The following is a 72,089-nucleotide window of genomic DNA, read 5'->3' as shown; positions in this document are numbered from 1 at the left end:
TTCTCTACCCTCTGCTGTGAAGAAAAAGGAGTATGGCGTGGTCAACCTGGACAGTTACAAAAATCCTGGTACACATTGGATATGCTACCTCAAAATTGACGATGACAAAGCATTTGTTTTCGATTCGTTCGGTGGCACACCGCCTGCCAGGTTGGTGAAGTATCTCAGTGTTGCCAACCTCTACTACAATGACAAACGCATCCAGGGTTTCACCGATGTTAACTGCGGCCACCTATGCCTTTCCGTTCTCGCATACATGTCTAAAATAAATAACCCCTCGGTGGAGCATTTTCAGAAAGCATTGTGGTACCTAAAACACCATGGGAGTGTTCCATCTCACCAGCGAGACTTCGGTCTTGAAACTCGCGTTGCATGACGACATCATCTATCCTAAATCTATTGCTCTTCGTGCATTCTACAGCATGTACCTGATACCCAATGTCACGGAGCACAATAACAAAATTACTGTTGGAAATGAAAAAATAGTTATCACGCCAGGACAGTACAATCTGTCTACCTTGCAAGCCCAATTGCCAAGAAATATACTGCTATCTCAAAATTCTGTAACTCACAGAGTTGAAATTGTGTCTGCTACGGAAACAGTAGACCTAGGCACTGTTGGAGAGCTTCTGGGATTCGAGAACAACACAAAACTCGAACCTGGCATCAAGCACATCGGTGCCAACATTCCTAAATTTCTAGCCATCGAGACTCTGAACATACATTGCAACGTGGCAGAAGGCATGATCACCAAATCCTCGGATGGCATCCCAGGCAGCCACAAGCAGACAGGTATTATCGCTACGTTCAAACCAAACTCTGAATTCATGGAACCGATTATCTACACACCCTCACCACCGATATACTTCCCTATATCTCGTAATCGCATAGACAACATAGAATTGGCAGTGACAAACGAGAAGGGGGAGGTGGTGAATTTTGCCGGAGCTACTACCACCGCCGTCGTGGAGATTAACGTATAATAAATAACAATCATGGAGCAAATCGAAAGTTACGAGTTGCAGTCCTTCCCACCCAATCGTCGCACGTTTGCCAATTTGAACGAACCGAACAGGGAGATCGAATACGATGTGGACGTCGGGGATGGGTTTATTCACCCTCACAGAGCTGATTTGTATATCAAGTTTGATGTGGTGAAGAGAGACAACGGCGAAGCATTCCACGCCAATGCAAATTTAAGACTTGTGGACAATTTTGTGCCGCATCTGTTCTCGCAAGTGGAAGTTAGAAAGCATGGCACCGTCATCGATAGGGTTGACTACCCTGGGATTACTTCTACAGCTGTGGGAACACTGAAACTCTCCAAGACCGATGCAGCATACTACCAGGCAGGGGGATTCGAAGCAGATACAAAAATCAAAACTCAAAGCCACACAGTACTGTTTCCCATGCGCTTGCTTCCAGGCTTTTTCTCCGACTACACGGAGATTATGTGGAAGGGTGGTTTACGCGTCACTTTTCGCAGAAGCGCCAACGACAACGATGTGCTGATGCGTTACAGCACCTTGGGTGCAGACGGTGCAGCACTTGCCAACACACTACCTGACGCTGCCAAGTGCGTCATCCAGTCCATGGAGCTGCGCATCCCTGTGGTGGAATACGAATCTAATTACGGTCTCAAGTACAAAGCCGACATCTTGAAGAACCCCCAAGTACCCATCCAATTTTACGGCTACCAGTGCGTGCAGAAACCTGCTTCCGGCAGCCATTTTGAATTTGATGTTACTACGCAGTTCAACAGCATCCGGTACGATATGCCTGAGTTTGCGGTCGTGCTCTTCCAGACGGGGAAAGATAATAACCAAGAGAAAGATTCTAGCCAGTTTGATAATTGCAAAATTAAGAATGTTTACCTCAAAAATGGCAGGAATGAAGTTTTCCCACGCGAGAACTACAATCTAAACATTACGAACAACGATTACCTGAAACTTTACGAGGCGTACACAGCTTACAAGAGAGTGACCTCCAGCAATGTGGACGTGTACTACAACCCCAACGAGTTCATAGCTCGCAGACCCATGTTCGTCATCAACACATCTAAGAGGAAGCAGGTGGTTGTCAACGATCGTACCAACATAAAGATCGTATGCGAGTTCCACGACGCCTTGCCTGCAGATACTCTGTGCAGCGTCATTCTTATTGCAGAGAAAACATTTGTGTATGACGTCAAGAATGAAAGAGTGACTGAACAGTTTTAGATACAAAAAAAAAATTAAAAAAAATAGCACACAATAAGAAATGTGGAATTTTATATACACAAGTACAAACTACAATAAGCAGTTTCCCAGAAGTTTAATTTTGCTGTGCCATGCATGTAATCGAGGAAGTTGAAGTAAATTAAAATTGATTTTTTTTTCATTTTGCATTGCCTATTATTTTTTGTTGCACTCTGGGCAGGCCTTACTAGTTTGGAGGCGATAGTGACCCCACGGAAGTGTGTGGACCCCACATTCAAGAATACACCTCTTGTCGTCGTGTGCATCCAGAGCAACTTTCCTGACAATATTAGTTGTAAGCACATGATCGACGCTTTGGATACGATGCTCTTTTTGTAGAATGGGCGATTTTGTTCTGAGGCACTCGAGGTAATCCTCAAACTTGAGGTGCTCCCGAACCACTTGCCTGCTTACACCCTTTGCCTTTTTTGTTACAGAGCCCTCAGCCCGGATCGCATAGGCTTTGGCACGAAGTCCAGCAAACTCCACAATCACATCCCCGTCTTTCTCGTCCTTGAGTTTGCCGGGTATTTTTTTGTTCTGGGGTAGAATTCCATACCGGTTTAGCTGGGGATAGCCCGATGTGTCGAAGAGCTTGACAAGAGCTGGAACTTTGGCTATATCGTCATACGCATCGTCCGTGCGAACATGGTACACCAAGCTGTCTGTGTCTGTGTAGAGGAGCGAGATATTGTGGTTGTAGTGTGCACGTAGTATGTCGTAATATGTCTCGAACATGCACAACTTGCTCAGATCCAAAACTGCAGCTCCCACATAGATGGGCTTGTTGAGTAGCACCTCGCACCGGTTCATGTGAACCAGAGACATCTGTTCATTGTAAATTGTTCGAGACCTAAACAGCGGGCTTGCAACAAGTCGACGACATTCTGTTTTCTTCGTCACCAACCTCACATCAACGCGATTTCGCACATTCTCCATGGTCTTCCCAAATACCGCATTGTTCATTAATTTGAAAAAATCGCGATCAAGTTCCGAAGTGGCATCAGTGCGATGTTTGGTGTTCAGTTCGATGTACGGCTTCAACCATGGAGACTACCTGAACAAGAGCACGTGGTAAACTGCTTTGACCGAGACCCCTTGCTGTATTAACCACTGGAGGTTCCGGTAGTGTAGCACATAACGCTTTTTGGGCTCCAAGTCCATGACGAGCTTCGGTTGATCCGAGCCAGGTGGACACTTGAATTCCGGAGCAGGCGAAAGGTCAGAGAATGTATCCTGCAGCTTCTCGGGGAAGTCAAGGTCCACCTCGGCAAAAAACCCATGTTCCGAATCGTCAAAACCTTTAACGTCGAAGTTGGAAGGATCAACCCACTCAAACTGTCCTGTTGGGAGTGGCTGCATCATGGAGTGCCCGTAAAGATTATTCACGTCAGTGTACATGATGTAGCTTGATGGTTGGGAGGGGTCGTAACCAGTGGCCATGTGGTGATTGTTGGCGTGTGCGAAGCGTTGCGACACTTGGACCATACCGCCCCGGATAGCTCTCTCGATGAAAAGCATGATATCAACATCGAAGATAAGTGAAAGTTTAACTTTAGTCAGCAGGAGCATGGCCGACCATGCCAGTCCAGGAAGGCTGTAAAAATATACAGGGTCCAGGTTGTAAATGTTTATCGCAGTCGCCCGAAACGCCTGGAACACATCAGCAAGAAGCGTCACATCAAGCTTCAGGTATGCATTGTGGTAATCACCGAAAGTTCGGCAACCCAACTCGACCCACATAGACTGAGCATGCTTGTACTCCTCGTCGGTAATACCTGAACCTCTCAGCTGGCTGTAGAACTTATCCTGGGGAGGCAGCAACTCTTCTTCGAACTTGGAACGGTCTGTGACGTATTCGTAGGGGTAGACCCCTTTACGTCTTATGAGTGTGACATCTAAGTTCGGGAAACTTGATGTGGTAATGGTTAGTTGGTCGTCTCTGAGCTTCCCAGCAAGAGCATCCAGGCTTGCCTGGAGGAACCTCAGAGAGTCGAGGAACCGAAGCTCGATGCTCTTGCTTGAGTCGGGGATCGGCACCCGCTTGCTGACGCTAATATAACGCTCCTCGTTCTGTGCCAGGACATTGATTCTCGCATTGTCGTACCCTAGATGTGTGACCAAGTGATGGAAATCATATCCCGAGCCATTGTGAAAAAAGACCGGTATGAAGCGCGGGTCCCTGGCTCTCAAGTTACATCTGTTGCACCATGGGCCAATGTAGCTTCCGGTCCCATAATGGTCATGGTGGTGGACCTTTTTGTTATCGTCAGTGAAGACCGACTTGCAAACAGGACAATTTAGAGCTATTTCGTGCTGATGCTTGTCTTCCGGAGACAGAGGTAGCATGGGCTTGGGGGCCAACAGCACCTTCCCTATCTTGATGGCTTCCTGTTGCATTCTCTTCAGGAAGTGTTTGACCGGGTCGCGACCGCGATACACATAGGGCTCGGAGGCAATATGGTCTCGCCACACCACAACATAGGAGTAACTCGAGGCCTCGTGGATTTGGAAAGGAATAGTAGAGGATGTTTCGGGGTTGGGCTCGCAGTTAGACAGAGGTTGAAGAAAGGCCTCGAAGTCTGCTACAATATAGGCAGGATGCTTCACCATAGCACTGTGCATGCGAAAACACTCTACTGCACCAGGTTCGGGCACGATAGTTCGTGCAGGCTTGTTGGTACCACAGTAGAGCATGTGGCGAGCTAGCTTCTCAGCAGTAATGTTGGGTCCTCGAGAGTGTTTGAATTTATATTGTTTTTGGTTGTCGAAAATGGACAGGCACCTGCGACAAACTTCTATGTGGGTTTTGTCTTTGCTCCGTTGGCTCGAAACAAGCCGAGAGAGGGAACGGATGAGGGTGTAGTGGTGATGGGTCTCGTCCTTGATGAGCAGAAGGTGAATTTCCTGCGCACCATCGTCGTCTACGTCGCTCACCCGGATGGGGTGGACCTCATGTTTGTTCTCGGTGAGACCGTAAACATTGATGGCTAATTGCAGGCCCAACAAGTCACGAGCACGAACCTCAAACTTGCCAATATGCGAGACTTCTACAGGGTAGGCAATCCCGGCCATTGCATCCTCCAGTTCCGACTCATACTGCGTGTAGTGGTTAACACGGTACGGGTGGTTTTTCCGAGGTATAGGGTGCAATGCTGCCAGCACCGACCAGAGGAAGCATTTGGTGTCTTTGTTCCGAATATTGAGAACAGCTTTTTTTGCTTTAACCTCGGATGGCAGGGCAATATAGCTAGACCCTGCCAGTGGCAGGAATTTGTTAAGTTTCAGATAAAGTTTGTGGGGGTCGCCACACAGCGAACCGCCCGAGCCTTCAGCCTGATGCTCCTCGTGCTTTGCCACAAGCTTCTCGACAAACTTGCCGTAGATGCTGTCGAGGTCAGTGACATCTGCCTGATGCAGTGTTTTTGCTTTTGTGGCATGGAAGAATTTATATATTTCATCAGACGGTTTCTTATACTTGCAGCATAGCACAGCATAGAATTTAGTGGAGTGTGTAGCCAATGCATCGTTGAGGATGGATATTATCTTAGCTCGCTCGCTCTCCAGAAAACTACGCACATCGCAGAAGCTGTCTGATGTTATGTTAAAATCTTCTAATAAATGCTCAAACGCAAATTGGTCTGCTTTCTTCGCCAGCTTGACGCGTTTGGCAGGTGGCGATGCATCGAGGGAGGTTACTTCTACCTTTCGCTTGGAAGGTTGCGGTAGAGATGTTCCAGTGCTCTTGCAAGTAAGCTGGTGTCGCTTGAAGTTGGCAATAGAAATATTTTTTCCACACTTAGAGCACAGTTTGGTCGCACATATTCGCTTTTCCGGCACACAAGTACGACAGTGCCTTTGAAAATGTTTACTTGACACAGCAGTTTGGCACGTAGGGCAATTTTTTACAGAACGCATAATGCACAGATTTTTTGGGGGTATGTTATTTAATATCCAATGCTGTGCAATGCAAAATATAATTGTTCACTTTTTTTTTTAACTATTAACTATTCTCTATGACCTTACTTGGTTTTTTTTTCGTCAAATTATATGCTTCTAGCCTCCTATACAATACAATATACGTACAATATTGTCAAGAGCGTCATATTTGAGTAAGTCGCTTGTCACCTAAACACTACAGCTGACAGGTTGGTAAAATTTCACATCAAAGCAGATAATACGCCTCAGTCTTATTTATATATAATTTTACGGGTGTGCAATATTGTCAAAAGCGTCATATTTGAGTAAGTCGCTTGTCACCTAAATACTACAGCTGGCAGGTTGGCAAAATTTCACATCAAAGCAGATAATACGCCTCAGTCTTATTTATATATAATTTTCACGGGCGTACAATATTGTCAAAAGCGTCATATTTGAGTAACTCGCTTGTCACCTAAACACTACAGCTGACAGGTTGGCAAAATCTGAAATCAAAGCAGATAATACGCCTCAGTCTTATTTATATATAATTTTTACGGGTGTACAATATTGTCAAAAGCGTCATATTTGAGTAAGTCGCTTGTCACCTAAACACTACAGCTGACAGGTTGGTAAAATTTCACATCAAAGCAGATAATACGCCTCAGTCTTATTTATATATAATTTTACGGGCGTACAATATTGTCAAAAGCGTCATATTTGAGTAAGTCGCTTGTCACCTAAACACTACAGCTGACAGGTTGGTAAAATCTGAAATCAAAGCAGATAATACGCCTCAGTCTTATTTATATATAATTTTACGGGTGTACAATATTGTCAAAAGCGTCATATTTGAGTAAGTCGCTTGTCACCTAAACACTACAGCTGACAGGTTGGTAAAATTTCACATCAAAGCAGATAATACGCCTCAGTCTTATTTATATATAATTTTACGGGCGTACAATATTGTCAAAAGCGTCATATTTGAGTAAGTCGCTTGTCACCTAAACACTACAGCTGACAGGTTGGCAAAATCTGAAATCAAAGCAGATAATACGCCTCAGTCTTATTTATATATAATTTTACGGGCGTACAATATTGTCAAAAGCGTCATATTTGAGTAAGTCGCTTGTCACCTAAACACTACAGCTGGCAGGTTGGTAAAATTTCACATCAAAGCAGATAATACGCCTCAGTCTTATTTATATATAATTTTACGGGTGTACAATTTTGTCAAAAGCGTCATATTTGAGTAAGTCGCTTGTCACCTAAACACTACAGCTGACAGGTTGGTAAAATTTCACATCAAAGCAGATAATACGCCTCAGTCTTATTTATATATAATTTTACGGGTGTACAATATTGTCAAAAGCGTCATATTTGAGTAAGTCGCTTGTCACCTAAACACTACAGCTGGCAGGTTGGTAAAATTTCACATCAAAGCAGATAATACGCCTCAGTCTTATTTATATATAATTTTACGGGCGTACAATATTGTCAAAAGCGTCATATTTGAGTAAGTCGCTTGTCACCTAAACACTACAGCTGGCAGGTTGGTAAAATTTCACATCAAAGCAGATAATACGCCTCAGTCTTATTTATATATAATTTTACGGGTGTACAATTTTGTCAAAAGCGTCATATTTGAGTAAGTCGCTTGTCACCTAAACACTACAGCTGACAGGTTGGTAAAATCTGAAATCAAAGCAGATAATACGCCTCAGTCTTATTTATATATAATTTTACGGGCGTACAATATTGTCAAAAGCGTCAGTTTCCGTAGAGCTTTCTTTTTCCATCTTCCCTCTATACAGAATCGACAGCTTCCCGATTTTCATCACGTAGTTCCTTTTTCATTCAATAGATGGCAGAGGTTGTATGATCTTTCAAATCTATGACGCGTATGTTTGCGCTGCTCAAGTTTTTTATACTATTTCAAGTGTGTTTTGTTTAGTAATTTCTCATGTAAACAAACCTTCATTTGTTACGTCTTGCAAACATGTTGCATAAAAATGTTGTAGAAGATTCTGCAATATGGATATTGTCACACATTCCTCTTATTTTATACTGTTGTAAATGGAAAAAATTATGTACGATAAAAAAAATGCAAAATATCCCGCAATTTTAATTCGATCCACCTCTGAATCGAATTTTTACATATTCTCACGCCGGCACATATGTTCTATTTTGCTTCTTTTACTTGCCTTGCTTAATTAACTCTCGCTAATTAGCATTTTTTTGGAAGAAGTCAACTAGAACAACATATGGCGGTATGAGAAATATGCAAATTAAAGAATATTTTAGTAATATAAGGGCCCTAGCAATTAGCTTTGTCGACTAAGAGTACTCTTTTAAACGTCTTGAGCTAAATCGTATTACTACGCGAGGACGTTTAAAATATTCGGGTGTTGAAAAAGTTTGACCTACTTTTTATTTCTATTGTTTGCTAATAGATGGCGCTAATAGTACCTCCTCTCTCTCTCCCCTCTTCTCCTCTGCTGTATGATCAAGATTTTGGAGAACATAAAATTTGCATCCATCTGATGTCGAACTAAAAACTTTATTTTTCGAGGAGTCAACATTATTTTTTACTCAGTCGTCATATATGAACACACGCAAACATTCACATGTGCTTTTATTTTGTGTTCGGTAAGTACAAGTATATTCTTACATAAATTATTGTTTAATTTAATAAATTGTAAACTCGAAGCCTGCTATACTAACACTCCTGTGTTTCATTATACAGCTCACAGGTTGAATTGAAAGCGAATGTTGCGTGCATACGGAAATAACACAGAAAAAAAAAAGCGGATGGAAGCAATTTAAAATCAGTGGAGCAAGGTTAGTATTACGAGAACGTAAAAACATGTGCGTTCATTGTTGTCCGAATTCGCGGCAAACGTGGAGAGGAGAGCAGAGAGGCGCGACAGATGCACGCTTGAACTCGCTGTGACCCTGCGCTTGGCAGCCATATTCTTACTTTCATTTTGTACAGACGATGTAAAACTCAATAATACTTTAACAGTTTATCGATAATACTGAATGTAGAAAAATTATAAATAATGAAGTAGCACGTTACATTTTTAATATAACTAGTAAATAGGTGAAAATCATTGTGACGTTTGTTTGGCGTCTACCTTCCGCTTCCGCACTGTGCGCCTGCGCCCCACATCATGAAAAAACATGCCAAAAGTCAGTGCTGCCACTATTTGTAGGTTAGCTTAGCCTGTGAAAAATCATATAGTAGAATTTTCTTCGGATGGGTTGGCAAAACCCCCTCAAAGAACATCCAATAGAGTTGCCAAATATAAAGGGGACAACAGTAAAAGCCCACAGTGTTGCCAACACTAGGCCCCCAACAGTGTTGCCAGACATAAAGGGTACATGGGCCCCTCAGGCCCTTTAATAAAAGTTTACAGTAAAAAACCCCGGTTAACAACACTGTCAAAAAATCTACGGCAGTGTTGCCAGACATAAACAGGAGGGCAATATGTCCCCCTCATAAAGGCTACAGTAAAAGCCCACAGTGTTGCCAACTCTGTGCCCCCAACAGTGTTGCCAGACATAAAGAGTACATGGGCCCCTCAGGTCCTTTAATAAAAGTTTACAGTAAAAAATCATCCTATCGTGTTTGATGCGATAGATGTTCTTGCCGGAGGAAATTTTGGCCTCTCCTTTATTCTCGGGATTCATGTCAAACTGCAGTTTGCCGGAGATGGGGAATTGGTAATAATTCAAGTTGTTGTTGAATATGTAGAAAGTCTTGCCCACATCCTCGTCGTACTGGGTCAGGATGCTATTCAAGTGTATAATCAACAAACCGTTGAGTTTAGATAATAGGGAGGGTAACAGGTCCCAGCTCGCAGGTGGCGATGGTGCGCTTTGGGCGGATACCTCCATAGCCTGCTTCCTGAAGCCAAACAGGTTCATAGGCATTGTTATTTTATTTTATATTTAGCGATTCGATTTCGAGCCTCAAATAATAATTCGAGCCTCGTCAGTGCTGCCACTATTTGTAGGTTAGCTTAGCCTGTGAAAGATCATATAGTAGAATTTTTGTAGAGTGGGTAGGCAAATGTAAAAAAGAGCCATAGACCCCCCTCATAAAAGGCTACAGTGTTGCCAACTCTGTCCTCAAATACATCATAAGGCTACAGTGGGCCCACAGGCCAACTCTGTCTACGGCAGTGTTGCCAGACAGGTGCATGGGCCCCTCAGGTCCTTTGATGAAAACAGTGAACCCAACTCTGTCATACGGCAGTGTTGCCAGATGTAAACAGAGCAATAGACCCCTCATAAAAAGCTACAGTGGGCCCACAGGCCAACTCTGTCTACGGCAATGTTGCCAGATGTAAACAGGGCAGGACCCCTCAGGTCCTTTGATAAATACAGTGAACCCAACACTGTCTACGGCAGTGTTGCCAGATGTAAACAGGGCAATAAACCCCCCTTATAAAAGGCTACAGTGGGCCCACAGTGTTACCAACTCTGTCTACGGCAGTATTGCCAGACCTAAAAAGCTACAGTGGGCCCACAGTGTTGCCAACTCTGCCCTCAAATACATCATAAAAAACTTCAAAATATCAGTTGGTGAAATTTTCGTGGGGTGAGTTGGCAACACTGAGCCCCACATGATGATTCGAGCCCCAAATGAGGGCGCAGAACCCGGTATGGTGTACTACTTGTGTGCGTGACTCAAACTTGTTTGTAGGATTGCTTCAAAAATCCACGTGAAAATGGCGATGCAGTTATTAAATTCTTGCATTCACTTGTCCATCAACTTCCTACTACTGGCCAAAAAGTATGCTGTGTCCAGTGGGCATTAACAACACAAATGGATGGACATATGTACTTAGTGATAAGTCAAATACTTTAGTGTGTTTGAAATGGTCAAAATATCCATCTAAAATGTGAACGGCACAATTTATAATACATGAAATTTTGGCAATGCATAGAGTACAATTTTTAGGTACTATCTTAATGGGTCACTTGGAAACTATCTTCGGGTTGAGATAATCACAAAGTTTTCCATCGCATAAAAGTAGTGTCCAGGATTATTTGATAAATACATTTGAAAAATCACAATTATTACTCTTTATTCGTTTGTTCCTCAAGTGCCAGGAGGATCACAAAATATATTTAAATTATAAATTTTGGAGGGGGCAAGTGCTTCCCTTTGCCCCCGCCAGGTTAAGCCTATGCTTACATTCACACATAGTGAACATAAAAGTAGTGTATATTGAGGGGTTCAAAATAGTACTTAGTAGGTATGGTCTTTTTTTATCAATCGAATATCATTTTTTGACATACTTTGACAATTTTTTGTCCATGTTTTAGCGTTTAGCGATGTTTTAGTGCAAATTTTCACTATACTCATTTTTCCCCCACTCGTACTTGGTAGGTATATCATGATGTTACGTGATACAACTTAACCTATCCTTTTTTTACGATTATTTAATTTTTTTACGATCCTAAGTGATATAACTTAACCTATCATTTTTTTTATTTAGGTACTGTTTGAACGTTATTATTTGAGGATCATATTTTGTAGGTATTTTTTTTTATCAATCGAATATCACTTTTTGACATATTTTGACAATTTTTTGTCGATGTTATAGCGTTTAGCGATGTTTTAGTACAAATTTTCACCGCATTTATTTTTTTTTCTATTTGTACTTGGTAGGTATATCACGATGTTACGTGATATAACTTAACCTATCTTTTTTTTTACGGTTTTTTTTAATTTTCTTACGATCCTAAGTGATATAACTTAACCTATCATTTTTTTTATTTACGCACCGAACTAACCTACAAGGGGGACTCCGTTTGTTTTAATATTTCAGTATTATAAGGTTTTCACAAATTTTATATAACCTAAAATGTGTTGGATGTTGATTTTTAGTATGTGGCAATTTTTTATGAATTTAAAACTGTTCCGTCACCCTTTCGTTCTTCACGTCGTAGGCGAAGGACTTCTCTGCAATCAGGATGACACTGCATAGGGTATCCTCGGGCAAGGCATCGTGGAACTCGCAAACACCCACTCTACAAAAATTCTACTATATGATCTTTCACTGGCTAAGCTAACCTACAAATAGGAATTGGCAGCACTGACTTATAAACCCACTGGGTCTTCTTGACATGTTTTTTCATGATGTGTTGCCAACTGGGCAACTGGGGAAAATAATTGTACAACAATTTGTACCTAATTGTACAATACTTGTACCTAATTGTACAACATATACACAGACATAAAAAATAGAGCCTTCCCGTAACTTACTTCATGTACAACTGTGAAAAGAAAGCATATGTGTTCTGTATGCACACATTCATTCTTATTTTTCGAAGTTGAATGGAAGCACGTGTTTTTTACGCTCTCGTAATACTGACCTTGCCCCAGTGATTTTAAATTGCTTCCATCCGGTCTTTTTTCCTCTGCTATTTCCGCATGCACGCAACATTCGCTTTCAATAGTTTAATGAAACACAGAAGGAGTATTAGTTTAGCAAGTTCCGAGTTTACAATTTATTAAATTAAACAATAATTTATTAAATTAAACAATAATTTATGTAAGAATATACTTGTACTTACCGAACACAAAATAATAAAAGCACATGTGAATATTTGCGTGCGTTCATGTTATATGACGACTGAGTAAAAAATAATGTTGACTCCCCGAAAGATAAAAGTTCCCGGTTCGACATCAGATGCATGCAAATTTTATGTTTTGCTCTCCAAAATCTTGATTTTTATGTTTGCGCTATTTGTCATACAGCAGAGGAGAAGAGGGGGGAGGGGGTACTATTAGCGCCATCTATTAGCAAACAATAGAAATAAAAAAGTAGTGTCAAACTTTTTCAACACCCAAAAATTTTAAACGTCCTCGTTTAGTAATACGATCAGCAGAAGACGTTTGAAAGAGTACTCTTAGTCGAGAAAGCTAATTGCTAGGGCCCATATATTGCTAAAATGTTCTTTAATTTACATATTTCTCATACCGCCATATGTTGTTCTAGTTGACTTCTTCCAAAAAAATGCTAATTAGCGAGAGTTAATTAAGCAAGGCAAGTAAAAGAAGCAAATAGGACAATATGTGGCGGCGTGGAAATATGTAAAAATTCGACTCGATTCGAATTAAAATTGGAGGATATTTTGCATTTTTTCCCTATAATGTACAAAATATTTACCGTACATAATCTTTTCTATTTACAACAGTATAAAATAAGAGAAATGTGTGACAATATCCATATTAATTAGGAAGGTGTGTTGTATGCTAGGTTAGCTAATTGCGTCTTCTACAGCTTCACTGTATAGAGGAAAAATGGAAAAAGAGAGCTCTACAAAAACTAACGCTCTTGACAATATTGTACGCCCCGTGAAAATTATATATAAATAAGGCATAAACGTATTATCTGCTTTCATGTCAGATTTTCCCGACCTGTGAGCTGTAGTGTTTAGGTGACAAGCGACGCGCTCTAATATGATACCGTTGACAATATTGTACGCCCCGAGAAAATTCTATATAAATAAGGCATAAGCGTATTATCTGCTTTCATGTCAGATTTTCCCGACCTGTGAGCTGCAGTGTTTAGGCGACAAGCGACGTGCTCAAATATGATACCGTTGACAATATTGAACGCCCCGTGAAAATTATATATAAATAAGGCATAAACGTATTATCTGCTTTCATGTCAGATTTTCCCGACCTGTGAGCTGTAGTGTTTAGGTGACAAGCGACGCGGTCAAATATGATACCGTTGACAATATTGAACGCCCCGTGAAAATTATATATAAATAAGGCATAAACGTATTATCTGCTTTCATGTCAGATTTTCCCGACCTGTGAGCTGTAGTGTTTAGGCGACAAGCGACGTGCTCAAATATGATACCGTTGACAATATTGTACGCCCCGTGAAAATTATATATAAATAAGGCATAAACGTATTGTCTACTTTCATGTCAGATTTTCCCGACCTGTGAGCTGTAGTGTTTAGGTGACAAGCGACGCGGTCAAATATGATACCGTTGACAATATTGTACGCCCCGTGAAAATTATATATAAATAAGGCATAAACGTATTGTCTACTTTCATGTCAGATTTTCCCGACCTGTGAGCTGTAGTGTTTAGGTGACAAGTAACGCGGTCAAATATGATACCGTTGACAATATTGAACGCCCCGTGAAAATTATATATAAATAAGGCATAAACGTATTATCTGCTTTCATGTTAGATTTTCCCGACCTGTGAGCTGCAGTGTTTAGGTGACAAGCGACTCGCTCAAATATAATACTGTTGACAATATTGAACGCCCCGAGAAAATTCTATATAAAATAACATACCTGAAAATTATATTCACAGTAGATTTATTTTTTGAGTTTTGTAATTACCCCAAGAAATTCTATATAAAATAACATACCTGAAAATTGTATTTACAGTAGATTGAATTCTTGAGTTTTTGTATTCGCACACAAGAAATAACATACCTGAAATTCTATTTACAGTAGATTGAATTTTTGAGTTTTGTAATCACTCCAAGAAATTCTATATAAAATAACATACCTGAAAATTGTGTCGCTATATACTAGACTTTTTGATTTCTGTGATTTTGGAGAAAGCAATGGCATCCACCACCAGTTTTAATCGTAAAAATGATAAAACTGAATGTGTTACTTGTGGGAAGCTAATCTCAAGGAACAATTTATCGGTACACAGGGCAAGATGTAGCGAAACAGGTTCGAGAATTAATCGTTCCTTGCCTTCTAAGCCTTGTGCTCGATGCGGAAAGATGATTAGCATTACAAATTTAAGTAAACATCTCAAAATTTGCAAACCATCGACCGGACAAGCAACATCGAAAAGGAAAATCGATAATTCAGAAACGGAAGCTTCCACTTCCAAGCAAATTAAATTATCTAATGAATGCAAACCAATTAGATCTGCATTTAACGACCAACTACAGGATTTTTCAATTAAGTCAGAACCAGGTCGTGACATTCTTAGTTTCTTGGATGAAACGAAAACATCTGTAGTAAATATTTTAAAAGATAAACTTGAAAACAACTCTATAAAAGTATACGTTGTTCTGTTTTCTGAATACAAGAAAGTTGATGGCACAACGAGTATTTTTTATCATCGTACAAAAAACCAGACTCTTTATTTGGCGGACGTCGAAAATTTGGACAACTTCTATTATAAAGTTTCCAACGAGCTGGTTAAGAAACATGACGATTTCGAGGCTAAAGGGTCGGGATGGTCTCTATGTGGAAGTCCTCACACGTTAACTGTTTACGTGAACCAATTCTCGCCTCTTCGCGCTTCCAGCTACGTTCCTCTTCCACCGAACATTCAACACAAGAGGGCTGTGCTAAATATACAGAACAGCGATAACAAGTGTTTTCTCTGGTGTGTGTTGGCTGCACTGCATCCTGTTCATTGCAAAAATAATCCACAGTGGGTTGGACATTACAAACAATACGAGACCGACTTTCAAAGTGTAATGTCTGACATTGAATACCCGGTGACATTGTCGGATATAACAAAGTTCGAAAATCGTGCAGGAAAACGCATCGCTATTAATGTATATTCCTTCACGTCAGATAAATATCTCGTGCATCCCGTCAGGATAAGCGATGTCGACGATGACGATGCTCGTGTGATTAATCTTCTTCTAATTTCAAACGAGGATGTTCATCACTACACGCTAATTCGTTCACTATCACGTTTGGTCAGAAGTCAAACTACCAAGTATAAAAATTGCATCGAAGTTTGCCCGAGATGCCTAACCACGTTCGACGATCGAAAACAACTCGATTATCGAAATTACACCGGACGTCAAATTGCTATCGAGAAACTTGCCGAACATAAAATTTATTGCGGCGACAACAGACCGGCTAGAATGTTGATGCCCGAAACGAACGAAGTGGAAGAATTCAAAATGCACAAGGCATTGTTGGAACATCCCGCAATCATCGTCGCAGATTTCGAGGCGTTCCTCAAACCACTCTCCTACTGCGAACCGGATCCCGAAATTTCCTCCACAACGCCGTACCAGCTTCATCAACCTAATAGTTTCGGCTATGTTGTTGTGCGACGTGATAAAATAAATGAAGCATATATATATCGCGGGCCAAATGTAATCGAACACTTCCTGGAAAAAATGGTGGAGGAGGTTGAGGTAATTGGTAGCGTACTGCTTACATCAAAACCGATGGCACCTTTAACTGAAAATGAACTTCAAAATTACAATTCCACTGAGGTGTGTCCGGTATGTGATCAAAGTTTCACTGATGAGAACAAAAAAATATTCCACCACGATCATTTCAGCGGAAACTACATAGGTGGAATTTGCAACACGTGCAATCTTAAAATCCAGAAACCTAAATTCATCCCCATATTCTTTCACAACGGAAGCGGATATGATTTTCACCACCTGGTGAGACATCTTGGCTACGATCCGAAACGTATAGGTGTCTTGGCCGAGAATGAAGAACGTTACATTAGTCTCAGCAAGCAAGTGTCGATTCCGGGAACGAAAAATACAATCGAGATGCGCTTCCTGGATTCGTATAGATTTCTCTCTGCAAGTCTGGATGCTTTAGCGAACAAACTCACCGACGATCAATTTAAAATAACTAGAGCTAGTTTTCCCAACGTAGACATAGAACTCGTTAGACGTAAAGGGGTTTATCCTTACGAATATGTTAGTGATGGTTCTAAATTTAACGACGACGCTCTTCCACTTCCAAGAGAATTTTACAGCAGACTCAGAGAGAAAGGAATCGCGGAAGAAGAATACCAACACGCGCAACTCATGTGGGAGAAATTAGAATGTAGGACACTCGGAGACTACCACGACGCATACTTAAAACTGGACGTGACGATACTCGCGGATGTTTTTCAAGCGTTCAGGAAAACGGCAACGAATATTTATAAATTAGATCCAGCGTATTTCTACAGTCTACCGGGATTAGCGTGGTCGGCAATGTTATTCCAGACAAAGGTCAAGCTGGAACTGATATCGGACGTTGACATGTTGCTATTCATCGAAAGAGGGATACGAGGTGGAATGGTGCAATGCGTACAGAGACATGCAAAAGCTAATAACGTACACATGAAAGAAGATTACGATTCAAATCGAGCATCGAATTACATCTTCTACGCTGACGTTAATAATCTCTACGGACATGCCATGGTTCAGAAACTTCCTTACGGGGGATTCGAATGGTTAGATCCCGCTTCGATAGACATTATTCATTTCGACGATAGCGAGTGTGGTGTCTTCGCAGAGGTAGATCTCCAATTCTCCGACCACCAGCACGACACGTTTTCGGATTTGCCTCCGACTCCCGAAATCAAATATCCACCCGACTCGGTTCAAGACAAGCTTTTGTTAACATTGGACCCTAAACAGAGATACGTCGTCCACTACAAGAATCTCCGGTTTTTGATTGGGAAGGGTGTTCAGATAGTGAATGTTAGACGAATACTAAAGTTTAAACATTCCACGTGGTTAAGATCTTACATAGAAACTAACACACAACATAGAACAGCTGCCACTTCCGATTTAGACAAGGACTTCTTTAAATTAATGAACAATGCGGTGTACGGAAAGACCATGGAGAATGTTAGAAAGCACGTAGACGTGAAATTAATTTCCGATAAGAATAAATGTCGGAAGTGGATAGCCGATCCTAGATTCAAGTCGAGAAAAATTTACAACGAGAATTTAGCACTTTTCAATCTACATATAAAATTGATGAAATTCAGAAAACCAATTTACGTTGGCGCAACGGTTCTCGACTTGTCGAAACTTTACATGTTCGAATTTCATTATGACGTGATGAAACCCTTCTACAATGATAAAATATCACTTTTGTACACGGACACCGACAGCTTCATTTACAGCATACAAACACCTAACCTCTATGAAGACATAAAAAATCCTTCCATGCTTGAGTATTTCGATACTTCTGCGTATCCTCAACCCAACAGATTTGGGATTCCTTCCCTCAACAAAAAAGTCCTAGGTAAGCTGAAAGATGAATGTAACGGTGATATTATTGTCGAGTTCGCGGGTTTGCGTTCGAAGATGTATGCCATAAAAACAGAGAGTAGTGTCACGAAGAAAGCAAAAGGTGTGGGCAAAAATACGGTGGAGAACAAACTCACCTTCCACGATTACATCGATTGCCTCAAGACCAGGTCGTCGGTTCTAAGAGAAGAACAAAGAATCCAGAGCGTTGACCATGTGATTACAACAAACGAAGTTAGGAAAATTGCCCTGGATCCCAACGACGACAAGAGGTGCGTCCTCGAGTGTGGTATTCACACATTGCCTTGGGGACATCGTCGTTTAGAAATAAATAAGAATTGCGCACAGTGCAAATAATTAGCACTTACCACCACACACAACAATTTTCACTAACTCAAAAAAAAACCTTTTGTTACTCAGTAAAAAAACACTTTGACTGTCATTACAAGAAACTATGACCGTATTCTTAAATAACCAGCATGCCTATGAATTTGTTCGGTTTCAAAAAACAGATCATTATGGAAACCATACCAGATCATGAAGTCTTACCTTCCGTGTTACCTAAACTCAACGGTCTGTTGATCATTCACCTCAACAGCATTTGGACGAAACTGAATGACGATGTGGGCAAGATGTTTTATGTTTTTAATAACAATTTAGATTTCTACGAAATTCCGATCGACGGGAAACTTCAAATCACCGTGAATCCGGAAAACGCAGGCGAAATCAAAATTTCTACCGGCAAGAACATTTTTCGAATCAAGCACGACAAGATGCTTTCTAACATTACGTACGATGTGTCTGCAGGAGATTATCTTTACATAGAACTCCTCGGAGATTACGACAAACTTATTCCTCTCTTCGTAGAATTACGAATCGTCTATCCTATTATAAATAACCGTTAACCAAAAATGCCTAACGACATTTTCGGCAACACCAAGCGTGTGGACCATGCAGAAGAGATTCTCATGTTGGACATTCGAGTTAAGAAGTTGAGGACCGATTTGATCGCTTTGCAGGAAACCTTAAACAAAAGTTTAGAGTCGGAAATCGCTACGCTCCAAACGCAATGTCTCGACCCCATTCTGAAAATCGATTCCGAACTGAAAACGCTGATAAAAAATTATGTCGACGTACCTTCTTACGACAACGTTCAAAATATACAGTTGAGCGTGGATTCGCTTCAAAATGATTTGGCCAAATTACAGCAATTTCAATCGAAAAATGAAGATTTGGAAAAATTGAAACTCGAAATCGAAGAACGAACTTCCGCAATCGAAAAGAATTTCTCTGAACTTCAAACCGTCGTGAGCGATATAGATGCAGAACGCTTGCATGTCGTTGTTTCCAAATTACAAGAAGAATTCACCAGCACGTTGGAAGAAATTAAATCCAAGTTGCAGACTTTGGAAGATACAATGACGAACCTACCATCGTCGGACGAACTGCAGGTCATCGGTAAAAGCGTCGCGAACATAAAAATTCAATTGGAGGCCTATCGAGATTTCGAACACATTCAAACCACCATCGCTACGCTTCAGGCGTCCTTGGAATTGATCAACGAAGAAATTAAAAATATTCACGCTGAAGCGAGAGCGTTGACGAGCATTCAAGACACGTTGAGCACGGTTCAGCAGAAGATCGAATATTTAGAAAATTTGAACGTCGAAACGAATCTCGCTCATTTTCATCACGTACTCGACAACATACAGGGTGACTTGGAATCGTTACGGACGAGCGTGCCTTCGAGCGAAGATTTGGAAAAATTGAAAACGGCGGTGACGGCACTATCCGATTCGAGCGACATCAAAAGTTCATTGAGCGATCTCGAGAGTAAAGTGGCCAATCTCCCCACCTCCAAAGAATTGCACGCTTTGAAAAGAAACATATCTCGAATGCTGAAACGACTAGAAACGGAAACGGCGAACGTGGAACAGATTCGAGACGAAATTAGTTCGCTGGTGTCGATGCTGCCCACTTCGCAGAGCGTCGCCGACCTTCACACGCAGTTTACAGAGATGCGAAGCATCGTGAACGATCTTACCGAGAAGAGCTCGAAATTGAATCAAGTCGAGAACCTTCAGAACATTGTCGTCAACATCAGAGATCAAGTCGGAGTGCTGGAATCCACGCAGGAATCGACGCTGGCTTCTTTCGGTGCCAAGTTGCAAGAACTCAACGAAAAGTACAAGCAGTTGAACGTGGAAGTGAAAATCAAACCGTCGTTTTCTGCCGTAACGGATACCATAGTCGAGCATTTGCTGCCCATCGAAAATAAACTCGGACAAGTTCACAGTAATCTGCTCGGCGTCGACACTAAATTCGCTAAACTGCATTCTCTGCAAGCCATCGAAATCAACAGCGTACCCAATCAACAAAGAATCTCCACGTTCGTCGAAGGTAACAAACTGTACATGTTGCATCCTTATCATCCGTACTACAAGTTTCTCCTCGATGGCACGATTCAGATAAACGAATTTTCGTACTGGTCTCACGGTAGAAAAGCTAGCGTTCCCACCATGACTTTGATATCGAATCGTGGTGTCCAGAAAGCAGGAAACATTCCTCTGGCACGTTGGAACGAAACGCGCAACATATATGAAATACACGAAGACGAAGATCTCACCGTTTTCGACGTGAGTGCCGGCGATAAGCTGATCATTCAAAACACGAGCGAAGTGCCACCCTCTTTGAATCCCATCACGCTTGTGCTTCTCTTGAAACGTAATCTCTAAAAAAATGTCTAGGCAAGCCATCGTCGAAGAATTGCATAAACCTGCACGCCGTAACTACGAACGTTTGGCTGTGGTAACCAAGGGCATCGACGACCTCTGGCAAAGCGACCTCGTGGAGATGAGTAGCGGCAATTTGAAAAACGTACATAAATTGAACAAGGGCAACAAGTACCTCCTCACCGTCATAGACACATTTTCGAAATTCGCATGGGCTCTACCTTTGAAGGCGAAAACGGGAACGTGCGTCACGGAAGCATTCAAATTAATTTTTCGCGAAAGCGGCGGCAGACAACCACGGTTTCTGCAAACGGACAACGGTAAAGAATTTTACAACGCCGTATTCCAAAAATTTATTCAAAAACATGGCATTCGACATTATTCGACCTTCAGTCACATCAAAGCCAGCATCGTGGAAAGATTCAATCGAACCTTGAAAACACACATGTGGAAACGATTCACGCTTCGGGGAAATTACAAATGGGTCGACATCCTGCCGGAACTCGTCGACACCTATAATAATACGGTACACAGAACGATAGGCATGAAGCCAGCTGACGTTACCAAGTCTGACGAGCAGCGTTTAATTTCTACCGTTTACTGCCCAAAGTACACGCCCACGACAAAAAAAGCTAAATACAAAATTGGAGACCAGGTGAGGATCAGCAAATTCAAACGCACCTTCGAGAAGGGATTCACAAAAAATTGGAGCACGGAACTCTTTACGGTGGTTCGAGTTCTACCTGGAAACCGACACACGTATATAATAAAAGATAGTAGCGGCGAGATTTTGAAAGGAAGATTTTACGAAGAGGAACTCTCTAAAACAAAATACCCCGACACGTACCTCATCGAGAAAGTATTGCGTAGGAAAGGTGACAAACTTTTGGTCAAATGGCTGGGACTTCCGGAAAAGAGTTGGATCGACGCGGACGAAGTGATCTTGTGAGTACGTGGAACGTGGTGAAGCGTCTACCGGATCCGGAAAGTCAAACGAAGAAAAAGAACGGCGAGTTGCTTCCCGACAGCATCCGCTGTCTGATCGTAGGTCCTTCGGGGTGTGGGAAAACGACACTGCTCGTGGACAATTTTCTCCTCGCACCGAATTGGTTAGATTGGAAGAACAGGCACCTGTACGTGTTCTCGAAAAGTTTGGAGCAATCCAAATACCAGCAACTGATGAAACTGTACGATGGTCTGGACATTGCAACGTTTGCCTCGGAAATAAAACCACTCGACGATTGTCGTGAAAATTCAGTCGTTGTGTTCGACGACGCCATCCTGGAAAATCAAAATGAAATTCGCAACTTTTTCACGCAAGGTCGTCACAAAGGAATGGATTGTTTTTACCTAGCTCAAACGTTTTCCAAAATTCCAAAACAGTTAGTGCGCGACAACGCCAATTTCATATGTTTGTTTCGTCAAGATCACACCAACCTCAAGCACGCGTACGATGACTACGTAGGCGGAGACATGAACTACAATCAATTTTCGGAAGGCTGCTGCTCTACTTGCTGGAACGGTGACGATTTCGGATTCGCGACGATCGACATGACGAGGAAACCCAACGACGGAAAATACAGAAACAAAATCAACGACTTTCTAAACGTTGCAACGTTGTGAGAAACGACGTATATAAATAACGTCATGACGAAACGAAAAATCGAAGACGAAAATCTCAAGTTGCGAAAATACCTCGCGAAACGCTTCAAAGGTTGGAAATCCGAGAATCGCGGATTCTACGAAGAGAAGAAACGTCAGGATCAACCCGTGATCGATGCCATCAGCGGTCTAGGTAAAGAAATTAAAAGTGTCACGGAACAAAATAAAAATTTGATTAATGAACTCGTACCGCTCGCAGCTAAAAGTTACGCCGTACCCACGCCTATTTCGAGCATTCCTTCGACGCCGTTCGAACTGAAGGATGCACCGGCACGACGTCGAGCCATAGGTAGCACGTCGTCGTCTTCGGATAAAATCGAGTTGGGACCTTTGGCACGAGACTACCTGAGCACGGGGAAATTCGACAAGGATGAAGTGTTCGGATTGTATCCCAGCATGGAAACCAGCGAAGGCGGCGGTGTGGTGTGGAAGATTGGGAAATCGAAGGTGACCTTCGAAGGCAACGACATTAAAGTCAATTTAGGCGACAAGGATAGTTGGAACAGGTATCCGGGTACGGTGGGACTGTGGGAACTCGTCGCCAAAAAGCAGCCGAAAGATTACACCGACGAAGATTACCAAAGTTACAAGGAAATTCTGATCATGACGGATGCCTTGTACCAGAACAACGACGCCTCGCAGAATAGGGTGAAATCGAGCAGCGGCGAGAAGTACAGGAATCTCATCAAACCGATTTGGAACCAGGTCAAAACAGGCAGCGGCGTCAAACGCTACAACACGTTACCCAAAGAATTTGTTTGGGTGGACGACGTTAGGAAACTCGTGGACCGATTGTTGGTGATAGCCGGCGAAGAGAATGCAGGTAACCGTAATTTCTACAACGAGAAGGTTGGCATCGTGGACATGATCAGCACGAAACTTTCCAACTTCATCGTGAACGACGACAAGGGCATAGGTTACCTGATCAAAATCATCAACACGCTGCCTCCGAAATTTTGGAACGTGGCCGAAGGAAAGGGACTCGTGAACGACATCATCAACAAGTTACCTTTCGAGATGCATTTACCTGGCTACCAGTACTGCGGGCCGGGTACCAAACTCGAGAAAAGATTGGAGAGAGGAGACAAGGGTGTGAATCCGTTGGACGCGGCATGCAAAGATCACGACATCGCCTACAATACCACGCAGACGGATCTGGACGCACGTCACGAAGCAGACAGAAAGTTAGAGCACGCAGCTTTCGAAAGGTTCGTGAGCAGAGATGCATCGCTGGGTGAACGAGTCGCCGCACTGGGTACCACCATCGCCATGAACACGAAACAAAAATTGGGGTGGGGTATATAAATAACATACCGTAAAAAAAACTTGATATATAAATAACACACATCGTAAAAAAATAATTTTTGGTATATATAAATAACACACATAGTGAAAAAAAAGCAATTAAATTTCTCTCTAACACTCTGACAACTGAAAAAATGAGCGATCTCCAAGCACTAAAACAAATGCTAAATTTGTCAGTCGAGTATGTAAAAATTCAGGAATTGGAAGTCGACAAACCTTACACGATAACTTCCGGTTCAATTGTTTCTACCCAGTATGGTCCCAAGGTACGCCTGTTGCTCAACGCACAATACAGTCTATTTTTACCAGATCGATACGCTAACATGTTATCCGACGAGAAGCTATCTATTTTAATCGAGAACAAAACTCGAATCGTGTACAAGGGGACAAAGGAACTTCTTGGCAAGAAAACGAAGCACGTAATAGAATTTGTGTAACGACAGCGAGGCCTTGAAAATATATAAATAACATACCGTAAAAAACTACACAAGAAAAAATCTCAGAATATATATATAAATAACATACCGTGAAAATAACACATAGAGCATCAACATGAAGCCCAAGGGTGTCGTGTACCAGATACCATACTCCAATCTAAAAAATCTAGGTGCTCTCGATGGGTTACTCACCAAGAAACAACGCGAGAAGAAACGTTCTTGCTTGTCAAAAGGACACGGAATGAAATTGCTGCTCAGCACACCTCAATTGAAAAGATTGCAACGTTCGCGGAAACAGCAAAAGATCGGAGGTTTCATATTCAGCATCCCGGCCATCCTGGCAGCATTGGGGGCCGTTGGAAGTTTAGCCGGCGGTAGCGCCGCCATCGCGAAAACCGTCATCGACTCGAAGAAGAACAAGGCGGAATTGGAAGAACAGAAACGTCACAACCTGGCCATGGAGAAGAAGGGGAAGGGCATGATGAAGAAGTTTAAAAAAAAGAAACAGAAGCACTCACCAACCGAGACATTGAATCTCTGATCGAACCGTTACAAATCAAACACTTCAGAGGAGTTTTCATGTCCGACTCGTTACCTTCAAGCGTCAAAAGAAGAGAATGCGGTGTAGTCAACTTGGACGGTCAAGAAAATCCAGGCACGCATTGGATATGTTACCACAAAAACAATGATAAAGCATTCGTTTTCGATTCTTTCGGAGGTGTTCCACCTACAAATTTAATTCATTATCTGAAAACGAACAAAACCTCCATATACTACAACGACGAACGCATTCAAGATTTCGGAGACGTGAACTGCGGTCATCTCTGCCTCTCCGTGCTCGCGTTTCTCTCTAAAATAAATAACCCTACGATCGAGGATTTCCAGAAAGCATTGTGGAACCTCAAACAGCATCACTAAGATGGGCGTGTTCCATCTCACGAGCGAATCTTCAATCTTGAAACTCACGCTGCACGACGACATCGTCTATCCTAAATCCGTGGCTTTGCGTGCATTCTACAGCATGTACCTCATACCTAACGTCACGCAGCACAACAACAAAATTAGCGTCGGAAGCGAACACATCGTCGTCACGCCAGGACAATACAATCTTTCCACTTTGCAAGCTCAGTTACCCAAAGGCACATACCTTTCTCAAAATTCGGTGACGCACAGAGTGGAAATCCTATCCGCGACGGAGACCGTGGACCTGGGCACCATGGGAGAACTTTTAGGTTTCGAGAACGACACCAAACTCGAAGCTGGCATCAAGCACGTAGCAACCAACATTCCTAAATTCTTGGCCATAGAGACTCTGAACGTACACTGCAACGTGGCCGAAGGTATGATCACGAAATCTTCGGACGGATTGTTAGGAAGTCACAAGCAGACGGGAATCATAGCCACTTTCAAACCAAGTTCCGAGTTCATGGAACCGATCATCTACACGCCCTCTTCGCCGATCTATTTTCCAGTATGTCGCAACCGCATAGACGACATAGAGTTGGTGGTGACGAACGAGAAAGGAGACGTGGTGGATTTCGCAGGTGCAACAACTACTGCCATCGTGGAGATCAACGTATAATAAATAACCATACATGTAAAATGGAGCAAATCGAAAGTTACGAATTGCAATCTTTCCCTCCCAACCGTCGCACGTTCGCCAATCTGAACGAGGCGAACAGGGAGATCGAATACGACGTGGACGTAGGCGACGGGTTCATTCATCCTCACAGAGCGGACCTCTACCTTCAATTCGACGTGGTGAAGAAAGAAAGCGGAGACGCGTTTCCTGCAGCAGCAAACTTGATACTCGTGGACAACTTCGTGCCTCACCTGTTCTCGCAGGTGGAGGTGAGGAAACACAACACTGTCATCGACAGAATAGATTATCCAGGCATCACGTCGACGGCAGTGGGAACGTTGAAATTATCCAAAACGGACGCAGCGTACTACCAGGCCGGGGGATTCGAAGCCGGGACCAAAATATCGACGAAAAATCACACGGTGCTTTTTCCCATGCGTCTGCTGCCTGGTTTCTTCTCGGATTACAAGGAGATCATGTGGAAGGGAGGACTGAGGATCACGTTTCGAAGAGCGGCCAACGACAACAACGCACTGATGCGATACGCTACTTTGGGTCCGGACGGCACCACGCCGATAGCCAACACTCTACCCGAAGCGGCCAAGTGCGTCATCCAAAGCATGGAATTGAGAATGCCGGTGGTGGAATACGAAACGAACTACGCCCTCAAGTACAAAGCGGAGATCTTGAAAAGTCCGCAGGTGTTGATTCACTTTCACGGTTACCAGTGCGTGCAGAAGATGGCGTCGGGAAGTCACATGGAATTCGACGTGACGACGCAGTTCAACAACATACAGTTCGACATGCCAGATTTCGTCGTGGTGCTCTTTCAGACCGGGAGGGACAAGAATCAGGAGAAAGATTCCAGCAAGTTCGACGACTGCAAGATCAAGAACGTTTATCTGAAGAACGGCAGGAACGAAGTGTTCCCGCGCGAGAATTACAACCTCGACGTGACCAAAAACGATTATCTCAAACTTTACGAAGCGTTCTCGGCTTACAAACGCGTGACCGAGGGAAGCGTGGACATGTACTACACGCCCAGCGAATTCAAAGCCCGGAGACCCATGACCGTCATCAACACATCTAAGAGGAAGAAGGTTGTGGTCAACGATCGAACCAACATCAAGATCGTCTGCGAGTTCCACGATGCCTTGCCCGAGGATACCCTATGCAGTGTCATCCTGATTGCAGAGAAGTCCTTCGCCTACGACGTGAAGAACGAAAGGGTGACGGAACAGTTTTAAATTCATAAAAAATTGCCACATACTAAAAATCAACATCCAACACATTTTAGGTTATATAAAATTTGTGAAAACCTTATAATACTGAAATATTAAAACAAACGGAGTCCCCCTTGTAGGTTAGTTCGGTGCGTAAATAAAAAAAATGATAGGTTAAGTTATATCACTTAGGATCGTAAGAAAATTAAAAAAAACCGTAAAAAAAAAGATAGGTTAAGTTATATCACGTAACATCGTGATATACCTACCAAGTACAAATAGAAAAAAAAATAAATGCGGTGAAAATTTGTACTAAAACATCGCTAAACGCTATAACATCGACAAAAAATTGTCAAAATATGTCAAAAAGTGATATTCGATTGATAAAAAAAAATACCTACAAAATATGATCCTCAAATAATAACGTTCAAACAGTACCTAAATAAAAAAAATGATAGGTTAAGTTATATCACTTAGGATCGTAAAAAAATTAAATAATCGTAAAAAAAGGATAGGTTAAGTTGTATCACGTAACATCATGATATACCTACCAAGTACGAGTGGGGGAAAAATGAGTATAGTGAAAATTTGCACTAAAACATCGCTAAACGCTAAAACATGGACAAAAAATTGTCAAAGTATGTCAAAAAATGATATTCGATTGATAAAAAAAGACCATACCTACTAAGTACTATTTTGAACCCCTCAATATACACTACTCATAAATTTTGAATATTGTAACTTGAAACATATTGTACTTCAGGCTTTGTGCTAAATACATAAGCATTTTTAATAAGATTTACTTTTAATGTCATTTTATGCAAATGATTTTTTTATCACCCTGTCTCTGAACCGCCCATCCCAATTTTTTCATCAGGTACTAGTACACACTCTGAGCTACCTGCATTTAAAATTGGGGGAAAATTGAAGGGGGGGCATTGCATGAAATTTGCTCTTGAATTTAGTCATTTATTTTATCTAAAATAATACATAAAACTATATATAAAAATACATGTTTACTGATGCATTCATCTGAAACATTATTTGAATGAAAGCTTATACTATTCTGAACAAAAGAAAACAAACTTGAAGTTTCTACGGCAAACCCGAGGGAAGATACGATCGTTTATAACCTAATGCGTGTCATTCAAAGTGGAGCCGCATGTGACGTACACGGAGATCTTAAAAAGCGCGTAACTTCTGAACCCCTTGACCAATTTTAAAAAAGTTGTAATCAGCATCAAAAGTTCTATAAGCATACCGAATTTCATCAAAATCGGGGATGGTGGGTGACATTTTCACAAAATTCTGGATGATTTGACATGGAATGACCCGCAGGCAATTTTTTGCCCCAAAAATCTAGCAACGATTCTGCTGTGAAGTGGATTTTCCTATTTACATAATATTAATCAACCCTAAGCCATTGAGTGGCAAAATGGACATTTTGCAGAAAACCCCTGATGTTGGAGAAAGAAAACAAAGTTTTTTATCCTTCTACTCAGTGATGGCGAAAAGGGATCACAGACCTTGTGGTGCGGGTGGAGAGCTAAATGCCCCTTATATGGTTGGTTTTGTATTGCAGTCATTGAGGAACCTTTCTTTCATAATGTAAAGAGTATGGAAAATGCCCCTCTATTCTAATTATGTGAAACATTAGTGACACTGTAATAGAAGAAAGCTTTCAACAATCAAGGGCTTTCCATTTGTCGAGTGTCAAACAACTGTTTTTGACTCATAAAAAGTTCCGATAATTTTAATAATGTACACAGTATTCTACAGAAAGTCGTACATAACCAGCACAATGTCTGTGGTGGCGCAAGAGACTTTCTTCCTTTATAGCTAGTAGTATCCGAGTCGAGGCGAAAAGGTCGGGACATGGATTAAAGGAATGGACTGTCCCTACTAAATCGGAACGTCTGAGAGCCTTGCATGAATGGTTATACTGGGTGGGCTGAAAAGTTCGTAGGCTAACATAGTAAAAAATATTTTTTTGACAAAATTCGATTTTATTATTCAATATAGTTGCCTTCGAGGGCGATACAACGATTATAGCGGTCATACAATTTTTCGATGCCATTGTTATAGTACGATTTCTCTTTAGCCTCAAAATAGGCCTCAGTTTCGGCGATTACCTCTTCATCAGTGATAAATTTCTTTCCAGCGAGCATTCTTTTAAGGTCTGCAAACAGGAAAAAGTCACTGGGGGCCAGATCTGGAGAATATGGTGGATGGGGAAGCAATTCGTAGTCTAATTCATATAATTTTGCCATCGTTTTCATTGATTTGTGACACGGTGCGTTGTCTTGATGAAACAGCACTTTTTTCTTCTTCAAATGGGGCCGTTTTTTCGTGATTTCATCCTTTAAACGCTCCAACAACGCTATGTAATAATCGCTGTTGATGGTCTGGCCCTTTTTGAGGTAATCGATGAATATAATACCATGCGCATCCCAGAATACTGATGCCATAACCTTGCCAGCCGACTGTTGCGTCTTTCCACGCTTTGGATTCGGTTCATCACGTGCAGTCCACTCGGCTGACTGTCGATTGGACTCTGGAGTGTAGTTATGGAGCCATGTTTCATCCATTGTAATATATCGACGGAAAAATTCGTGTTTATTACGGTTGAATATCGCTAAACATTGCTCCGAATCATCAAAACGTTGTTGCTTTTGATCGATTGTGAGCACGCGCGGCACCCATTTTGCACACAGCTTTCGCATGTTCAAATATTCATGCACAATATGTCCAACACGTTCCTTTGATATTTTTAAAGTCTCAGCTATCTCGATCAACTTCACTTTACGATCATTTAAAATTATTTTGTGGACTTTTTTGATGTTTTCGTCGGTAACAGCCTCTTTGGGGCGTCCACTGCGTGCATCGTCTTCGATGCTCATTTCGCCTCGTTTAAATTTAGCAAACCACTTCTCAACGGTTGATTTTCCTGGTGCAGAGTCAGAATAATGTTTATCAAGCCAAGCCTTGGCTTCAACAGTATTTTTTTTCGCCAAAAAAGCAATGCTTTATTAACACACGAAATTCTTTTTTATCCATTTTCTCACAATAACAAAAGCTGCTTCACTCAGAATGCTATATCTCACGAACTAATTATCCGGCAGCTGTGAAATTTATACACGTATCTTTTGAAGGTTAGTACTAAGTAAAAATCACATGGATTTAATTCTAGTAACGCCATCTATGAGTCAGCCTATGAACTTTTCAGCCCAACTGTTAGAACTAAAATAGCTCAATATTGCAGACTGCAGAATTCTAGAGCCTGCCTCTGTCCAGAAACCACCTATTCATTTGCACAAGGACAACATCGAAATTCATGCAAAATTTGAAAAACCGTGAACATAATTTTTGTAGGATTTTATACGTTCAAATTTTAAAATTTCATGGCTCGAGGGAGGGGGCATGGCTCCCCTGACCCTCCCTTGCTGCTGTACTCTGTGTGTTACAAACAGTATGAGCACATGTAGGTAATCGCATTACATTTAGTGCTCACATTCACTCACTGTGCAAGCTTCAGACGACCGAAACAATAAGTTTCCGAAAACCAACAGATCCAATAAACTGGTGTCCAGAAACATTCACAAAATTGCATGTGAGTTCCACAACTTCGTGTGTCGAACAAACAAAATGAACAAAATGAAAAAATACAACTTTGCACACATGGAGTGATCATTAGTTAGAGTCACTTGCTCCTGATTTTGATTATAAGGAAAACACACACTATGTACTTCATGTACAGCCGGCATCCGTGCAGAGAGTTTACAACAGCACACTACGACACTAGTCCAGGTTCGAATCCCCTTTCGATTCATCAATTCCATCATATCATCACTCATCCCCATCGTCACGGTTAGACAAAGTGGTAGAGAAGCTACCAAAATAACTTAATCAATCTCATGTACATATATTGCCCCAAGTTGTCATTGCCTTTTATAACTGAAAATATACTACTCATATTATCAATATCTAATTCGAAAATATAAAAATTCCATTTATATTAAATGAAACATTACTCCAGCATAAAACATGATTTCCCAAAACTAAAGCTACCGTTTTAAAAATTGAAATTTTCTCTTCAATTTTCAAGCAAAACAAACAGTCAAGTGAATACCATTAATGGTCTTTTTCACTCGTTCAAAAGATATAACATGTTTATGAGTACCACATTTCAATCAGGACAAGACATGTGAATATCAGATATGGTACTCATTGCAGTCAACCTTTCTATTTATGAAATAGTCAATATGCTGACCAAGGCATAAATTTATTTTATTATAAAACATAAACTAAACGTAACCTTTCAACCTTCTAGCAAGGTCTTCTTCTGAAACGTTACGTTTAGTTTGTTTTATAATAAAATAAATGTATGCCTTGGTCAGCATGTTGAGTTTTTCATATCATGGAAACAAGGCTTAATGGTGTTATTTCTATTTATGTCCGAAATTTACCTTGTTTTGGAAGATGGGGGAATAAGTGTAATCATAAATAGGAGACTCTTCTGAATCCCTCTCTATCACAACTTAACAGCTAAGCAAGATATGCATATGTGTGTTATTATGTAGTGGAACTCCACGACGAAGTGATTAAATTTTTTTTATTTTGCGTCACTTTTCTTCCACGTTTGGCTAATCGCGACAATGAAGATGAGTGATGATATGATTGTTAGGTTGATGTTTTAAGTCCACTTTATGCACAGTAAGGCTAATCGGGACTCGACCTACAGTTTAAAGTAAGATCCGAACCACTTGTGCCTCCACCGGGTATCGAACCCGGGACCCCTTGATTACAAGGCGGCGACGTTACCACTGCGTCATCGGGGAGGCCCGAGTGATGATATGATGATACTGATGAAAGGACACTCATGCACACCTGTGCACAGGCCGGGATTCCAACCCGGGAGCCTGAAGTCGTACGACGAAGTAATATTTTATAACTGACAATCAGTGGCGACGATTATAGGGGTTGAGGGAGGCAGTTGCCCCCCCCCCCCCACCTTTTGCAACCTTTGCTCCCGCACTATGCTAAACCTTATCTGCCAAGGGAAAGACCCCTAGTTTGCCCCCTAGTTTTGTCACTTTGACCCAAAGATTTGGGACCCAATCGCCGCCACTGCTGACAATATTAACAAATCCTGCAAATATTCTTATGCTTTGTAATGTCGCTATAGTTTGTAAGCTTGAAAATTAATTCATCCAAACCGTCGGCGTTGCGGGTTGGAGGGTGAGGTCAATCTTTTGAAATTGATATAGTTGTTTTAAAATTATGAAAAAATTAAACATATTATTTTTAGAGTCGATAACAAAAATTAAAGCTAAATTAATTAATATTCCAGCTAATAACAAATGAAGTTAGGTCGAAAAATTGAGTGTAAAATGAACGAACGAAGACAGTGCTTCGTGTTTCCATGTTGTTCCACCCACGGGCGTCCGCAGAAAATTTTTCAAGGGTATTAAAATAAAATAGTTGTGTACTTAAGTTAGATATACGCTACTGTATATTTGCATCATGTTTACATAGCATAATAAAAAAGTGTTTTAAGCAGTGTTCGAAATGAAAATTCCTATCTGGGGGGTGCTTTTCTGCTACTTTTGGCTAAACGTGAAGATGAGGATGAATGGTAATAAAATGTTATCGATAAAAGGGCAATCATAAACACTTATAAACAGCACATAACACAATTCCCATGGAACATTATCCTTGGTTGAAGGTCCAGGCGCCGGAGCCTCGTTAGTGTGTGGTACGTGGAAGAGAGGGTGTGGCGCAGCTAAACACAAATAATGTTTGTATTTTGTTTACAAACATTTTCTTCCTTTTCGAAAGAATTAAAACCACTGTAAACCTAGTGTACTATACAATGTCGTACCAGTTAGTTCACTTGATCTAAACTCTGGGAAAACTTTTCTAAAGGCATGAAAATTAGTGTAAAATGGTTGATTATGATAAAGTTTAGTTTCAGGAAATTAAAAACTTCAGCCTTTCTGTAGGAGAATACACAATTCTGAAGAGATAATTGATTTGGAGATAAGATGCAAATATGCCTCGGAAGAGTATAGCGTTGAGTTTTACTTTCGATTTTTTCAAATGGAATTTTCACAAACTATATATTTCCACTAAAAAATATTAGTTATATTTCATCGAAACTATACGGTAAAGTTTGGATAAGAAATTTTACATCGGAATGAATAAATGAGAAAGTTTGGTCAGAGCTGATTTTTAACGGAAGGAGAGTAGGAAATCTGAGCAATTTTTTTTATCAAGTCGTCTAAGTATTCAGCGTCCATAATTGAAAAACTAAATATCTCTCTGCCTAATTCTGACAATTTTGGGATATATCTATTCAACGTTCTTCTACACAAAATTTCGGAGAAATAAGATACTGTCCTTGCATTTTAATTAATGTAACTCCCTGATACCAGAAAGTCGCTAGGCTTTGCCGATTTTCTGCACCTACCAATGATGGACAAACTCAAATGCGACAGACGCATTACAGATACCAAGGATTGTAACGATACCATGATATTTTTTCTTCTAACTCCCGTAAAACCACAAGAAATAACAGACTATTCAATAACAAAAGTTGAATTTTCAAGTCACTCGATCAAAATTGTGATACTTTTGTATATCTTGATGCAATTGTAACAAAGATGTAATTGTGGATTTTTACTACTTCCAACACATAAATAATCGTAACCGGGCGGTCCAAGGCGCTGTGCTTTGGACTTTGACTGCAGGAAGGCATGGGTTCGAGTCCGCCTGGATTCAATCTCTGGGTTCTCGGCCTGTGCATAGGACCGGTGGCAACCCACCATCGTGAGGAAATTGGGGAGCTACGAGTGAGTAGCGTAACCCGGTCTCGGAAATCTCGTATAACGGCTGGGGGTTCGACGTGCTGACCCCACATCATCCCATTACCGGTTGAAGAACTCCACACCTCTAGGTAAGATTGTGACAGGGAGACTGCCAGTCGGGAAATAAACCAAGGCTCTTACAGGACTGTTGCGCCTCGGGTTATTATTATTAACACATAAATAAAAGCTTTGTCATTGTAAGCAGAATTCGTATTTTCCTCATTTTGCTCAGAAATAAGGCACTGAGAATAAAACATAATTTTAACAAATAAATAATTTTCAGATACTCGTATTTGTATGATTCTATGCAACCAACTTGGATTAATGTAAGGCAATAAAATGGAACTACAGACTGAAATACTCCCATCGACCTATGTCATATTTAGTATTCACCAACTAATTTCTTCAATTCTTCTGGATTGTTGGTTGAGTTGGTGTTTTAAGTCCACTTTATGTACACTAATCGGGAATGGACCTACATTTTAAAGTGGGATCCGAATCACTGCCTGCTTTCATGTATTCAGGATAAAATTCCGCATGTGAATGATTCACAGCATCAAAATGCGGCATCAAGCAGAAAAACTTTTATTAAAAAAATTGTTTGCTTTAACCTTGAAACTTCGTGCGGTGACATAATGAATACATGAATACATTACTTATACTATATATTTCATGACTTGAGACGGGATAAAGTGCCTCTTTGCCTCTCAAGCGGTCTCTAGATCGATCCCTTAAAGAGGCACATGAACAATGGTTCGATTCAAGTTTAAACTTAGATCCTGTCCTGATTAGCCTATCTGAACATGAACTGGGCCTGAAATAAACTTTGAGAAACTATTGAGTCCAGACCTACAAGAGAATGAGAAACATTTACAATAGGTTTTAAAAACACATCTTTAAAATAACTATAAAATTCTAAATACAATTAATATAGAATAAATATAAACTATGCTAATTTTGCATTATAAAACAGGAAGCAAATGTTGCTGTTCCAAAATGGTATTTACGATGCTTCCCCGCGCGCACCCCCATATATATATATAAAACCAAGGAGGGCCAAAAGGGCTAAGTAAAAATCAAAGAAGGTAAAAGGAAACACTCACTGGAGAGTAGAAAAATTTAAAACTTTCGCTAACTTCGTAGCATCATCGGTGTGAGGAAAAAGAGAATTTTCAGTTTTTCTACTGTCCGGTGAGTGTTTCCTTTTACCTTCTTTGATTTATATATATATATGCACTCATGTGTGTGTATGGCGCTCGAATTTTGTACACCCCCCACAAATGAAAAAGTTCCTGAGGCACTGGACTTATACCCCAGCTTGGGGAATGCTTCTATTGATGAACATGGAGACAATGCTGAAGGTGCAGGATTATTATGCATTCGAAGAAGTCTTCTCGGGTTACCAGCCAGCCAAATCTAATTTAAGCTAGCTGATAACCCGATAACACTTGTTCGAATCACGTCTGCAAGCAGGAGCGGATCCAGGATTTAGTTTTGAGGGGGCACCAATTTCCAAAAGTATACACATAAATACTAATGAAGATTACAGTACTACTTTAAATTAAAGTTTACATGGTGAAACAATTCTTTTGTACTTTAATATTTCTTTAAGTTCCAATACCAATTCCAGTCATCTGTACATGCGGCCAAGTTATTAAGAACGAATATACTTAAAAATTACATTGTAAAAAAATTAGCAACTGTAGCTGTAGTTTTCGTCAATGTTTTCTTGCAAATATGTCAATAACCTCCTCTGGTTTCACTTGGTATTTGTCTTTATGGATGTTCAAGAGAGCCAAACCATTCAATCGTTCATTAACCATTGTAGATCTAAGGTAGGTCTTGATTTTTCGCAGATTGGAGAATGAACGCTCAGCTGTAGCCGTTGTGACTGGAATCACACACAACAGGTGAAGAAAACTTCTAATGTTTGGATACAAGAGGCCTCTTCTGGATTATCTGGGGTAGATTTTTCCAATAACCAGAATTGTGTCCAGAACTTGAGTTCCCCTTCTATCTTCTAATGCTAAAATAGACTGCACATCATCGTCATAAAATTTAGCTGCCTCAATTATATCTTTAGCCGGATCATCTTCTTCAAAAATGAATTTCGGAATTACTTTCTGTAGAGTGCTTAAGACTTCAATCTGGTTTATTTGAAATCTATAATCAAATTCAGATATTAAATAATCCAGAAAAGGGATGAACACAACACATCTGAAATAATCGATGACATTCTTTGAGGGAATATTTGACCTATGTCTTTGATTCTGTGCAATTCTTGGGATTTTTACATCAACATTCAGCTCTTCAGCAAGTGCTTTACTTTCCTGAAATACTTTATCAAACTCTTGAGCACTGTTCTTTCTTATATCCAATAAAGATGAGTAAATAATCTGAACAAAGTTTGATGATTGCGTTAAATCCATTTGCTTGATCTGTAGTTGGATTGACAAAGGAACAGTAATGAACAGGAATTTTGCTAATACTTTCAAACTGATCAGAAACTCGAAATTTGAAATCGACTGGTCTAAAGAATGAGCTGTAGATGTTACCTCAGTGGTTCTTGCTTTGAAGCTTAGTTCATCAAGGACACAAAGCAAAGAAGGTAGTACTTCAAGGAAATGTAGTACCGCATCATGGCATTCTACGCAGCGGGTTTCACATAAAGTCTTAATTGTTGTACTTTTAGTGCCAGGAAACATTTCTTCTATCGTTTGTTTTAACAAATGAGTTCTTCCTGAAGATTCCCGTAGGAACTTAGCGATACTTGAAATAGCTCCCACAGCATCTCGTACATTTGGAACGCTACAAGCCTTGGTCAGAATTAAATTAAATCTATGATTGGCACAATATGTATACAATGCTTTCGGTTGTACTTGAAGAATACGAGCCTGAACACCCTTCTAGATTCCGCTCATAATCTTGACCTCTGAGAAAAGCAATCTCTAAATTCAAATGTTTCATCTTCTCTATAATTGTCTCAGCTAGTCCTTCCCCACTCAGATCTGTAACCTCTATAAAGCCAAGGAAATCTTCCTCAACTCTACATTCACCTGTATTAAAGTAGCGAACACAAAAAGTCAGGTGTTGCTTAGTGCTACAGTCTGTGGTTTCATCAGCAAGAACACTGAAGTATTTGTACTTTTTCACTTGTTCTACTATTTTGTTCGAAGTTAATGTTCCACAGCATTCAATTAAGTTATTGAGAGGTTTTACTTATGAAAGTATAGCATTGTTGGTAGCATTTTTAAAATTCTTTTTCTAAAATTGTATCACCAGCATCCATTCTAAATTTCAAAATGCTCTGAATGTGCCTTCTTGAACAGTTTTTGTGTTAACTTGAAGCTGTTCTTCACCATCTACATAAATGGGTCCGTCATGTTAGTGTCCTCTAAGGGGAACATTCTGAGTACCACAAAATATTATTGTTTTAACAATAGAATAAGTTTTCTACGATTATCTTCTATTTTCCTTTTTAAACTGGAATCCAGAGCTACATCAACGCTTTCACTTTTCCCTTCCATAAACTTAAGGAAATAAAGACTAGACAATAAGTTTATTTTATCGTATTCTCTTTGCTCATGTGCCAGAAACTCTTCCTTTGCTTTCTTGTAAAAACACAGTGGCTCTGTAACAAGTTTTCCTAACTTAACGGAATTAACCCCACCTTTTTCTTTCCCAAAAGGAACACAAATGCGACATACACAGCCTTTACGTTTTTCACTATAGCTAAGCCACGAAAATTAATTAAGCCATTTGTGCTAGAAAGCTCTATTTTTCCTAGTTTGAAAGACATAGGGGAAAGTATATTCCACGGGAGGAATCCAAGGATATTGCAAAATATTATACTTTACCTCCTTCTTCATTAGGGTACTTCCAAGAAAGTGTCTAATATCATTAGAATATCCACACTCACCTAAACTTTTTTCCTCTTTTTCTTCACTTGAAGTACTGCTACAACTATTCTCTTCATTGTTTTCACTCACTTTAGCTACACTTCCACAAATTGAACTTTCAGACTTATTGAGACAGGTTATATTTGTGTTATTTCCTTCACTGGAACTACTTTTCACTTCCTGCTTTTCACCTAACACTTCTGTGTCTTCTTCCGAATTGGGTTTTACTTTCTTAAAGAAATGTAAAATACTATTTTGCTTAGACTTCTCACTCACAACAATGAACCTCAGTTAGGAAAGATTTTCAAATACGTGCAAAGAAATGTAAGACCTAATGCACAGGGGTACTCGTACTTACGTAAGACATTGTTTTAAAAAGGTGACAAGAACATTTCTTCTACATTCAGCTGTTTCTTAAAAATAAATAAACAAAGTAGACCGTTGCATTGTTTGAGAACATTGTTGAATAAGTGGGAGCTTAGTTCCTATCGCACCACCTGCATATAGTGTTGGGTAGGATAATGCGCTTTAAACCTTACTTTCAAGCCCTTTGATTCTTTCATGACGGAACAAAGAACAGGAAGAAACTTTACAAACGATTTATGAAAGAAACATAATCGATGTTAGAGAGGCATCAACTTTCAACGGCATACGGGGGCACCAACTTTCAACAATGTACAGGGGGCACCAACTTCAAATAATCGGCACTCAGCAATTTTTATCGATATACGGGGTGCAACACTTTTCAAAAGTGTACACATAATTAATAAGAATTTTTTAAAATTAATTGTGTAATCTACATATTACGAGTTTAATCTGCTCGAGCATTTTGGAAGGGCACGTCCCCCTGTGGCCCCCTCTGGATCCGCCACTGTGTGCAGGAAAGCTACAATTCATGCGTATGCTTGTTATCGTAGCTGGGGAAGTGGGGGTGATTTATGAAACTTTTCTTAACGGCCAAGGTGGAGACCAAGATGTCGGTGGAAAGAGCAGATACGAGTGGAGTGTTACGAGAAGAGGACAAGATTGGAATACCGTGGAAAGAGAGGAGTGGTGGAAGACCAGGAAAAAGAATGGAGATGCTTGACTTCTATGCCGACCCGCCAGAGGCAGGAAACGGCGAAGGATGATGATGATGATGATGATGAGCTTAACGGGCGGAATAACATCTCCCGTTCCCCCCATTTTGAGAAGCGGTTTTGAGGGAGATAGAAAAGAGAAAGATGAAAATGTAGTCGAGAATGAGAGAACGGAAGAGAATTAAAGAACCAGACAGAGACAGAGAGAGAGAGAGAGAGAGATAGACAGACAGAGAGAGAGAGAGAGAGAAAGAGAGAGAGAGAGAGAGAAAGAGAGAGAGACGGAAGTGGGAGACCAATAAAGAGAAATGAAGAACCGACACACACACACACACAACAGAGAGAGGGGAAGGGAGAAAATAAGTGAATTCAGAAGCGAGGCAAACATACACAAAGACGATAGAGAAATAAAGACGCTGCAGACAGACAAAGAAGCAGGAAAACACGAAAACAAGAAATAAAAATGAAAAGAGAGAAAGAAAAATAAAGGAGAGAGAGAGAGAGAAAAATAAAGAAATAGAGAAGCGAGAGAAAAAGTAGAGGAAGAATAGAGAAGTTCGATAACAGAAAAATAAAGAAGACACAGAGAGAGAATGTGGGGAAAACATAGAGAAAGTAATGTTCAAGAAGAGAGGAAGTAAACACGAACGAAAAGGAAGACCTATGTAACTGGTTAGGTGGGCGCTCAATTAATTAGCAAAAAATGGGAGAAGACGTGCAAAGAGGCCGTGGACGCAAATTACGCGTGCCCAACCTAACGGTTACAAATGTTGTTGTTTTGAGGTTAATGGTACGTATTTTGTACGACCGCCTCAGTCTCGAGTGAGAACCAATTTAATGAGTACAATGAGACACGTTAAACAAGCGACTTCTTCGTACTGACGTCAAAATTCGCCCCCCTCCTTCTCTCTTACGATCACGTAAACCTTAAGTTAGAACGTAAGTATTGCCACGACTCCATATTCGAACAACCACAAGCTCATTTTTTGTGCAGTTTATAATCTAAGGTACAGTTTTTTTGGTACGGCAAACAAACACGTACTACAAAATTTAGTTTGTGACGCGTGGTCAATTTTATTGTATTAACCTCCCAACGAAGTATGGTTAATATTCCTTCTCATTCAAATAACAAATACATCCACGTACTACAACAATTCTTTCTTTTGATGAATTGGACAAATGTTCAAAAGTTGACATTCCCTTGTAACAATATAATAAATTAGTTGAACGAACAACACATGTACATAAACGTACGATCGGTACAAAAATACCGTTAAAAGTTACAACATCAATTCTTGGCTTTGTAAGACCACAACTTTTCTTGGGAAAAGTACCCCCCTCGATTCCTTTGATGCTCTTATTCTTTTCGTCAAAAATGCATAAGGTGCTTACTTGTTTGCTCAAGTGCCAACAAAAATTACTTAATTGTATTCCCCCTCCTGTTTAATATCCCTGATTAATTACAGTCAGTGCTTGCCTTGCGACTAAAGGGAATGGAACAAAAGTCACGTCGTGACCAATCAGTGCAACCGCGACGACGCGATGCAAATCGGGGAGAAAGCGTCGATCAACTTCTCATTTAAGTTTTCCTTTTCTGACGTTCCGGCGGGTATCGCAACTCGTGGTTAATCGCTGAGTGACACGTTCATTTGTCGGGAAAAAACACTTCACTGTTCACTGAGTTAATGGTTGCAAAAGTACATACCTCAAAACGGGACCAATTGGGCTGCGTGGCACATCAGTGGTGGTTGCTAGAGAACCGAACGAGACCTTCCAATAGTCCTGTCCACAATCATCCACAGTATCTTGTCCTGTCGTCTCTATACTTCCTTCTCGTAATTGCCAAATTACGTCTTCAAAACTCCAGGTTCCGTTTCCAACATGTGCGAACGACGATCAAAACGGCCAATTGTCAAAACAGATCCACATGGTCGTATCCACTGCTTACTGTAGTTTCTCCAGAAATGTCAACTATAAACTCCACGTATCCTTCGTAAATCAAGTGAGAAACAAGGGCAACTCCACGCCGTATTTGAATGAGATAGCGTGGTCGCGTTCTACCGCAGATCATCGAAAGTCCAACAGAGGCATGTCTGGCGATACGAGTTCCTGCTCGGACCCACAAGTCGAGGTCGTGACTTCCTGCTCCCGTGCAACTGACGAACTGCCTTTTTCGTTTTTTTTGATCGAGATCGCACAAAAAAAAAGGAAGTTACCACTGAGGGCCTCTAGCGGTCAATTGACCAACTAGCCGCCAAATAACAAACTGACGCACAGGCGTACCGAAGAATGAGGGGGAATGTGGGGCTTTTCCACGCAATATTTTAACGTAATACTTTTTTTATTACAGTTTGCGGGGAAAAACGTCACAAACTCCCCCCTCTAGCACAAAAGGAATCTCCCATGCAAGGCACTGAATCAAGCAATATGGTATAAGCACCCGTAGCACCATAAATATAATGAAACCCGTAGCAAATAAGTAGATATAAATATATAAGAGCATTTCATGACCCCTTGTTTTTTGTATTAGAGAACTCGATGAACATTGAAATAGATAACACAAATACACACAAAGTCATGTTGCAAATTAAACAACATGAAAAATATTTCGCCCAAGAAACCTGTTACCTTGTATAAGTCAATAGCCAATATCATAATAAATATACATAAAACATCCCATAAAATTGAAACATAGCAAATATGAATAATTAATAATTACAATTAATGTGATGTTAAAAAATGGACATGAATGAAGCGATTGCAATCTGAAATGAAATGAACAAGAAAATATGAAAACACTTAACGATTATAAGATATGAAAAATACATAACATTACTTTCCAAAAAATTTACCCGTATACACCTATAAATAGTCTATAATATTCCTTGGTTGATGCGTATGAATTATACTGCACAGAATATGATAATAGTATACTTGGTTGCGTTGCACTTATTTTTTTATTTTTTTTATTTTTGAATTTTTTTTTTTGTGTGGGGGGGCTAACAATTGAGGAAAGCACTCGGGATGTACACTAGTATGTAGAAGTATTCCAGAGAACACGTAAGACCACTATTTGTACTTAGAGGATAGGTTGGCCGTTCCAGTAGATGCCTCATTCCAGAATTCCGAGATGGTACGTAAATTTTGTAGGTTTCCTCGTAAACCATGAAAAATAAAGAAAACCGCAAATTAGAAGGAAAATAGAAGAAAAATAGGAAAGAAAGGAGGAAACATGAAAGGAAGGGAATACAAAAGGAAATAAGAGCACCAATTACAATTTTGTTTTTTGTTTAAAAACAGCCAAATATAGACATATCCTCAAGAATATACTACAAGTGAGATCAAGTTACTAAATGAATTTAATATGAGTTATGCAAATTATAATCCATCTTGAAATAAGCATGTTTTAACAAATGGTTATAAGTTAAACAGTGTTCCAACAATGAAAATAAGGGAACACCTTTACATGATGAATGACACACATTATCAAAATGTTTTAACAAATGGTTATAAGTTAAACAGTGTTCCAACAATGAAAATAAGGGAACACCTTTACATAATAAAAGACACACATTATCAAAAATCCATAATAACCCTTAATATTCTAAGATACACATAACAGTATTAATACGGTCCAACATTTTTATTGCTAAGTGAACCTGTCACTGTTCATAACTCATGGGACCCGAGGATTGTGGTTGTTTGAAGAGGGACGACGTCGGCAGTACTGTGAGGAATGTCCAGTTCGTCGGCAAAAATTGCAGTATAGCGCTGGAAAATGACGCTGTGGACGATTATAAGTCTGTCCCCGTGACGATTGCAATAGTGAAGCAACATAAGTATCCGACAAATCTACATCAGGTGAAGGCTCATCCCTAATAAAATAAGGCTTGATATGTGCGATATGCACTTTACGAAGAAAGACCTCAGTTTCAGGATCCACCAGAAGAACTGTTACCGGACCCAAAAGCTTGAAAATTTTGGCAGGGCCTGCCCAACGTTCTTGAAGTTTAGCGGTGACTTTCTGAAAGGCATTGCTCTGTGGGAATGTTTTGTACAGAACCATATCCCCTACCTTAAAGGAAGAAGGTTGCCTTTTGGGGTCATATCTGGCTCTCCGCGTAACCCAAGCCTTTTGTAAATGGTGAAAAGCCTGAGCCCAACATTTAGCACGGTCGGCAGAAGGAGGGCCGGCCAATTCTGAGTCTGATTGAAATTCCCAGAAAAAATTCATGGGCCCATCAATGTCCCGTCCAAACAATATTTGTGATGGAGAAGTTTGAATGCTATCATGTACTGCAGTATTGAAGGCGAAGGAAATAGCATTTAAGTGTACATCCCATTTGGTGTGGTCATCGGAATGATACGCTATTAAGGAGGCCTTTAAGTTACGAATAAATCGTTCAGCCAATGAGGGATTTGGGTAGTAGGAGCTAGTGTAAATATGTTTCACCCGAGATTCAAACAAAAAGGAATTAAAGTGACGGGATCGAAAATAAGAAGCATTATCCGACACCAGTTCGCAAGGAGCCCCAAACACAAGAAACAAAGAGCGAAGCTTTTCCACTATCTGATTTGATGTAGGTCCCCGAAGAGGATAAAGAGAAACCCATTTTGAAAAGGCATCCACCACTACTAGAATATAAGAATGACCCTTGGACGAGCGCACAAGAGGACCAACAAGATCAATATATAAGCGTCGCCAAGGATGTTTTATGATCTCAGATGACAAGAACCCCGGAGGCTTTCGTATGGCCAACTTGGCCTTTTGACAAGTATCACAAGACTTGACATAGGCTTTAATATCTTGAACACAGGATGGCCACCAGAAGACTGACATTATTTTCTTAGTACATTTTTGAATACCCAAATGTGAACCTCCCATAGGCGTATCGTGATAATAGCGACAAATCAGATGTTGAAGAGTGTGAGGTACAACAACTAAGGAAGCTGAAGAGCGTGGAGGTTGCCAAACAAGTAAGTCATGATACAGAGCATAATGTTTATATTTTTGACCTGCACGTAATTGTTCTACTATTGGTTGTAAATTTGAATCTTTTTGTTGAAGATCAAAAATATCGGATTTACTAAAGGGGATAATTTGAAATTTAGGTGCCGCACAAGCAAGAGAGGTAACGGGTAAAGGAGAAACCTGGAATTCCTCAGGTGAGTACATCCGAGACAAACAATCGGCAACAGGATTTAGTCGAGAGGCGATATGTTCGACTGAATACGAAAATCGCGACAGGTACAGCAACCATCTCCCAAATTTGCCATATTGCTCAGGGTGTCGTAGAAGCCAGGAAAGAGCCTGATTATCGGTCTGAAGGGTAAAATGCTTCTCTGTTAAATAAGTCTCGAACTTTTTGAATCCATAAACGATCGCGCAACATTCGGCCTCGTATATGGATTGTCGACGTTCCAAATCGGTCCGCTTACGGGAAGCAAACGCAATAGGGCGTAAAGACCCATCAGGCATACGTTGATTAAGAGTAGCCCCTAATGCCAAACCCGAAGCGTCACATTGGAGGACAAATTCCTTAGAAAAGTCCGGTAAGGCTAAAACCGTATGCTCAAGAAAAACCTGCTTGAGGTGATCAAATTGTTGTTGGTCACTCGCTGACCATGTGAAGGCTATGCCCTTTTTCTTTTTATCTGTAAGAAAAGAAGTCAACTCTGAATATGATGGAATGAAGCGGGAATAATACCCCAATAATCCAAGAAGACGCTGGACAGCTTTAAGGTTCTTAGGAGGGGGTATGTCCTGAATCGCCGAGATACGATCGGGGTCTAAGACAAGCTGTCCCTCACGTAAAATGTATCCTAAGTATTTAACTTCCTTTTGCATCCATTTGGACTTAATGGGATTAACAGTTAATCCAGCTTCTCGGAATGCTTGAAGAACCAATTGTAGATGTTGCAGGTGAGTTTCCTCATCCGGACTAAAAATCAAGACGTCATCGGCATATGTGACCAGGAACTTAAATTTATATGGACCCAAAATTTTATCTAAAGCACGCGTCAAAAGTTGAGTACCGAGATTGATACCAAAGGGAACCCTGGTATACCGGTATTGACCGAAAGAGGTGACAAACGCCGTTAAGTCTTTACTGGGCTCATCCAGCCGTATCTGATGGAAACTTTGACAGAGATCCAAGCAAGAAAATACCCGAGCCGATTGTAAATGTTGAAATATCAAATCAATACGGCTTTGTGGAAAGTTGTCATAGGCGATCAATCTATTTAGATGCTTGTAACTACAAACTAGGCGATGTCCACCATCCTTCTTATCAACAAGGAAACAAGGGGATGCGTAAGGAGAGGCGCACGCTTCTATGATGTTCTGATCCATCAACTCCTGAATTTGTTGACGTAGAATGGCCGTTTGTGTAGGGTTTAATTGAAAGGGCTTAGAACGAAAGGGAACGTTAGTAATTAAAGGAATAGACACTGGTTCCAGTGTACAACTGCCAACACGTTCTGTAACTACATCATCATATTCGCGTAATAAACTTGTTATATTAGAGGGAACCTCCATTAAATGAGGAGGGCTATCGTCTTCCGGAGACCGTGCCTGGTGTTGCGCGGTGGGAGGTACGGACGAGGCGAAAGGAATGTGATCAGTGGAATAGGGAAAGGAAACAAGTAAATGTTCGAAAGAAATAGTACCCTTGGAATGAGAAAAAAAATCTGAACCAAGGATAACGGGAAGGGGTAAATTTTCTGAGATCCAAAAATGCCATTTCCAGGACAAACCCTGTAACTTCAAGGTCAATACAACACTTGTGTCAAGGCGTATAGCCTGACTATTGACCGTTTGTAACGTACGAATAGTGTCTGTACGAACGGGAGGTCTGGGGCGTAAGCTAGCCAAAAATCCCCTCGCAATCAAGGACACGGAACTTCCCGAATCGAGAAGAATGCGAGTCGGTGTAGAATTCAAGGTGGCATTAAGAATCGGTACAGCTGTCTCAATAATAGTCAAGGGGTGTTCAATATGCGTTAAGGTGGTAGCCGCTGGTACCGAAACGTGTTGAATGCCCAAATGTGAACACATAGGATTCGGTAAATCAACACTAGTCCGTGGGACCACATGAGAAGGAAACTCGTCCGACGTATCCAGGGTTTCCAAAGGAGGGGTAGGGGAAGGAAAAGTAGATCTAGTCGGTAGTGGATGTTCTACAGGAACAAGCAATGGGGTTGGGGGTGAGGCACCCAAGTGTGAGGTGTATTCCTCGGACTGTTGCTCTACGCGACGTAATTCCATGGGCCATATTTCTCTAGATAAATTTATGAAATTGACCATAGAAGTGGGCCGATTAAAACCCATTAAAAGTAGACGGGTGGCATCTTGTAAATTCAACAGGACCGATTCCAAAAGACTAGATTCGGGCCAATCAATGGGTAATATGTGAAAAGCGTCAAAAATATCATGCAAATAGCTAGAAAGAAATTCATCTGTTTTCTGCGGACGCATTAGATATTTGCTCAATAAGATCTGCAATTTTGAAAAGGGAACCAAACGATACCAAATAACCCGTGTGAAAGTTGGCCAGGGAAATTTCTCAATAAGAGAGGTGTACCAAACCTCCCGAAGTAGTCCCATAGTGGATGAAAACGCCATTAACAATAAGGATTCTAGATCCAAAAGATTAAGTTTAAAGGTTTTATGTATAGTTAGCAAAAAATGAAACAATTGTTCGGGGTCTGAACCATCAGTATGCGGTAAAGTTTGTAAAAGTTCTGTTGCTGCGGAATATCTAATATGGTTTGTAACATGTGAATAATCGGGGGGTAAAAAAAGTTCTCTGGGTGTATGAAGATGCGGGGTCTGCTGAAAGGGGGAAGGTTGTATAGTCACTGGCGGAAATGGGAAGGTCGACGAGCCGTGCACATGGTCAGGAAGAGGGGTTGACATTATTGAAACCACTCGAAAAATCTGTTCCAAATTCAGAAAGGTAAATAACCAAAACAAAAGGGTAAATGGTACTATCCCATACGAGATAACAATACGGAACTGCAACATAAGGAAAATATAAATATAAAAGAAATATAATCGACTGCAGACCTTTTGTAAAACCAACTAGCCCTCCCAATATTACTAAACCAAACGTCCAGGAAAGGGGAAAAAGGAAAAGTTCTAGTGGGGGGGTAGGGGGGGAATCTGCTGTGATGCTAACCAAATTGCAAAAATGAGGGAAAAAAAATTTTCCAAAATTAAACCCGATAAATTCGTCCTTTTGCAAGAAGGAAAAAATATATATAAGGAACAACCAGACGTCCCGGAAAGGGGAGAAAGAAAAAGGTTCTAATGGGGGGGGAAAAAAAATTTTATTAAAAAAAAGAAGTGAATCCAAGCTTTTCTTACTTTTCTTTCTTTTAAGACGTAAAGCGGAAAAATGTAAGTCTGGAAAACCAGATCTGCTACCAAAACTTTGTAACTGGTTAGGTGGGCGCTCAATTAATTAGCAAAAAATGGGAGAAGACGTGCAAAGAGGCCGTGGACGCAAATTACGCGTGCCCAACCTAACGGTTACAAATGTTGTTGTTTTGAGGTTAATGGTACGTATTTTGTACGACCGCCTCAGTCTCGAGTGAGAACCAATTTAATGAGTACAATGAGACACGTTAAACAAGCGACTTCTTCGTACTGACGTCAAAATTCGCCCCCCTCCTTCTCTCTTACGATCACGTAAACCTTAAGTTAGAACGTAAGTATTGCCACGACTCCATATTCGAACAACCACAAGCTCATTTTTTGTGCAGTTTATAATCTAAGGTACAGTTTTTTTGGTACGGCAAACAAACACGTACTACAAAATTTAGTTTGTGACGCGTGGTCAATTTTATTGTATTAACCTCCCAACGAAGTATGGTTAATATTCCTTCTCATTCAAATAACAAATACATCCACGTACTACAACAATTCTTTCTTTTGATGAATTGGACAAATGTTCAAAAGTTGACATTCCCTTGTAACAATATAATAAATTAGTTGAACGAACAACACATGTACATAAACGTACGATCGGTACAAAAATACCGTTAAAAGTTACAACATCAATTCTTGGCTTTGTAAGACCACAACTTTTCTTGGGAAAAGTACCCCCCTCGATTCCTTTGATGCTCTTATTCTTTTCGTCAAAAATGCATAAGGTGCTTACTTGTTTGCTCAAGTGCCAACAAAAATTACTTAATTGTATTCCCCCTCCTGTTTAATATCCCTGATTAATTACAGTCAGTGCTTGCCTTGCGACTAAAGGGAATGGAACAAAAGTCACGTCGTGACCAATCAGTGCAACCGCGACGACGCGATGCAAATCGGGGAGAAAGCGTCGATCAACTTCTCATTTAAGTTTTCCTTTTCTGACGTTCCGGCGGGTATCGCAACTCGTGGTTAATCGCTGAGTGACACGTTCATTTGTCGGGAAAAAACACTTCACTGTTCACTGAGTTAATGGTTGCAAAAGTACATACCTCAAAACGGGACCAATTGGGCTGCGTGGCACATCAGTGGTGGTTGCTAGAGAACCGAACGAGACCTTCCAATAGTCCTGTCCACAATCATCCACAGTATCTTGTCCTGTCGTCTCTATACTTCCTTCTCGTAATTGCCAAATTACGTCTTCAAAACTCCAGGTTCCGTTTCCAACATGTGCGAACGACGATCAAAACGGCCAATTGTCAAAACAGATCCACATGGTCGTATCCACTGCTTACTGTAGTTTCTCCAGAAATGTCAACTATAAACTCCACGTATCCTTCGTAAATCAAGTGAGAAACAAGGGCAACTCCACGCCGTATTTGAATGAGATAGCGTGGTCGCGTTCTACCGCAGATCATCGAAAGTCCAACAGAGGCATGTCTGGCGATACGAGTTCCTGCTCGGACCCACAAGTCGAGGTCGTGACTTCCTGCTCCCGTGCAACTGACGAACTGCCTTTTTCGTTTTTTTTGATCGAGATCGCACAAAAAAAAAGGAAGTTACCACTGAGGGCCTCTAGCGGTCAATTGACCAACTAGCCGCCAAATAACAAACTGACGCACAGGCGTACCGAAGAATGAGGGGGAATGTGGGGCTTTTCCACGCAATATTTTAACGTAATACTTTTTTTATTACAGTTTGCGGGGAAAAACGTCACACCTACTAAAACTGAAAAAATAAAATCAAGTTACAAATAAAAAGAAGGCAGTAAAGAGAAGTAGGCAGTATTTCCTTAATCCAAGCTGGGTCAAGTGACTCTTCCTTGAAATTCCCTTTGGGCGCCCCTGTCAACACTATAAATCAATCCATGAATTTGAACATTATGGCAGGGGTTATTAATGAAGTAAACGTGTGTACTCTTTCAGAATAACGTCTTTGTAATTTCGAAAAGATTTTTCTTGAACGAGGTATATAAAAGTTCAGAACAAAATAGGATAACTCGGAATTTCATAATATTATCGGTATAAACCGTGAAAAATTATAAAATAAATATTTATGCTATATATTTATTTATCTGGTGTAACAGTCTGCTCAAGGATATAACAACCACAGCAATAATAATAATAATAATAATAATAATAATAATAATAATAATTGGCAATTTTATTAGTTTATTGCTTTGAATAATTATTGATGTTACTTTTTTATGATATTCAGTACTTGTATTAACTGTACGAAACCCCATAAAAATTCTGTCCACGTTCATGGTCCAAAATTATCTCCGATTCTTAAAATGCATTACATTGATGGACATCAAGAAGAGAGGCAAGGGGACCACACCCACCTGAAAAATGAATGTCAATCTAAAATTTTATACTTCACACGTATAATTTCATTTCAATCATAGTAAATTATGTTAATTAATAGAAAAACGCATTGGAAGAACATGATAACTTCAAAGTGAATTATTGTTTTTTTGAAGGTGCAACACTATTATCTAGTTTGCCCCCTTCCTGGAAAAAAATACTTTGCTTGCTCCTCCCTGCAAAAAAAAATCTCTTGCGAACGTTCACGTGTATATAATTTTATCAGTAAGAATTCATTAAAAAAAAAGAGTTGAAAACATACAGAAAGTTAGCTGTTACAGAAATGGTCGAATTACTACCGAAACGAGCATGGAAATTGCTTTTTCTCAATCTACTTCTCAGCAAACATACAGTCCTAAGTTAATAGGCGCCAATTCTATCACAGGGCGCAGAGTCAATTTAATGTTTTCGAACAGATTACAACAGAATTATAGTAACACTATATTCATGTTTCGAATCTCAGAAATTTTTGTTTAAAAGTAAGCTATTTCTAAATACTGCACACCATTGCTACGTTTATGATTGGTATTTTCCAAACAGTATTTTAATATATATATATTAAATAATCCAAGAAAAAGAAGACAGCTTGCGATACCAATTTATTTATGCAACAGGCTAAAAGTAGGTCCATATACATAATTTTTAACTTTGACAACCAATTCAGTAATTCATTTCCAATATATTTACAATTAAAAAATAGTAATTAAAGTATTAAGCTATAATTCTAATAATGTAATAATCTTTTTCTCTTCTGCACTTATCCATTTTCTTAAAAAGTCATTATCTCTGTATTTGTAATCATGTACAAATATATATGTTAATTTTGTTAACATGGTCATTTTTAGCAATACATCAACATTTTAAATTTTCCAGTACATACCTTTCCAATTTTGTTTACAACAATATTCAACTACCATAGATTATTTGTTAGTTGTTTTTTTTCCTCGTTTGCATTTATGAAATACATGCTAATCGAAGATAACGATTTTTATGAAAACGTTATGATTGTTATCAAGGCTTGAAATAAATATTTTTTGTTAGTTTGTGCTATAAACTTGCACACATTTTCACACTTTGGACATACATCTGTTATTGATTATAATATAATTTTTCAGATGCCAGAAAACTATAAACATAACTATTTGTATTTAATTATGTTATGATAGTTTTATTTATTACATGTTATCTTTGTTCTTCTTTGGAAATTCCATGCGGTTAATAGTTTATTTCAGTACGGCTTCCAATATTATTTTCATATGTCTAGTCCAATTTAAAACATCTAAACCGTTAATATTCTTTAACTTTAAATTATTTAATGTATCAATCATTAATTGTCTTTTCTATTATTTCCATATAAAAAAACTGCCATTCGATTTGACTTAACCCGGAACATAACAAAAGACTCAAAATACAAATAATTATGTGTATCGTTATCGTGTTTCAGAACACTTTTAAATTCTTTTAAAATATACCTGTTTTCACGTCTAATGAAAATAAATACAGTTTAGCATTTATAATATCAAACATATCTCTTCTTTACCCTGTTTTTAAATATGCAAATATAATTGAGAATCTAATTTTACTACTTAAAAACTTTAGAGTAGATTTTCATCAATTCGTAATTTGTTAAAGAGTAGTCACGTACAGGCTGTCTGTTGCAGATCTCTAATTTACAGACACACACACAACCTCTCCTGCTGCTGCCTATTGCTTCCTTTTGTAACTTGAAGCTCTAGTATATAACCTGATTGAATGGCCCCAGGAATACACAGATAATTTCTAGAAAGTTGAAGTTCCTCAGGACCTACTGTTACAGGTTTCATTTTCCCCCAAAACGTGAAAGAACTACTAGAGTCCTTCGTTACCTTCAGGTGATAATCAAACATATTTGCCTCCTCTTCTCCACCAATCAATTGAATAAGGAATGTCGAAAAATCAGTCGAATTTCGCTGCGTTAATAAAAATCTGCCGAATGTAGAATTTACTAAAACGTAAGAGTCACTATCACTTTTCAAAGTTTTCTTCCAATAGAGAATTTTGGAATTTTTCGCCGATATTTCATCTGAGCTGATTCCATGGTTACTTCTGAGATGCTGGATAATAACTGTAATCAGCATCATATCCGGACATCCTTCCACTGGGCATTTAAATCTCAGGTTAGATCCGAATTCGCATATTAATGTATGGTTATCCCTTTCCTGCAGAGAGAAGGTCTCACAACATCCAGACGAACTATATGGACAAGGTAGTGGGATTGTCTGTAGTATCGCTTCAACTGTTGTGTTTCTGGTATCCATGATAGGACCGTCACATGAAGAACAAAGCAAATGTGAAGATTTGTTGCACTGAAGATGGCCTACACTGCACGTATATACAGGTGGAAATTCTACCACTTTGCAGACAGGGCATTCAAGTATCTCCCACAGACGTTTGATTATCGAATATATTTCCCAGGAATTCTGGCTATTGTCAGTTCTTTTAATTTGAACCTCTAGTTTATAATCTGATTGGATGAGCTCAGGAATATAAAGAGAAAGTCGCAGTACCATGGGATCTGGTATCACAGCTTGCATTAGCCCACCAGACGTAAAAGATCTACCAAAGAAATCCGTTACTCTCAGCTGATACTCAAACATCCTTGCCTGTGCTTCTACACCAATCAACTGAATTTGGAATGTCGAAAAATCTGTGCAATTTTTATGCGTAAATAAAAAATTGCCGAATATAGGATTCCTAAAAATGTAATAACCTCTATTGCTATTTAAAGTTTCATTACAAAAGAGAATTTCAGAATCTTCAATAGGTAATTCACGTGAAGAGATTGTGTGGTGATTTTGGAGATGCTCGATAAATTTATCTAGACTCATATCCGTACATCCTTGTACTGGGCACTGGAGACGCAGGTCAGATCCGAATACGCATCCTGGTACATGGTTACCCCTTTCCTGCAAAGAAAAGGTCTCACAACATCCAGACGAACTATATGGACAAGGAAGTGGGATTTCCCGTAGTACCGCTTCAAGTGCTGGGTTTCTGGTATCTATCATAGGGCCGTTACATGATGAACATAAAACGTTGTTGCTCGCAATATGCTCTTCTCTGCAGTTGTTGCAAAGAAGATGACCTTCGTTGCAAGTGTATAAAGGTGGAACTGCTACCTTACAGCAGGCAGAACACTCAAGTATCTTCCACAGCTTCGGGATTAGCGAAGACATTTTCGCAGCAGATCTTTCGCTAGAAGAAATTTAAGAAAATCTGCATCAAAGTTTTGCATTAATTAATACCCATTTAGTTTTCAGTATCAATTAACATTACCCGCAGTCAAAGTCTCACCATTGCATATTTTACTAAATAGAAATAACTTAAAATTACTGCACGTTAATATTCCCTTTGGGAGTAGTCAAATAAAGTAATGTTCCAAAAATCTATTCCACTGTAATTATTCAAATTAGCTACATTTATCTTTAAAATGTTTTAAATCAGTGGTGCCTTAACAGGAGGTTCACGAAGGCTTGAGAAAATGTTACTCTGTTTTATAATTGTATCGAAGGTTCGAAGATAACAGGATTTATTTGTTCAATAAAACGATTTAAAAGTTAAAAATAATACACAGCTTGTTTGAGTTGAAAAGGTTTTCTATTATTTCCGTTAATATTAAAATGGTTTACAATACATTGATTGATTTACATGATTCACTTCATGCACAGGAAGGCTAATCGGGACTGGACCTACAGTTCAAAGTGGGATCAAACTATTATGTACCTCCACCGGGTATCGAACTCGCGATCTCTTGATTACAAGGCGACGACCCTATCACTGCGCCATCAGAGAGGCCCTGTTTACAATACAGAACCACTTATTAATATAAAATATTAGGTACACACACTGGTTATTATTATTATTATTATTACAACACCGTGGCGGCACCTTAGGGGAAAGGGTCGAAAGCTCCATTCGTAATCCTCCAACTTTCCAGGAAACAAACAAGTAGGTAAATAAATGCTCTTTTAATCTAAATATTAATTTTGTGTATGGTATTTAATGTATGCACAGTGAGATCCATAAGTATTGCTCAGCAAATTGCCCATGACTATTTTCGTTGGTTTTTATCTTCATCCTGCGTATTTTTAAGGACTGTAATTTTACATATACTGGTTCAGAGGTCGTAAGCAGATTGTTTGGTGTTTTGTGTTATTTCTTGAAGCTCTTAGTGCTTAAAACAAAGGGAATAAACGTGGTGACGGGCAATTTACTTGGTAATACTTATGAATCCCACCAGCCCATTTTTCATGAGTAGCAATGAAAATAATAATCAGTTTGCATAAAAGAATGAAGTATAGATAAATATGTGCTAACATACCATCATGTATGAACATAACGCATTATTTTTCAGAAATTTTTATGATAAAATTACAATCTCTGTCGTGAACTTACGGTGCCAGAAAAGAATTGAGTGGTCAAGCAGTCACCCTTAATAAACATCTCAATATTGATATGATGCTTTTTATACGTATAATAGAACCATATTTGCGCTAAAAGAGCATTTATTTATATGTTTTATCTAGTTTGCTGGGAAAGGCATTGGAGAGAAGAGAGGGAGGGGGGTCGGCTGAGACGGTGCACTTTCATCCTACAATCCCATGATTTTACTCTATATATGATTAACTAAAGTACACAAATATTTACATAAAATTGCTCTTTCATTATAATTAACACAATACAATTTATTATACTCATATTTAATTGCAACAGTGACGGCACCGTAAATATGAGTGAGGTGTAGGGGGTTGGGAATATTTTCTGACATCAAGTACGTACGTACGTACACACTAGCATCCATAAAGCCGTCTGATCTTTTTGCTCGCACTTGCTCTCTTAAGTACATAGCACAGCAAGTTATTCGAAAAGTAGTTCCTGTAAATGTTTCAGAGAAAGAATAATAATTATTGTCGCAAATTAAACACAGTTATCCTGATAAGTTACAAGTAAATTGTTGTATCTTATGACAGTTGTATTATGTGAATAATTTTGTACTAGAGTGTATAGAGGTAGGAACGTCGCTGTGACGTGGTGAACGACCTCAGAGCTCCTCATGTCTCGCGGCTCGAGTGAGGTGGAAAGGGGGCGGTGCTAGCAGTTGAAACGGCAGATCGCTTGACGTCGGACTGGGTATCGAGCAGTGGCTTGACGTTTGTACGGGGTGTAATACCTGCAATTACGTGTTTGTATTGAATAAATAGTAAGTCAAGGAAACTGATTCTTATTACTTCCCGTCGTCATAAGTATGGCGCCCGAACAGGAGGACTCGATCGTCTACGTCGTTAGAATCTGGTAGTAGCTGTTAGATGGAATAATTCAACTTTTTCGTCTGTGATGTTGGAACGTAAGTACTGAACTTTTTATGTGGAAAAGGAGAGTGACGAATAACTTTATCGTGCTGTGATTGTAGCACCGAAATTATAAAATAGTTGTACTGAATACGGTGACTAAAATTCTTAGCTAGCAGTAACTGAAATTGAAAATGGCAACAAAAAAGGAATTGGAGTTTCTATTTAAACAATTTGAAGCTAGACTCGCGGAACAAGTCAATAGTGTTGAAAGTAATGTCAAAGCGGATATTAATAGTGTGGAGGCCAGTGTAAGTAATGTAGACACCAGTATAGTTCTCTTAAGGCAAGACTTCGAATTATTGGAAGCACGAGTCGAAAAGAAAGTCTCTGATAATTTGGTCGAAACAAAGGAATTCACCCATGAAATAAAGGAACAAGTGGAGAACTTGAGCACGAAATTGGAAGAGAAGATAAACGAGGTTTCTGTTACGTGTGTAAATCAACATAAAAAATTGAGAGAGGTTTTCGATTCTCATGTAAAACAGGTAGAAAATGAATGCATAGAAATTAAGAAAACACTCGAAATGAATCAAGAGAAGTTTGAAAGTTTAGTCAACCTTGTACATGGAAATGAAAGTAGTATGAAGGAGTTGTTTAATAACATTAGTGGACATGAAGTTGCTATTGATGAGTTGAATAGTAAATTTACGAAATTAGTGTTAAGTCTGGACAAACTATTCAAGATCTAAACTTGAGCGTTCAAACCGTTCAACAGAAAATATCTAGTAATGACATTACTGTTAAGGGTTGCTTATAACAACTTACAGAGATTACTAACAAATATGAGGTTATAGATGATAAGTTGGAGAATATTCGGTATGAAGTTAGAGATTTAACGAATGATTTTTCCATGTTAAGAGTAATTGCTGAACCGGTAAAATCTTCTTTAGGATTAGAAACTAGAGTACAAGGCTTAGTTAGTCCGGATGTTTCTAGATTGTCTGAACTGCAAAGGGAAGCAAAGAAAGCTTCTTTACCCATTGAAAAACTGAATATATCACGTTTAGAAAGCGAAGACCATTACGTAAAGGAGAATCTGATTCAGATGTAAAATCTTCTAGCTCTGAAACTAAAGTTCAGTTAAGGGGGCATAAAACGTAAATCTGCAAGTAGCTATAAGAGAGGTGCAGTTGCGAAAAGCATGTCAAGAGATAAATTTCATGATAGTAGTTCGGAAAGTGGAACTGATCACAAAAGTAGTAGTTACAGAAGGAAGTTTGTACACAGTACACTTAAGTACTCTGATCTAGATAGGTTACCTAAATTTACTGCAACTAGGATGGATTATTTGGCGTCACAATTTCTTCAAGAGGTTGAGGATCGCTTGGATATGTTAAATGTTCCAAAAAAAAAAAATACATGAAGTATGTACCAATGCTTTTGAAAGGTGTTGCTAAAAATTGGTTCTCTCAAGAGAAACTACACATTGTAGATTATAGTTCTTTTAAGGTTATTTTCCTTAATGCCTTTGAAAGTGCATCGTGGAAGTCAACATGTCTTGCAAATGTCTTGTGCAAGAGGTACAGCAAAGAAAGTAAACAAACTCTGTTAAATTATTTCTGGTCACAGATTAATTTACTAAATTCCATTCAGCCAGACATGCCAGAACAGCAAAAAACTATTTTAGTAGCCCAACAGTTACCAAATAGAGTTAGAGAAGCAATCTTAAATCAACCTAATATTAGTCTTGGTACCGCTGCGGAATTGGTTGCGCGTCATGAAGCTTTGTATGCAAGTGCTGAAGGTGAAAGTAGGAGAGATGGAAGGCCTGTTGGTATTAGATAAGTACAAGTTGTTAATGAAACTAAAAGAAATAATCAATCTAGAGTAAGCAATATGCAAAATTCTAATACAAGCCATAAGACTAATATAAGGAATTCTAGTAATTTCAGGAGATATGCCACTGATAATAATAGTAGTAATGATAGTAGATCTAATCAAGGTCTTGGAGAGTAAACCGTTTTCCATATTCTGGTAATAACTATAGAAATAGTAACTTTCGAGGTAGATACAATTATAGTAACCAAAATCGTATAAATGCTGATAATAGTAGGCCTAGATATAGAAATACTAGTACAAACACTGTGTCACACGATGATGTTCAAAACAATCCTCAAAGAAGTGAGCCGCCTAGATCTAGTACTAGGGAAGAAATAGAAAATGGTAATGGTGGGTCTTCACTTAGAGTGAATGCGCCCTGGTTTGTGCCTGAATCATGCCTTAAAAATGTATGTAGGGTAGATATTAATTTTTATGAAGACTTGTTAGAAGATGAAGCGAAATATAGTTCTAATAACTTAATGTTACCTGTAAACCTCAGGAACAAAGTCAAGAATACAACTTCTATCTTTGCAAATATTAATGGGATAGAGAGTAAATACTTAGTAGATAGTGGTAGCGACATTTGTTTGATGTCAGAGAACAAATGGAAAAGTATTACTAGCGAAGTCACCAGACCTAAATTAGAGCCAATAGAAGATATTATTTTGGTTGACTATTCTGGGAAAAGAAAACAGAAAGTACTTGGAAAATTTTGTGTGGATATAGAATTTGAAGATATTATGTTTTTGTTCAGTTTGTTGTCGTCAAAGATTTGACAGTAGATATTCTTTTAGGTTTAGATTTTTTGTATAATGTAGAGGCTCTTGTAAACTTCAAGGAAAAATCTTTATTGTTACACACCAAACAAGGTGAAAGGTTAGTTAAATTATTACCTATATCTTGTCCAACTTTTGATGTGAGTGAAGAGACAGAGAGTAGTTGTCTTAATGTAACCCAAAAGTCAAAAGAGGAAATAACTGTTGCTAGTGTAGAAGATCTTAAATTAAAAGCTATGCAAGCTGAAATACTCGATGAAGATGAAAAGAAGCAACTGTTTGATTTGTTACTTGAATTTAGGATGCTGTTTGATGAAAAACCTGGTTTATGTACTAAATATGAACATCATATTGAATTAGATACAACAGAACCTTTAGTTTCTAAGCCATATCGAATACCTTATCATTACAGACAAAATGTTAGAGATCATATTCAAAAATTACTTGAGTGGGACATTATAGAACTTTCTGATTCACCTTATTTAAATCCACTAGTAATAGATCCTAAGTCTGATAGAAGTGTAAGAGTATGTACTGACTTCAGGAATATTAATCAACACCAAAAAGTTAGTCAAATTAGACCAATTAATATTGAAGAGGCATTATGTATCACTGGTCGATATGTCCTCTGGATTTCACCAGATTTTGTTGTCGGAGTCATCTAAAAAGTATACTGCATTTTTGTTTGAAGGTACGATGGCAATGACCAAGGTATTAGGCGACATTCTGTCAGAGAATGTTATCATTTATGTTGATGATTTATGCATTACAAGTGAATCTTTAGAAAGTCACATAGAACATTTAAGAAGTGTATTTTCTAAATTAAGACAGTCTGGTATGACTGTACGTCTCAAGAAGACATTCCTCTGTAAAGAAAAGTTATTGTACTTGGGTGACATTATTGACAAAACAGGTATAAGAGTAAATCCAGAGAGAGTAGAGGCTATTCTCAATCTTCCTACTCCGAAGGATGTAAAGACACTTAAAAAAATAATAGGTTGTTTCTCTTGGATGAGAAGATTCATTCCAAACTTTGCTACCATATGTGCACCTTTATATGAATTGTTAAGGAAAGGTAAGAAATGGATATGGACTAAGAAGGAACAAGAGAGTTTTGATTTGCTCAAGCAAGAAATTTCTAATGATGCTAAACTATTCCATCCTGATCTTAATCAAAGGTTTTATGTCTAAGGATATGCTTCTTTACTTGGCATCGGAGGATATTTGTATCAAATAATTGATGATGAGAAAAGAATAATAAGTTATGTAAGTCGTACACTGAAAGGTTATGAGAAACAATACACCATAACCGAGCTAGAATGTTTGTCTTTTATTTTGTATTGAGAAATCTAATCAATTTCTTTTGGGTAAAGAATTTACTTTAGTTTGTGATCATAAGTGTCTCACTTGGCTGAACCATTCGAAGATTTGGAACCCTCGCTTATTGCGTTGGTCCCTTCAACTTCAAAAATACCAGTTCATTGTAGTATACTGCAAAGGATCTGACAATGGCCTAGCGGACTTATTGTCCAGACAATTTTCAGTCAGAGCCGATTTTGATGCACATCATTATAATGTAAGGTTTAAAAATGAAGTATTAGATATACCTGTAGAGTTGTTAGTCCAAGAACAGTACAATGATAAGCTATTTCAACCTATTATTGATTATTTGAACAATTGTGAAAGTGTAAGTGTAAGTTTACCTCAAAGGTGGCCGCGGTGGCTCAGTCGGTGAGGTTCCGTGGAAGCCTTCAGAGAGAGCGGACGCGGAAACTAGTTGCTCCGTGAAGGTCAGTGAAAAGTTGCCTTCAGGAAACAACGAGCGGGAGTGCCGTGTGCGTGTTGCTTGTGGTGTTTGGTGCAGTTGGCTGGCGAGTAAGTAGAATTGGAAAAGTACTTTATAATAGTAAAAAGATGAATATTATTAGACAAAATACCATCCAGATACGTTTTCCGTTCGGGGCACCGAGGCCGTCGGCGCGAGAAATTCATGACTTTATTCATGGACAATTTCAACTCCACGTAGATGAGATTTTGGGAATACAAATACCTACGCATTTTCGATGTGTTTTCGTAAAATGTATCAGAGAAGTTATAATGACGCGAATATTAGAGAAATGTGGTCCGGAAACAAACTTTTGTTATGATAATGGTGAAACTGTAAAAGTGCTTTTGAGTGATGCGGGGAGGGAAAGAAAAGCGGTAAGAGTGTTTAACTTACCACTAGAACTAGATGATGACTGTGTGAAAGAAAAAATGACGGAATTTGGGAAGGTGGAATGTATAGACAAAGAAACGTGGTCTGAAAACTTTAAATATCAAGTTTACAACGGGGTGAGAATAGTAAAAATGGAACTGAAAAAACCGATTCCGTCGTTCATTACAGTAAAATCTCATCAATGCCATGTGATATACGACTTACAGCCGAGAACGTGCAGGGTGTGAGGAAAAGAAGGACACGATAGCTGGCAATGTGATAGTCGTCAGATAACAACGCTTCGTGTGAATAAAAACCGAGAGAGAAATTATAGTGATATAGTAGTGGAAAGGGGGAGTTCCTCGAACGTGAAAAATCAGTTCCAACCAGATAATAATCAAAACAGGTCGGAAGGTCTACAAAATGTGATAAAAGAACAAATGAAAGATAAGGGGATAAAGAATGTGCCAAGTGACACCCGCCCGGTGGAAATGTTCCCACCGGCAAATACGGAGACCACAAAGGAAGAACACAACCAGAAAATATTACCGATGGACACAAAACAACCGGGAACTTCCCACCTAGACAAACAAGAGGAAAAAGGAAGTGAAGAAATGCAGGATGACCAGATGCAGGACGAAGGAAACTCAGTTGATCTTCCTCCCATCCCAGCTGCAAAGGACAACGTCCCAAAAGAGGAGGACAAGGGACCATCAAAAGACTGTGAGCTGGAAAGTGAATTGAATACAGAAGAAGAAAGTGACGAAAGTGTCACTTCAGTGTCAAAGTGGAAAAAATCTCAGCAGGTGGGTGCAAAAAAACGGACGAAAAATACTTCGAAAGGTAGCGAGAACACAGTAGCGAAGAGGAGATCAGTGAGAGAGGTAGGAGGTATGAATAGAGTAATGAACAGAAGAAGTAAACCCTAAAAAGGGAAATTTAATTTGATATTTCATTTGTTGTTTGCATTTTTTTTTCAACGTTATGAGGGACGAACGGAAAGTACTATTAACTGTGTGCTATATTATTAATTTATTAATGGTATATACCACTAGAATATGTACTATTAATATTAATGGAATCTTTTCGCCTGTAAAATGTAAAATGTTAGAAGAATTTGTACGGGTACACTCCATAGACGTACCATTACTAATGTAAAAAAGTTAGTAGATGGGAGAGGCATTAGCTTTCAAAGTAAGAACTATACTTTTGTGAATATTTATGCCCCATCAGGCAATCAAAATATACAGTTATGTGAACAATTTTATAATCAGGACATTTTATATTTGCTACCGTTAAATGAATCTAAAATAATATTTGGGGGTGATTTTAATCAGGTATTAAATCCCAGCGATTGTTTAGGAGCTTATCAAAAGAGTCCAGCCCTTGCAACATTAATTGAAGAATTGCATTTGAAAGATATTTGGTTACAGAAGAGACAGGATATAATATTTACATATTTTAATAATAAATCTGGATCGAGAATCGATAGGTTATATACAAATACAGATCAAATAAAAAATATAACATCCATAGAAGCATTGCCAGCGCCCTTTACTGATCATATGGCTGTAAAAATGGCAATAAACCTGGAAGAAACAAAACTAGTCAGGGGTCCTTCATATTGGAAGCTAAATATACAGTTATTAGAGCTTCCACATATCAATGAAATATTTGCACAAAAAATGGGCCGACTGGTGTAAACAACAAAAGTATTACAGTAATCATAATGACTGGTGGGTTCGATATGTAAAACCAAAATTAAAAACATTTTTCTGCTGGTATGGAAAAGAAAATTCAAAAGACAGAAATGGATTGATCAACTTTTATTACCAGTGTTTACACGAGGCATGTCAAGGGAGAGATGTCACCAAAAATTACCAAGCCATACAGCAGTATAAAGCCAAAATCTTAACACTCCAGAGGCAACAAATGGAAGGCATAACAATAAGAACCAATTCCAAGAATTTAATTCAAGATGAAAGAACTTCGATGTATCACTATGTACAGATGCAAAAACAACAAAAAACACTCATGATAAACAATCTTGTGGATTCAGGTGGAGAATCGCATGCGAGTCAGCCAGGAATCATGCAAACATTTTATGACTATTATGGGGAGCTTTATCAAACCGGGGAGGGGGAATCAGAAGCAAGAGAGACAATACTGAATTCTTTAACTAATGGTTTGCAAGAAGAGGATAGACAACTTTTAGATACTGAAGTAACAATAGAAGAAGTATATGAAGCGTTACAAACATGCAATCTTAAAGGAGCACCAGGAAAAGATGGTATTGGTTGCAAGTTTTATTTGCAGTTTTTTGAGATTATAAAATATGAACTAATCAAAATCATACAAGATGCCTTTAAAAATGGAAAAGTTTTACAAAATGAAGGCATCATCATATTGATACCGAAAAAAACACATGCAAAACAAGTAGACGACTACAGACCAATAACATTACTAAATTGTGACTATAAAATAATGGCAAAGATCTTAGCAAATAGGTTAAAGTTAATTTTACCACGGATACTCAGCGAGAAACAAACATGCATTGGCAAAAAGCATAACATATTCAGTGCAGTTGGAGGGATTCGCGATCTGATATCCTATTATCTGGTGCAGAAACTTGATGCATGTGTGCTTGTTTTTTATTTCAAAAAAGCGTTTGATTTAGTGTCGCATGACTACCTGTTTGAGGTGCTAAAGGCATGTAGATTCAGTGATAAATTTATTAATATTTTGAAAGGTTTGTATCAACAGGCAACATCTCGGATAATGGTAAATGGATTCCTGTCGTCCCCAATAAATATAACAAGATCAATTCGGCAAGGATGTCCACTAAGTATGCTCTTGTTTGCTTTAACCCTGGATCCTTTGCTGCAATATATCAGGAAAACTACTCCCGACGCGATACACGCCTTTAAGGAAAACCAAGTGTTTGCTTTTGCAGATGATTTATCCGCTTGTATCACCACAAACGAGCAAATGGAAAAAATGATGGCAGCGATACATATATACTGCCGTGCTAGTGGCGCCAAAATAAATATGGAAAAATCAAAGGCGCTACCCTTTGCCCCATGGGATCAAAAATATCCAGATATAGGGATCCCATATGTACAGGAAATTAAAATATTAGGAATAATTTTTCAGAGGGACGAGGAACAAATGTTAGAATCCAATTGGCAAAAGATAGCGAGAGACATTCGCATACAATGTTATCAAATGCGAAGAAGACAGTTGAACATGATAAAACGAGTGTGGTTTTTGCAAACATATATGTTTAGTAAATTAAACTATACGGCCCAAGTGATCCCAATCAATCAAAAATACCTCAGAATAATGAATTCAGCAATTGGTTGGTTTATGTGGTATGGCCATTTTTTTTCGAATACCACTATCCAATCTATGGCAAATGAAACTAAAAGGAGGATTGGAGCTCACAAATATTGAGATCAAATGCAAATCCCTATTCCTGGCAAGATCCTATACGCTATATGGCATCGAAGATTCCATTACATCATTATGGATACAGTTATGGACGGAGGAATTTCCACCCCAAAATCCGCCAGATCTACGGAGATTGAAAAAAGGACCGTTATATCTCCGAAGTTTGATGCAAGAATTCAGTTATGTGGTGCTTCCGCCAAAAGGTGAAGATGTAAAAATCTCTCAATACTTGTATACACTGTTTCACAAACAGTTGCAGATACCAACTCACCGCATTGAAAAACATTTTCCCAATAACAGATGGCAAAATATTTGGAAAAATTTAAATAAGAAATTTCTGGATACATCAGTGTATAGCGTTTGGTACAATGTAATACATGATATTATACCAACTAATGAACGCTTACATAATATCAATAGACTAACAACTGATAAATGCAACATATGTGGAGAGATAGACACCATTGAGCATAGAATAGTAACATGTAATGGAGTACAGGAAATTTGGAAATGCCTAACGACATATCTAGGACAAATACGTCGAACATCACCCCAATACTTTCAACCGTCGATGTGTACAAGACCAGATTTCAAATATTTTCCAGAAAAGAAAAACAATGCAGTAATTTGGTTAATAGCTAATACAATATATTATGTATTTTGTAAAAAGTATGAGAGCAATAGCATTTTGTTCACACAGTATTTAAAAAGAACTAGATGGAAAATGTTACAATATCCAAAAATGTATGAGTATTTTGGAAACTACCTCAGTGTTGTTTAGAAAACAATAATTATGTACTTGTGGTGTGAAAGTGTAAACAGGTATTAAATATATGAAGAAATGTATATTTATATTACAGGTACAAATGCATGTTTACGCCAAAAATATTGCATCAGATAGCCAAAATGGGACTCTTACTATAATACTTACTATGTTAAAAATTCTATACAATACTTTAACAGAATTTATGTAAGAAAACAGACATATTTTGTATATATGCTGATAAAATAAAATTTTGTTAAAAAAAAAAAAGTCGGTAACGCGTCTGACTACCATGCTCAAGGTCCCGGGTTCGATCCCCGGCCGGTTCAAATCCGGGAACTTTTCTAACGATGGAAGCGGCCCCGGCGCCCACCCAGCGTCGAATAACATGGGTACCTGGGGGAAACCCTGGGGGGTAAAGGCGGTCAGGGGCGTGATGCTGATCACATCACCCCCACTCACGACCGGATCAAGAAAGTGTGGGGCGTTATCCCCACACCCCCTATACGCCTTCATGGCGTGGTGCTATGCACAGGGGAGCACTTTACCTTTTTTTTACCAAAGGTGTAGAAATTGGAAAAAGTTTTATAAAGTATGTAATGGAATTTTGATGATAAGAGATTTTCACTTAGAGAACATCTGGAAAATATGTATACCTCAATCTTTAGTTTCTGTAATACTCAGGAATTATCATGACAATATGGGCCACTTTGGTTGTGAAAAGGTACTCAGAAGATTTAGGAAACTGTACTTTTGGCCTGGTATGAGAAAATGTATTCTGAGTTATATCAAAGATTGTGAACTATGTATGAGAACGAAGCCGAGTAGACATCCGTCCAAGGGCATATTCCAACAACATTGTAACCAGGGTGAAACTATTTTGTTTTTAGATATACAAGGACCATTAATTAAAGGCTCGCAAGGAGAAAGGTTTCTTCTAACCTTACAAGATGCTAACACTAAATATCTGTTCGCTTATCCAATGAGGTCAGGTACAGCCAACAGTATTGTAAAAGCCATGCTAGAAGGATATGTCAGGCATTTTGGCATTCCACATAGGTTGGTCAGTGATAACGCCACGGTGTTTCATTCTAACAAATATGTGGACACTTTAACAAGCTTAGGTATAAAATTGGCGTATACCCCAATATATCACCCTAGTTCTGATTTGGTTGAGAGAATTCATTCTGAACTCAACCGGCTCATGCGTGTGTTTTGTAAAAACAACCACAAAGATTGGCCGAAATATATAGATGTAGTTGTAAACTTATTAAATGATAGCTACGATTTGCTCCCTCAGAGTTACAACTAAATAGAGATCTTAACTCATGTATTTTGAATCATTTTAATTTACCGCCTAATGAAATTTCTCTATGGAAAGATAAGCTATACATGGCTTTTGTAAAGGGTTTCCAAGCAAGGAAGAAAAGAAATGACAGGTACAACTTGCAACAAGAAAATAGACCTGAAGTTAAAATAAAAGACCTGGTATTTGTAAACACCCATTATCTTAGCAGCCTCCTAGAAAATCGCACTAAAAAGTACTGTGAGGTCTATGAAGGTCCGTATATGGTAATTGACAAACAAGCAACTAATGTATACATTGTAATAGATTTGAAAACTGGCAATATCAGTGGTAACCATCACAGTGATAATCTAAAAATCTGGAATTGGTCCATTGAAAAAAAAGTTGTTATTTAAGTCAATTGGAAAAACTAAATCCAAAATTGTACAAACATTTGTTTTGGGTAGATCAAATAAAGATTTAGATTTTGTTTAAATTATTTATATTTATTTGCTATTTTTATATTTTCTTTAACATAAATGTTGTTGTATTGATTATACCCAGTATATTTGACCATGATGTATACCAGTTTAACTGTAACTAGACAAAGTATGAGTGTAGATATGATAACAATGTGCAAATTATAAATGGGTATTTTATTTTGTAAATATTTCACTTGAAGGAAATTTTTCTCCCAAGAGAGGGGAGTTATGACAGTTCTATTATGTGAATAATTTTGTACTAGAGTGTATAGAGATAGGAACGTCGCTGTGACGTGGTGAACGACCTCAGAGCTCCTCATGTCTCGCGGCTCGAGCGAGGTGGAAAGGGGGCGGTGCTAGCAGTTGAAACGGCAGATCGCTTGACGTCGGACTGGGTATCGAGCAGTGGCTTGACGTTTGTACGGGGTGTAATACCTGCAATTACGTGTTTGTATTGAATAAATAGTAAGTCAAGGAAACTGATTCTTATTACTTCCCGTCGTCATAATCTGATACAACATTCAATTACTACATGTTAGTGCAAGCATTATCTCAATCTGTTCTAAATGCCACAAGTACGAGGGGAAAATATAATTTTCAACTTATATCCCAGTGAATTTTGCATGACACCATTTCAATACATGTCCAGGTACAGTTAAGCTTGATTCACATCTACACTCAAGTAACGCACAGATCACCCTCCCCTCATGGTGTGGTCAAATATTTTTGAATAATTTTTAAATAGAAGCATTCACACCTGGCGCTCCGATCAAGGTTCGCTTGGATCGCTCAGCTCGGGGTCCGGTTACGATCGGATGGAAAGACTATTTGACCGGAGCGTGAGGGGGCAGAGCTTGACTTTGCCGAAGCTTAATCATTGATGTGAACATCTGTATCGCTCAACCCACGGTTCAGTAGCAGTCTTCAGCCCCGTTGCAGAGGATACGTAACCCAGTTTTGTGGGTAGAAGTCAGAGACCTAGTGAAACACAGAGAAAGGCTAATATAGATAAAATAATCCCAAAGTATTTTCCTCTCAATTCTGTTTGTAAAACATCGGTCAAAATATGTGATTTCATAAACCCGAGTAAAAGAAATTTATGAAAAAACTGACCGAAACAACCAAATTACAATTATAACCAATGAAAAACATTCAATAGGACTAACCACAAATATGATCCATGAACACTAGTTGTAATGACCTTTTTTGCATGAATTATGATCCTTAAATCAAAAAGCTAGCCTGTTGATGGCCATATTTTTGCAGACAACAAAATTGTCATTTGTGTGTGTGTGCAAAGGGAAAGAAGGTATTGGTCAACTCTCTGCCAAGGCAAAAAATCATTATTGATATCTAGAGGAACTTGTTCTTCGTTTACGGAATACTAAACAAAATTATTCCTTTTCTTTAGTCGAGGAAGACGACTTTTCACACGATGTGCGTAACAATCGGGTCCTTGAAACTAGGCTTAGAACCTGATGTTTATCTCACGTGTTGAGTCGGAAACTTTCTGATAGAAGAAATGGTAAACAATGTCGATATGAAACAAAGAGGCCGAAATGTTCCTGCCAAACCTGGACCGAAAACGTAGTGTTTACCACTGTTGACATTTACAGTTTTGCACATTGTAGCCGCAAATAAACGTTTGCCTATTTCAAACCGAAAGTATGTCAATAAACAGTATTATATTTTAATAGTCGAGTTCCGTGGCCAAGTGGTCCCAGGTTCGAATCCTGGACTGGGTATGAGTGTTTGTGAGTGTCCATTCCTCAATTTCATGATATCATCACTCATCCTCGTCTTCGCAAATTAGCCAAAAGTGAAACAAAAAGCGAAGAAAAATAAACTAAAGCAATCAATCCATGACCGAGTGGTTAGCACAACGCGCTACGACACCAGGTGCTCTGAATTCGAATACTAGCCTGGGCATGGATGTTCTTTGTGATGTCCCTTCCTCCAGTTCGTCATATCCCAACGCATCCTCATCCTCGCAACTAGTCAAAACTGGCAGTAAAGCGAAGTAAATCAACCATATCATTCAATTCCCGTTTTCGCAATTATCTTTCTTTTTATTTTCTTCTAATCAATGCCAGTGCTGTAACAGACAAGTCTGTCGTTGAAAATCTCTTAAACTTACTTAGCACAATCGGTAGGCTTTTTATACAGACAAATCAGTGTACTCTGTGAAGACACCAACACCAGACTCACGTTGATCTTACCTTGACCGGAGCGAAGCTTGACCGCTAGTGTGTGGATACCCCCTGACCGTGAGCGGAGCGTTATAGGACAGTGACCTGAATGTTGCCTGAGCGCTTATGTGAATCAAGCCTTAGAAGTAAATTGTCGTTGTTATGCATTATGGAAAAACACGCTGATATTCCTAAACACACACCCTATCCTGAATTTTTACCATTATCTAGCACTTGTCCATCGAAAAGGAATATAAATCGTAGAGATTTTAGCATACTAAATTCTTCTAACAATATTCTCCTAATAGTACATGAAGTTCATTGTGCTCTCTTGCTCTTTGCTTTGGACTTCTTAATTAAAGTAAGTTGCTTTCGTTAATATTCCCAACGAGTTTAATTTTCCATGTGATCGTAAATCCCTTCTCGCAGGTTAGAATTACGGTTTACCCAGGTATTTCGAGTGGGTTAGGCCAGTTACGTTTGTTGCATTAGTACTCGAATTTGTGGACTTCCTTTCTTCGCCTGCACTTGTGTGTACGTAAAATTTTAATACGAAATATATATTCTTTTAAAAAAAATTGTAACCTATAACCAAACCACGGTAACTTGTGCAATCAAATGTTTATCAGATTTCTAGAGAATTAAAAAATTTATTCAAACTACACAGGGAATTGCGTTTCCAAAGTTGGAAAGCTTATTTAAATGAAATTCCAATCTTACGAGCTCTTTCCTTATCCTCCTGTACTTACAAAATTATCTTGTATACGCAACTTGGACCGTAAGTTTTATTACACAGCAAATAGCAATTATATATGAACGATGATAATTCTTTACGAATTTAGAGTAAGTTTCAAATATAGGATAAAATTTTATCTACATCGTCTCTTTCCCTTGGTAATTTATAAAAAGGTAGATTATGCAGAACGGTAAAGATTGGATATTACTTCTATCAATCTTATATATGAATTTTCTAATGTTATGTAAAATTTGAAATGTTCTTCGTGTTGAAGGCAACATTCTGAATGAATAAGAAAGAACGATTCGGTCAGAAAACTAAATATTAGGGTTTTATAATGCGTTGTGTTAAATGTTGTAAATGGATTATGCTGGACTAATTCTGTGACGTCACGGAAGCTGATTTGAGGCCCGTAGTAATTGGGAGGTCCCGATTTCCCCCACCCAACCAATGGTTATGTAGGACGCATCCCAACCAGGGATAATTATTACGGACTCACTGGATTGAATTGATTGAATTGTTGTTTTTAGTCCACTTTATGCACAGAAAGACTAATCGGGACTGGACCTACAGTTTAAAGTGGAATCCGAACCACTGCCCCATGTGCCTCCACCGGGACCACTTGATTACAAGGCGACGACGTTACCACTACGCCATTTTCTTTATTGCACTAAATCTAATGTACAAGCTTTAGAAGATTACATTTTAATCTTTTACATATGTGTATTGCTGCAGTTTGCAGAATTATGATACTACCTTGTTATAAACACAACTTTTTTGTTTATCCTACATTAGGTATAGAGTACTATTAGGAAATATGCGTAACATTTATTCCTGGTTTGTGGATAAATTTTTTCGTAGTGTTCTTTCAAGAATAAACGGAAGTCTCTCAAAAGACTGCTGTGTTCATTTGGAAATATATATAATAACTAATGAGTTATCAACATTTGTACTGCTCGTTGTTTCGTTGGAGGAAAGAAATGAAATCAGGGAAAACTATATCTGTGTCCTTGAACTTTGTTGACGATGTACGGCATATACGACTTAACATTGTTCTTAGTTTGATCCATGCCGTGGAGGAGTTTCAACACTTCGTTAACCTGTGGGCTAAGGAGTCTTGTCACTTTACAGGAGATGCAGATTCTGGAGTCACGGATTCCGTATTGATATGTCCTCTCTTGTCACTATAACACGGTGGACCACTTTGTACCTCTTGAGAGGTGTTTGGCTGTGGCATTTTCCCATATCCGTGTCCAATTAAGGTTGGAAAAATCCCTGACTATTTATTTCACTGGATAACGTTTTTACAGGTGGTGCGATGTTCTCATTTCTTAATAACTGATAGCATACTTGTATATCAATATCCTTATAAAACAAGTACCTTTTTGGAATACGTTGGATATCGATGGGAGCTTCTTATGGGATGTTACGTGCATGAATTCGTTTTTGGTTCGCCATCTAGTGCAGTGAGAATGTTGTACGTATCAAGGCCAGTCTGTACGTACGTACACTGTTCTTGCCTGTGTGGTCGCGTGTATTAGTGCCAACCCACCCGTCTTCTCTGATTAGGTGAGTTCGCTCATTGCTACTCCGAAGATCGTATCTTGCCACAGAAAAGTGCCAACAGCTCTGTTAACCTTGGCTATGTGCTGTGTTTTGAATGGCAAGATTTTCGCAACATACCAAAGTTTAGATAGGACGAAGTGAATCGTACTCATGCTTTTAAACTGAAACGGCGCATCTTGTTCGCTCTGATGACGTAGATTGCCCTCTGACACGTGAGTTTACTATTTGCTTCTATCGTTTCTTCTATATTTGTATAGACGTTTATGCCTAAAACTTTTATTTTCTTATCTACAGGGATCTCCTTACATCTATTGAGTGGATTCTCATCGCCAAGGGGCATCAGGAATGACTTTCGACTGTTAAGTTTTGCTCCTGATGTATGCTCAAATTCAAATTTATTTATTTGGCATTGAACTCTGTGAAGATCGCTTTTATCTTTTAGGAAAATTATCACGTCATTCATGAAACTTCTTACTTTTAATGTTGTGGTGGCCATCGAAATGCCTTGTAAATGGTGCTGGATACTAAACAGAAAGGGGGCTATTGTGAGGACGTATACAAGGTGCTACCCAAGGATACCTTGTAGTACACCTAGTCGCATTTTAAAACTAGTCGTCAAGAATCCATTTATTTTGAGTTTTAGCAGCGTGTGATTATATAACGTCTTGATCCAATTAATAAAAGTGTTTCCGAAGCCATATGTTCTAAGAATTTGTACATATATTCATGGCTCACTCTGTCATACTTTTGGGGAAAATAGCACCTCAACGATGGCGCAGTGGTAGCGTCGCCGCCTTGTAATCAAGGGGTCCCGGGTTCGATACCCGTTGGAGGTTCATAGTGTTTCGCATCCCACTTTAAGCTGTAGGTCCAGTTCCGATTACCCTTACTGTGCATAAAGTAGACTTAAAACACCAAATCAATCAATCTTGGTAAATATCTAAGGATAGAATTGTTTTGCTTGTTCTGTTTGGTAATTATTACGTCTCGTATCGTTTGCAGCAAGTGATGTACATATATTTTGAGACGTATTACAACTATTTGTCCTCCTCCGTAGTCGAGCGGGTTAAGGTGTTCACTCGTCTTGAGATCGTTCGCTGCGGGACGGCGTAGGTTCGAATCCGGCTCTGGTCGGAATTTATTCGGCCTACGTATAGGGCCGGTGGCAACCCACCATCGTGAGGAAATTGGGGAGCTCCGAGTGAGTGAGCGTAACCCGATCGAGAAGACCTGTAACAGCTGGGGGCTCGTCGGGCTGATCCTGGTCTAAGATCTCCACGCTACAACAGGTGACGGAGGAACAGTGTGGGAGGGAGACCAGCAAGTCGGTAGGTAAGCCAAGGCCCTCATCGGGCTGTAGAGCTATGGGTTATTATTATTATTATTACAACTATTACAAGCGAATTGTAAGTTTCCAATTAGTTTGTCCATATATTTATTTAAACGCTGATTTATGCATCTACTTATAAGTTTTATATCACTACTCAAAATTTAAATAGGCCTAAAATCTGTGACTAACACTGGATTTACCTTTTTTGGAACTAACACTATGCAACACTCGGTCGGAGGGGGAAAAGGACCAATAGCTTAGTTAGCGAAGTGTTTCAAGTCTACCCATAATGCTAACCTTTTCTCCAGGGGTGGCATGAGACTCCATTTTACTCAGGGTTC

This window comes from Lepisma saccharinum, chromosome 1 (assembly GCF_977018435.1).
Source record: "Lepisma saccharinum chromosome 1, izLepSacc3.1, whole genome shotgun sequence".
In the NCBI taxonomy this organism is placed as follows: Eukaryota; Metazoa; Arthropoda; class Insecta; order Zygentoma; family Lepismatidae; genus Lepisma; species Lepisma saccharinum.
Note: the sequence above shows the minus strand (reverse complement) of the source record.